General features: G+C 38.6%; 3 protein-coding genes across 7 annotated transcripts in view; all 3 read right to left on the bottom strand.

Annotated features, from left to right (window-relative positions):
- Window positions 1-219: 219 nt before the first annotated feature.
- On the bottom strand, window positions 220-4,959 carry rhcga (Rh family, C glycoprotein a). The gene is made up of 11 exons (XM_058401123.1): window positions 4,677-4,959; window positions 4,023-4,215; window positions 3,463-3,613; window positions 3,172-3,319; window positions 2,917-3,083; window positions 2,689-2,826; window positions 2,465-2,601; window positions 2,202-2,326; window positions 1,778-1,851; window positions 1,592-1,671; window positions 220-910 (listed from the first exon to the last, which is right to left on the bottom strand). Exons 1-11 carry the CDS (start codon window positions 4,891-4,893, stop codon window positions 877-879), a joined length of 1,464 nt encoding a protein of 487 aa, XP_058257106.1. The 5' UTR covers window positions 4,894-4,959; the 3' UTR covers window positions 220-876.
- An 11,179-nt stretch (window positions 4,960-16,138) lies between these two features.
- On the bottom strand, window positions 16,139-48,330 carry fes (FES proto-oncogene, tyrosine kinase). Of its 3 annotated transcripts, XM_058401121.1 has the most exons (20): window positions 48,141-48,330; window positions 43,623-43,694; window positions 43,282-43,528; window positions 41,177-41,350; window positions 36,282-36,378; window positions 35,761-35,944; window positions 34,852-34,989; window positions 31,368-31,487; window positions 30,103-30,225; window positions 29,030-29,219; window positions 26,953-27,033; window positions 26,096-26,332; window positions 24,509-24,631; window positions 23,444-23,497; window positions 21,603-21,721; window positions 21,391-21,485; window positions 21,182-21,305; window positions 19,387-19,544; window positions 18,902-19,024; window positions 16,139-16,455 (listed from the first exon to the last, which is right to left on the bottom strand). In XM_058401121.1, the coding sequence occupies exons 3-20, from the start codon at window positions 43,504-43,506 to the stop codon at window positions 16,322-16,324; spliced, it is 2,499 nt and encodes an 832-aa protein (XP_058257104.1). In that variant the 5' UTR covers window positions 43,507-43,528; window positions 43,623-43,694; window positions 48,141-48,330; the 3' UTR covers window positions 16,139-16,321. The 3 variants fall into 3 exon arrangements, with proteins under 3 accessions (XP_058257104.1, XP_058257103.1, XP_058257105.1); XM_058401120.1 differs by lacking the exon at window positions 43,623-43,694 and having other exon boundaries at window positions 48,141-48,329; XM_058401122.1 differs by lacking the exon at window positions 43,623-43,694 and having other exon boundaries at window positions 16,140-16,455; window positions 26,096-26,305; window positions 48,141-48,329.
- Window positions 48,331-53,162: 4,832 nt separating this feature from the next.
- The window catches only part of furina (furin (paired basic amino acid cleaving enzyme) a), a 74,644-nt gene continuing 55,717 nt past the window's right edge, over window positions 53,163-72,089 (bottom strand). For all 3 annotated transcript variants that reach the window (XM_058400167.1, XM_058400168.1, XM_058400169.1), the window contains exons 7-16: window positions 71,189-71,277; window positions 68,392-68,564; window positions 65,508-65,720; window positions 64,086-64,186; window positions 62,904-63,007; window positions 62,373-62,490; window positions 60,029-60,208; window positions 59,748-59,872; window positions 58,347-58,475; window positions 53,163-56,968 (exon numbers count right to left, since the gene is read on the bottom strand). In XM_058400167.1, the coding sequence (XP_058256150.1) occupies window positions 56,346-56,968; window positions 58,347-58,475; window positions 59,748-59,872; window positions 60,029-60,208; window positions 62,373-62,490; window positions 62,904-63,007; window positions 64,086-64,186; window positions 65,508-65,720; window positions 68,392-68,564; window positions 71,189-71,277 (1,855 nt within the window). In that variant the 3' untranslated portion in view covers window positions 53,163-56,345. The remainder of the gene's footprint in view (window positions 56,969-58,346; window positions 58,476-59,747; window positions 59,873-60,028; window positions 60,209-62,372; window positions 62,491-62,903; window positions 63,008-64,085; window positions 64,187-65,507; window positions 65,721-68,391; window positions 68,565-71,188; window positions 71,278-72,089) is intronic.

Genomic DNA, 72,089 nt, shown 5'->3' on the forward strand with positions numbered 1-72,089 from the left:
TCCCTGTTCCAAGTACTGAGTATTGGATTGGTGCCATCTTTAATTATAAGTAGCATAAATCAAACCAAATAATAGACGGTTTCACATAATGTAAGTTAGGTTGATAGAAACTCCATGAACTCACTATTAACCCTTTTAGTGCAGCCCTTAAGTGAAAAGTTATACGACTTGTATATTTCAAGAAATAGTATTTCTTTTCAAGAAATCGAGAAATACTAGTGAGCGTACATTGTATTTTATTTTTCCGCAAGTACGGTGTACATGTTAGTGTATGCCCATTTTAATTCAAAGGATGTGTATGCATATAAATGATCAATTTGTATTATGAAGGGAAACAAAAAGAAAATACACTTTTATTTCATTAAGTTGTTTACTTTAATGACAGCAAACAACGCATAAGGCATTAAATAAAATTTGTCAAATTCACAAAACTGAAAATACTATAGGATTCACAGTTTGAATAAATATCACACAAACAGGGCAGTAATAGAGCCTCAACCATTACATTCTGAAGTGCAGAATAACTCCAGGACAACTCCAGCTTTACATATGTTCATTAACACAGTGTGCTACCTTTTCCATAAAAAAACTAAAGATTTGTTAAAAAGATTTTATATACAATTATAATATTTCACGTATATATATGTACATATATGTGTACACATGTATATGTATAAACATACACACAAACAACAGAAAAGTGTTGATTAAGCAATTATTATTACAGATATCACTCCTGGTCATAGAAAACTGGGTTTTTAATCAAGCTAAATGTTGTAATTATCTTTGATTTCCTGGACGCCAAGGCCCTGTCAAACAGGTTTCAAACAGCACCGATCGTATCTGCATCACCTCTGTGTAGTTTTCCAAATCTGACTAGCTCTGCTCTACGGAGAAGTTGGACTCAGACCTTAAAAATGATAAAGGACAGAGGGAAACATAAAGAATTCTGTTAATTTAGGATCAATATTTTTGAAATGTGCAATATCAACAAAGGTTTTATTCCAAAAATCAAGTAAATCCATAAATCATTAAAATGAAATTCAATTAAAATATCTTTTTCACTGGTGTTTCAGGAACTAGTCACACATGTCTATATTTTTGATTACACTGAATGTTCAATGGGATCAGGTTACTGCAAAAGGTGAATTAGATGTGAATTAATACAGTGAAATGAAAATGGTCTGACATAAAAACAGATTATAGATAAATAAAAGTGAGTCATCTTAACCTGAGTCATACAACATATTGTAGAGACACATACCGGATTATCCACTTGTCTCACTATCTAACATGCTAGTTGAAAGTTGTCCAATCCCAGAGGGGAAAAAATTTGGACATAAACAGGATAGGGTTGTTTTTTTTTAGTGCTTGCTCTTAAGTGCTACACAGCAATGAAATAAGATGCTGTTGCAAACAGAACTGACTGACTTATTTCTTCAGTGCTACATATTCTTCTAGTGCTATCAATTTTGTCAAATTGTAAATGTTTCTATCAAATTTCTGACTAATTCACCTCCAGCTTCATAAATAAGGCTCATTGTGACTTCCCATATTGAACTATTGCTAATATGAACTAAATATTACTTACAAACATGTATCAGGCTGCTTGCGAGCAAAGTGGTTGTTGTATTCCAGGATTGGAGGGATACTTTCTTCATCTTCAGGTACCTACACAAAAGCAAATGAACAGAAGAAATTATTTTCTGTATTCCCAAATATTAAGAGGAAGTAAGACAGATATATATTTTTTATTGAATTTTGTCTAATCACTTACCTCCCAGTAAACTTCGTCATCAAAGCAGTTATCATCAGCTGGGTCTCCCCATAAAGGCAGTCTCAGGATAAAGCCTGCGAATATTAAAGAAAATAACAAATATCTTCAAATTTTACAGATCAAAATTATACATTTCTAATAGATTAAGGCATTAAAAGCAGATTTTTTGTTCCTATAAAAAGTCCAAATTGCAGATGGTAAGGGGCTCAACTGCCTGGAACCCATCAGTTGGTTAAGGACCAAGCTAATAAAATATTTTCTATTATGTTCTGTGCAATTGCTTTTTGTACCTTAAAGACAGTAGCTGGTCAACAGTAATTAAATATTGTTAATATTGTTTAAAGGTGATTCAGACATTTTTGACCAATGCTGCCTAAGTTGCACAATTTTTTTATTTCATTATTTTCACTGACAAATCACTTACCCACTATTGCTCCACCTACTAGTCCAACAGCCAAAGCCACACAAAGACCAGCAGCCTGATAGCCTCCTTGTGTTTGTGGAGACCTATTTGCGTATTGTCCCTTAAAATCAAATGTGTTGATCAATCTGTAATTGAATATATTAATTGTATTACTTGTTATGCCATAAGAAAGTTTCTATTGTTGGGAAAAGACACTGTAATTGAATTTGTCAGTTCACTTAAAAAAATTTGAAACCTACTTATATGTCTTCAAGCAAACTTACCCCTCCTCTGAATAGACAGCCTCTGTGGCAGTAGCAGCTGTAATGGCGCCTACAACTCCCCCAAGGACACCCGGCATAGCATGTAAATTATGGATTCCACATGTGTCTTGAAGCTTTAGCCGTTTTTCGAGGAATGGCTGTATGGAAACCCAAACATTTTAGAGGTACAATAAAACCGTTTACAGTTAGCAGAACAGTCAGAACAGATGTATTGCAACACTTACAGTTAACACTAGGTAGCCAAAGGTAGAGATTATCCCACAGAGGAAGCCAACAATAAGTGAACCATAGGGTGTAATCATAAATTCAGCTGCTGTTCCCATAGCAACACCTCCCGCAAGGGTGGCATTCTGGATATGAACCTAATCAATCAATCAGAGATTATGCATGTTACAAGCAGGTTATGATTTCAAGTGTCCTCCACACATATATCTGGTCTAAAATACACTTACCATGTCTAATTTGCCCTTCTTTGCAGAAAGACTGGATATGGCAAAAGTGGAGAGGACACAGGATGCCAATGCCAGGTACGTGTTGATGGCAGCTCGGTGTTGCCCATCTCCATGATCTGAGATGGCGGAGTTGAAGCTGGGCCAGTACATCCAGAGGAACAGAGTGCCTGGCGTAAAAGAACATTGGAGTGATGAGATATTTGGTACGAGATCTTCAAAAAAAAATTCAGTGCTTAGAAATGAATATTTTCTCACCAATCATAGCAAAGACATCCGAGTGGTAAACGGATCCATTGAGACGTTTGCTCTGTTGTAAATTTGGCCGATAGAGCACCCACGATATTGCCAGACCATAATACCCTCCAAATGTGTGGATGACCATGGAGCCACCAGAATCTCTGACCTGTAGCAATGTTACAATCAGATAAACATAATCATTTCAAGAATAGTTATGATCATAGAACAGATATATTGAATGTGGTTTTGCCACATCTACATGAAATTATGCTCTGTTCAATTTTATAATTGTCTGCTAGTGGCCCATACATGCAAAAGTGAGAGGATGATGTACTCTTCTACTGCAAATAAGGTGATTCCAAAAAGAGTTAACACCATCAGCTGTACAGGACTGACTTTTCCCAGACAAGCTCCATACGCAATTAGGCAGCCAGCCACACAGAAGTCAGCATTGATGATACTGGGGATAAAAAGATAACATACATTGTATTATTATTATTATTAGTAGTAGTAGTAGTAATAGTAGTAGTAGTAGTAGCAGTAGTAGTAGTAGTAGTAGTAGTAGCAGTAGTAGCAGTAGTAGTAGTAGTAGTAGTAGCAGTAGTAGTAGCAGTAGCAGTAGTAGTAGTAGTAGCAGTAGCAGTAGCAGTAGTAGTAGTAGTAGTAGCAGTAGTAGCAGTAGTAGTAGTAGTAGTAGTAGTAGCAGTAGTAGTAGCAGTAGCAGTAGCAGTAGTAGTAGCAGTAGCAGTAGCAGTAGCAGTAGCAGTAGTAGTAGTAAGTTTTGATGCCACATGTTAAACACGGAGCACACGTTTTAAGTTGAATGTAAATCGTCATTGTTGCCATGATCTAGTCAAGCCAGTTCTTACTTTTCTACTCCGATTTTAATCTTGCCATCTGTAGGGTCCAGTGAGTGGAACCAGCCTTGCATCAAGAGGGCCCACTGAAGCCCAAAAGAAGCTATAAGGAAGTTGAAGCCTACTCCACCAAAGCTGTACCGCTTCAGAAAAGTCATGAGGAAGCCAAAACCCACAAAGATCATGACGTGCACGTCTTGGAAACCTGTCCGACAAACAAAAGAGGAGAAAAGGTAAAGACCATTTAATAAAAGCTGAGAGATGGAAGTCTTTTGTTATATTGAGCTTAGTTGGTTCACAGCCAAGAGTCTCACTGAAAGAATGGCAGCATATTTTTTTATTGCATATTCCTTCACAATTCATTTGCAAAAAATTAACTGCAGTTCAGCCTTTTTAATTTGATCAGGGAATCAATGGGACAACATTAGTTATCGTTTAAGAAATCAGTTCATCTAAATAAAGTAATGTTTAAGTGTAATTTTACCACAGAGCTGAGAATAATACAGGTCTCTGTGCAGATTAACCCCACAAGTATTTTAATTTACTTTTGTATACAGTATTAGATGTGGAAAGAAGAATGCTGTTAACATCCTTACAATATAATAGGTACTATCTAAATCTAATGCAAAATTTCCGAGTAATCTTTAAGTCTAAATCCATACTTACTTGGATATCTGAAGTAGAAATCATTGTCAATGTCACTTGTGATGTTATGCTCCTTCTTAAATTCAGCCCAGTGAGCATCAGACTCTTCATCATAACGCACAAAGACCCCAAACAGGATGATCATGGCAATTTGCCAAACGAAGCAAACAGCCGGCAGACTGATTCGGATATCAGTGTTTTTAGGAGTGTTCCAGAAACTGTTACAACAGTTCCCCATTGCTGCTGAAATTGTTGTCCCACAACAGGATAAGGATACCTTTCAAGCAGGAGTTTGTGTAAAGACACGTTGCGCACTGAGATATTTATAGCTGAATCTTTAGAGGTGTGTCTCAGCTGGACACCTGTTTGGCTGTTTCAGGTGCAACTTTTGCACATGACTCAGAAAAAAAAAGAGTCAGCAGACACAATTTTTGATGAATATCTGAGATGTCCTTTGTATCACAAGTGATGATGGTACATGTGGGAAAAAGAATTACATTATGTAAAGAATTATGAAAAGAAAGACAAAAAGTATGTAAAAAAAAATGTGGTAATGCAGGGAAGAAAAAAGTATGAATTCATTTATTTAATGTAAAATATTTTTCCATTTAATCGTTGCATTTTTTTCATTAAGCATAAGATTAAAAGCATTTAACACTGATCTATACTTTTTAGAAAATTCTCGAGAAGTTATGAACAGATATGAAGTAGAAATAAATGAATGGCTGGCTGATTTGTGCTTTTTTAGATGTGTTTTTTTCCCTGCACTATGTTTAATGAAGGTAAATACATTTTAAAATAGACGTAAGAAAAAATGTACAGATAACATTTTTTAACAGTGGCTTGTTGAAATATAAATACATTTGACGCTTTTTTTTGTTGTGCCAACTAACCATAACTCTATCAGCGTTAAATATGGACCGCTTTGTCTGTATAACATTAATTCTAAAATCTTTAATAAACTTGAAATTCACATAAGGAGTTGAGTGGCCCTGCTACTCAAGCTTCTTAGTTTGCTTATCATTCAGAAAATGTCAGTAAATGTATTCCTTATTCAGATAGAATAACCCGAACACCAACACATTACATATCAAGCATACAGTATATTTGGCACGTGCTAGTTAGTATAATTGACTGATCAGCTTACTATTCACATTTACTAATGATCTTTTATTGTAAACATTCTTTTTTTTTTAACGCATGGAATATTTTGTATTATTTGATTTATTGTTATTATTTATTTCCTAATAAATAGCCTGTATAAAATAACCTTAAAGACATTTGCAGACAGGCATAAAATAATAAGTTAATAATAATAATAAGTTCATACAAAGACAAAAACCTTTCCTTTAGAAAAATGTCCAAGAACACTGATTATCTCCTCATCATGGCACCTGTTAGTGGGTGGGACATATTAGGCAGCAAGTGAACATTTTGTCCTCAGAGTTGATGTGTTAGAAGCAGGAAATATGGGCAAGCGTAAGGAGGTTTGACAGGGGCCAAACTGTGATGGCTAGACGACTGGACAGAGCATCTCCAAGACTGCAGCGCTTGTGGGGTGTTCCTGGTCTGCAGTGGTCAGTATCTATCAAAAGTATCCTTTACATCCTGTACGTCCTTTAAATCCTGTAAGTACCCAAGTTACAGGACTCAAAGAGTCTGCTGCTGATATTTTGGTGCCAGATACCACAGCACAGCTTCAGGGATCCAGTGGAATCCATGCCTCGAAGGGGGGGGGGGTGTTGCAGGCCTGATCAAATTTATTCTATATATTATTCTATATATTATATGTTCAGACATTTTAAAAACTGGCTCAACGTTCCAAAAATGATGCTTATGGATGATTCTGGAGAGTGAGGGAAAAAGTGTGAAACATTACAGAATACAGCTTTGCCACAACACAAACTAATACAGAGACAAAAGTAGCTTTCACAATTCTGACTATTATTCAATCTTTTCATCCAGAACCTTCAGCCTGTTGAACTTGTTCAACCACTGAATCACATCCCTTCAATTAGGTTTGTTCTTTATTTATTTAATTTTGCATTGTGTTTCTGCTTGTGCTTTGAGTCACATGATAATCCACCCTGAAAAGTGTGACAGACATGTTCTGTTATCTGTATTACTGAGATGGAAAAACATATCAGTGTGGTCTGAAGTCAGAGATGGATTAGTAGATTTTTCAGATAAATGAGATGTCAATGTGACAGTGAGTGACGTCTGATGAAGCAAAAAAAAAAAAAAAAATCGTTATCGGGACAGCATTCCAGCGATTGCTCGAGTCACATGTGATCATGTGGTTACATGCCAACAGAATAAACCCCGTGATTCCCAGTACCATCAATGCCAAAGTTGATTACTGAGCCAAAGACTGCCTCTTTGATCCTTTGATTCATTTCTTTTTGAGGCATTTAATTAGATCATATGACATTATTTTCTTCCTCTACAGTCATGCATGTATTCTTGCATGGTACATTCCTTCCACATTCCGCAATAGTACAACCAATCACAGTGAGTGAAACCAACACACCCCCAGAAAAACTTATAGCACTGGTTAGCATGTTCCTATCATCATGTTCCTCTACTGTCAGAAAACATAGAATTCCTGTGGATCCCCCTTCCATAGGTGATTTTCATGTTACCAGGATTAATTATAGATATCTTCATTTATGTTGAATTCTCAATTCTGATTGGTCAGAGGGTGTTGTTTAATTTCCTATAACAGTGACAATAGTGCTGTTACCCTAAATGCACTGTTCTCCATTCAGTGGAAGATTATGATATTATATAGAAACTTTTAAATAATGAATTCACTCTACTAATTTGATCATTCTTATACTTCTTCTGCAATATACAATTCTAGTGCACATGTACAGCTGAACAATTATGCAGTTACACAATCAGCCAGTCAAGTGACAGCAGCACAATGCATAAAATTAATTAATTTATTAATTAATATTCACGTCACGGCATGGGTGTCGGGGCCGGAGGCTTCGAATATTTTGAGAAACTGTTGATCTCTTAAGATTTTCACACAAACAAACTTTAGAGTTTACACAGAATGGTGCAAAAAGCCAAAAAACATCCTGTGTGCTTAGGGTCTGCTGGCTGAAACACGTTGTTGATGAGGGTGATCATAGGAGTGGTCAGATTGATTTTAGGTAACATGAAGAATATAATAATTCACACTTTCACTCTTTACAGTCATGTTAAGCAGAAATGCATCTCAGCATGCACAAAACATCCACTCTGGGCTACAGTAGTCTCATCTTCATGTCCAGTTTGGGTGAGCCTTAAATTCTTGTTCTAGGTTGACAGAAATGGAAACCAATGCGATCTTCTGTTGTTGTAGTACATTCACCTCAAAGTTTAATGTTTTGTGTATACTGAGATGCTTTTCACCTCACCACAGTTATAAAGATTGATTATATAACTTATAATATCCTTTCTGGCAGCTTGACCCAATCTGACCATTTTGCTCTGACCTTATCAACAAGATGTTTCTACCCACAGAACTGTCACTCACTCAATGTATTTATTTATTTATTTATTTATTTATTTTACACCTAGTGTACACTTGAGGCTGTTGTGTGTGAAATTCCACTCTCATTCTCCTTTGATCGCTCTCATCAACAAAGCTTTTCGCCCTGCAGACCCTCCGCATAAAGTATGTTCTTGCCCTATTCTGTGCAAACTCCGCTAAGGCTGTTGTGATTGTAATTCCCTTACAAGCAGCAGTTTCTGAAATATTCAAACCAGCCTATCTGGCACCAACAACAAAGCAACAATTGAAGTCACTAAGATCACATTTTTCCACATTCTGATGTTCAATGTGAACATTACCTGAAGCGTTTGTCTTGTATCTGCATTATTGTTTGTGTTGTGCTTCTGACACATGATTGGCTGACTGGCTAACTACGTGCATGAAGAGGTGTACGGATGTTCTTAATAAAGTTGACGGATGAGTGTTAGACATTAGGTACAAAAATCATTGATGTTCATTGCTATAGGGAATACCAAGCATAGATAAACATAAAGCAGATAATGAGGGCGAATCTGAAATAATTGGACCTGTCACTTAGGCACAGCAATCAAAGCAAATATGACACCTGGAATGGCTTGGCAGAAAGAAAGACACAGAAAAACACACATCTATGTCAGCTCTAGCTATAGGATGCCAAAGGGGATAAAAAAAGACCTTTTGGATAAAATCATTTGTCAAATGCACTCAATCATTTGCAATTATCACATGTTTCTAGCCAGTGAGAGAATGCAGGTGATATATTAAAGCAAAAAAAAAAAAGTGGTATTGAAGGTGGTATATTATAGTAAATTTCTTGTGATCAATTGTCACAGTAAACAGTATATCCTTGCTTTTCAACTATTGGCACTCTTTTTATAATGCACTTACACATCAAATTCAACAAAACTTTGTCACTGTATTGGATCTCTGCCTGTAGGAAGTGAGGCACACCCACAGCAGCCTAACCCAAATTAAACCAAGACTGCATGAACTTCACAAAAAACTCACAATAACTTACATTAAGTTGTCAAACCTTGACATTAAACAAACCTAAATGTTAAATATTGGCATGTCATGTCAGATATATAGGCTATATCTGATGCAAAATTTGGTGACATTGTACAGAGACACCCATGCAACCTGAGTGTAAAATCCATCCTGAATCCACCCTCAAGTCTGCAAAATTTGGTTGATAATAATATATATTTTTAGCTATAATTTCTTACTGAAAAAAATCAATTAAATTTTTGAAAAAGCAAACTGCATCAATATTACTCAATTAGATTTTGACAATCTTTTTTCCACTGACAGAATGCATGAGGTTATTATTATTTAGAAACATGATTGCTTTTGATCTATTGAAGTCCGGGTTAAATAGATTTAATTTAAGTGATCAGTAAAAAAAAATATATACATATATAAGTATATACACTAGAACTCACTTATAAATATAATAACTTTGATTAAAGTCTTTTTGCAATTCAATTTAAAAAAAACAACAACAAAGAATCATGGGCATCCGTAGATTTTTATATTATTAAAAATTAAAATGAAGAACCAACAATGCATTTCTTCTCATTTCTATACTATTACAGTAGAGGCTCATATCCCACAAGACCCCCCTCAATGACATGATCTATCTAAGTGAAACTGTTTTGCACATTAGCACCACCTACCCATGTGTTTGGACACATTAACAAGATGACCCTACTTCCTATGATACTATGATGAGTCAGTGTTCACTTTCCTGAAAACAGGTTTTTATCAATTGCTATGAAAAAAACCTGAATAGACTTCCAAAAGCACATCAAATAAGTATCGCATACATGACATAATAATCCATTCACTCAACGTAGTCATTGTTCTAAATGGTCAATATTCTAAACTCATCTTGCAACTCACTGTAAGTAAGTAGCTGAGCCTGGAATGTATTTTTTTTTTTGCGCAACCTTGTCACAAACAATCAAGTGAGGCTGAGATGGCAGAAAGGAATGCACGCTTATCGGTTGATTTTGACAGCGAGCAGACGGCAACAGCATGAGGAGGTGATGGTGATGCGGGAGAGAATCACATGATGCTGATAGACACCATTTAAATGTGCCTGCATCAGAAATCTTTGGTTTTGCATGTTAATGGAGATAATGATCTGTTATCATTTACGGGCATGTACGAAATGCTGCTTTTTAGTTGCAATTTACGAAAGCTGCATCCACTTCAGCAGACATATGACGGACTGACAAGCGAGCAGTATGCACAGTTTTAACAGCTTCTATTATGAGAATGCAGCTTACATAAACAGAACTCGTGACTGAGGTCAAGCAACATGCCAAACTGACAAGGAGGTGTTTTCCTTTAAGCAGAGAAAGACATTTATCTATCTGAAGTAGCTTTGGACTTCAGATGACAAATGGGTTTGTTAGTTCTTTATAAACCTCACTGGGATGGACAATATCAAGGACAGTCATTTAAGACACCTTTTTGGGGCTCCTAAAGCAGGTGTGGGGCTCTTGGGTTTTCATCCACACCTAAAGACCCTGAATGTTCCACTTGGAGAATACATTTAAATGGTGTTCATATTCATGACACCTTATAGCCATGTCAACTGCAAAACTATATGCAAAGCAACAGTCAGAAAAGTTGTTCAAGTCAACAAAGCAAAAAAAAGGGTACATAGATATAAATCGGCAAACACAAAAAAAATGTAGCATGTACAGTGCATTCAAATGCACTTTGTGACTCCAATGCATCCTACAAAACTACAACTGGTTTAAAAAAAGAGACAAAAGAGCCAGATACATTTTACAGACCAGTAGAGTAGCATGGTAGCAAGAAAAAAGCATACAGTGTGCTTCTAATGGTGGTATTATTTAATAGGTTGTATAAGTGGCAATTAGAAGAGTTGCGCAATGAAAGAGTGCTGAGTGACATAAAGGTGTGTTGCTTGTTTCTTGGAATTCTGACTCCTGGTATGTCTGCATGACCTGGACTTACAGGTACGGCAGAGTACTGTGTATAGTCATTTCTAAATGAAAGCTGAAACTGATGCCCAGAAAATCAAAGTGATACAGTCATTCATTTTATTTACTCATCTTCAGTGTTTGCTTTATCCTGCTCAGGGTCATGGTGGATCTAGGGCGTATTCTGGGATCACTGGTTGGAGGCAGGAATACACTAAGGGTGAGACATCAAGAACAATTTACAAGCACATTCACACACTCTTTCACACCTAGGGACAATTAACAGACACCAATACTACACAGGCATATTTTTGGAAGGTGGGTGGAAACTGGTGAACTTAGAGGACACTAACACAGGAGACAATGCACATAAATTCCACACAGATAGTAGCCAGAGATGAGGACTGAACTGACAAATCTGGAGCCGTGACACAGCAACTGTGCCACCCAGTAGTTCATTTTAAAGCATATTCTGTAGGAACTAGGGTTAGTTACTAAATACTGTTGTAATGGTGTGGTAGTAATTATGATTAGTTACTGGGTTAACTCAGTAACTACAATAAAACTAACAGGAAAGGTGTGTGGTTTTCAAGAGCGAGATATATAAATCTGTCATTATGTCCTCGAACTATAAAGGCTAGGTTAAAGCAGCAACATTGTTCACATACTTGTATTTGTAGTTAATGTTCATCTGGAGTATTCAACTCGGCATTCATTTCAGCGCTAAAACAATCCCTGTTAATTCAGTTTCCAAATTAAAATGTATGTTTATCAATTTCATACACAGAGATGTCAAACAGGTTAAGGAGCTCTATCTATTCAGAAACTACCATGCAAAACAGACCTTTCGGTAGGTTTGAGAGGTTAATGAGAGGTTTAAACACTAAACATAATAAGTAAACCGATTAGGGCTCGTACTCAGTAACTGTCTAAAATAGTGCATAGGTATGTGATTTAAGACACAATACTAGTTTGTTCAGTCAGTAGTGGTTACATGGTCACATGGTGCTATACTGTTCCAACTATTTACACTGGTACAACATTACATCTAGCATTTATTTTTAAGGATACAGGCGACGGCAGCCATCTTGCATATGTGCACATGTAGTCAGGTTTTCTGATCTCTGCAAGGGTTTTAAATGATCATCTGATTGCAAATTGGTCACGTGCTAGCTAGCTAGCAACTAATCCACTTGAGATCAAGAAAATAGACATTAATTGGTTTTTCTTTAATATTTTTCTCCTAATGTTGTTCACCTGCCAATCCCCCAGTCAGCTGTCACCTGTCATGCAACAACTACCAACCATTGAGGGTGAAACCTAACATTCTTCTTCTGAGACATAAAGCAAAGTCTTTCCACGTTATAAGAGCTCACAGATGCTTATGGTTGGCTAGTGTCATTGTGATTGACAGGGAAGAGAGAGTACGCCATGCCTCCCACCCAGAGGGCATGGCCAAATTTGCTCTTTTGCCTTTTGCAACCTGAGCTGTTTAGTGCACACTTGTTATTTCATTTTGTTTGTGAAACGTATTCATTTACATTTCTTTGCTATGATGTGTCTGCATGAGCTGTGCCACATACCACACATTCACAGACCTACTCAACAAGAATGGCGAGGTGAGTAAATACACAGTGGCAACACAGTGAGTTATACTGCAGTTCAAAGACTTACAATGCTTGCGCATTATCCGATGCTGTTGCTGCATTCCACTTTGCTTTGCATGAACATCATGCAGCTTTATTTACACTATATTCAACAGCATAATCAGGTTCAAGGTACAACTTTGCTACCAGAAAGTCAGTAGCAGTTGACAATGCCCTAATTATGTGTTTTTTTCATGCACAAATGGCATGTCTGGTGAAAAATGGGAGCACATGATAGATCATCATGTCAGTCTAAGTCTTTATGTCAGATGGTCAAAATCTCACAGATTTCCTGGATGGAGGTGGGGGTGTTATTGGGTTGGATTTAAACTTATATATATATATATATATATATATATATATATATATATATATATATATATATATATATATATATATATATATATATATATATATATATATATATAAACAGTCCGTTTCTCATCACTTCTGTTAATTCATATGTAACTGGCATCTGCTTTCTACCTTCACCTGCATTAACAGAGGCCTTAATGACTGACTCATGGAACTAACTAACTTTAAAGGTATGCATTTCCACTTGCTTCATTAATTCCATTGTTGATTGCAATGCAGCTGTACTCTATTTCATAATAGTTATTGCATTTGTTATTAAGTCTTTATTTTTTGTGGTTATTTAATGTCTCCTTTCCATACTCATTAATGTTTATTTCATTAAGTCAAAGATCTCCCATATAATTTCTGGAATGAATCAGATTTTTTCAAATATTTTCTCAAATAAGCATTTCCTAACCTCTAACTTTATTTAATTATTTAAATTGCCTTTTTAATTTTGCAAAGTGAAATCATCTAGACCTAGCTATGATATACTCTAGATAAAATTATAAAAAATGAAGCTTGTGTTAATGTCAGAAATCATGGCGCATCTGTCACTAAATAAATAAATATATATATACATACATACATATATATATATATATATATATATATATATATATATATATATATATAAATCGCTTATACAAACAAAACTGCAAATTAATCGCATTTATTCATCTCTTGGTAAACAGGAGAGAGAATGCACGTGAGTTGCACGCGGCTTCTCGCAAATCATTCGCGCATGAACGCTATCCATCAATGTCAAACATCACATGCAAGCAAGATCCCTCTGACGTGAGCAAATAATTCACGCGGGCGACAAAAAGCACATCTGCAGGAGTGAAAGAAGGCTCAAGTCAAGTGTCTCAGTGGAACAAAACCCTCGCTTGAACTTTTCTTCACGTGTCAGTCTATAAGTCTTGGATAGAAAACCAAAGGGGACATGTTTCGCCATTAAGAAATCAACATGAATCCACCCCAGGGTGTGGTACTGCCGAAACCGTATAACAGGACAGACTGTGATTTCGCCACAATTTCTTTTCGTTAAACAACACTTGTTAAAAAAAAATCTGTAGTATTAGATTTGTCTTTAGTCTTAGTTTATGTGCCGCACCCGCAATACATGTGTATGTGAATGAGCTGTTACTATAGATACAACTAATAAACAAGAGGCCCAAACATGTTCCAGCATGACAGTCTCCCTGCACACAAAGCAAGCTTTATGAAGACATAGTTTGCTAAGGTTGGAGTGAAAGAACCCAAGTCTCCTGCACGGAGACCTGACCTCAACCCCACTGAACACCTTTGGGAAGAACTAGAATGCTAACTGCTCCTCAAGCCTCGTCACCTGACAACAGTGCCTGACCTGACTAATACACTTGTAGCTCATTGAACACAAATCCTAACAGCCATGCTCCAACATCTAATGGAAAATCCCTAAGAGTAGAGATTGTTAAGAGTAACAGAAGGACCACATATGGAATAAGTTGTTCGACAAGTACAGAACTAGAGATGATGTGATGGTCAAGTGTCTACATACATTCACAGCCCTTGAATAAGACCACACTTTAATAGGATGACCTGTACACCTGCACAGAACTAGAGATGATGTGATGGTCAAGTGTCTACATACATTCACAGCCCTTGAATAAGACCACACTTTAATAGGATGACCTGTACACCTGCACAGAACTAGAGATGATGTGATGGTCAAGTGTCTACATACATTCACAGCCCTTGAATAAGACCACACTTTAATAGGATGACCTGTACACCTGCACATTTGTGCAGTTAGCCAATCAGCCAATCATGTGGCGGCAGCACAAGGTATATAATAATGCAGATAGATTCAAGATTCAGTTAACATTCACATCACTTCAGAATATGGAAAAAGTGTGATTTTAACAGAGGCATGGCTGTTGGTATTAGATGGACTTGTATGAGTATTTCAGAAGAGTATTTCATGCTGATCTCCTGAGAGTTTCACACACAACCAGGAAAAACAAAAAACACTGAGTGAGCAACAGTTGTCTGTGGGTGGAAAATCCTTGCTTATAAGAGAAATCAGAGGAAAATGGCCAGATTGTTTCGAGCTGTATGTTGTATAGTGTTGGCTTTGCCAGACCTTCAAATTGACGGCAGAAGGCCTGGACTCCGTGGCAGCTTTTATTGGTCAATGACCATCCAAGAGGGCATCCGACTTACACGTAAAGCAACCAATAACAGTTTGTTTTGTTCAGGGTCATGTTTAGGGCAATGAAAATGTAAAGTTGATGTCCTTTCACAGACCAGTGTGCAACCATAGATAGTTTGTTTAGCTGTTTAAGTGTTCAGTGTCACAGCTGTAAACACAACAGCTTCCTTCTTCTATGAGTAATAATTGACCACAATACCTAGTTTAATCCAAAAAAGATGTTCTAAAACATATTACATAGATACATGAAAAGAAACAACCTGAATTTTTAATTTTAGAACATAATTGCATAAAGAACATTTTAACACATTAATGAGGTATTTTTATTAAAGGAAATCTCTCATGTTAGATAATGTGGATCATTTAGGCAGATTGATGAAGCCCCTCTTAGTGGCAAAATAGCTTCACAATATGGTCAGCAATGTGTAAAATCAAGCTAACGACTGCAGTCTGCTGGTTTTGAGCTACCTTATAAGAACGCTGCAAGCTGATTATTATTTACTTCATTTCAGTATTGAGAAATCTGCAGCATTTCTGCAGCAATCCATTTCAGCTGTTTTGGAGGGGATGAAATGAGTAAAATTCAGATCTTCTGAAAGAGAGATGTGTTCATTTGTCAGCCCTGATTATGTATACTTTACCTGATAAATAACCACTGCTACAGAAGGAAATAGATGGTAAAGACAGTTTCTATTACAAAGGCTAATAAATAAGATGCAAGTCTGATTTGATCTTTACAGATTTTATCTTTATGTCACAACATGGATTTTAAATGTCATGTGACAACCAATGTCATGTGAATACATCGTGATCATAAGTTATGGCAAGGATTTCAATTTTAAATACATAAAAAATAAAATTTTTCTTAAAGCAAAATATACATTACAAAGAAAAGTTCTGTTCATTTAGACATTATATATAATTTTGCACATGTGACAAAAAGCACAGCTTAAGAGACGTGTGTGTGTGTTTGTGTGTGTGTGTGTGTGTTAACTGCAAAGATTTTGTAGTTCTTTCCTGATTTTGCTAAACGAAGGACGGTTTCTTGGGTCATGCAGCCAGCAGCGACTCATTAGAGCATAGATCTCATCTGGACAGCCATTGGGAGCTGGCATACGATACCCTGTGATCAACAGACATCATATATCGAATGTCAGCAAGCACAGTTGCAGTCTGTTTTTAATTAAACAACACAGAAACATTCCTGGTTTCAATATATACAATATTTGTAGTCAAAACAACACATAAAATGTGATATCGCTTCAAATTTTTTATTAAATAGCTAATCTTCTGCTCAGTGTCAGTGAGCCTGTGCCCACTGTAGTCTCAGAACCCTGTGGTTGGCTGGAAAGAATGGACCTCGGTGTAACACGTCCACTTTGTTATATATGTGTTGTGCATTTATGGGTGTGCCAATTAAACTGGCTGGTGAGTGTAAATGTGAATATCCCCCAATATTAATATGTTGTCAGCATGTGTATGTTCGATCATAATAAAGTATCTATCTATCTATCTATCTATCTATCTATCTATCTATCTATCTATCTATCTATCTATCTATCTATCTATCTATCTATCTATCTATCTATCTATCTATCTATCTATCTATCTATCTATCTATCTATCTATCTATCTATCTAAGACTGTATTGTATCCGGAAACCTCATACAATAATAGTATAATGAATGCTAATTACTGGGAGGTGTTCATGAACCAGTTTTTAAAGTTCAATAGTTCAGTGTGCTCAAGTCAAATAAATTTAAAAATAAAGCTCAGCTTAACCTTGGCTTTACTAACACTTAGAGCACCGCCTGCTGGCAGCTGATGTCTATGCAGTATTTAATTCCCAAAGTTTCATTTCACTCTACATATGATTTTCTCATTGCCAGAACAAGCATGTTAGCAAGCCTAATAATAACTAGGTGCGTATTGTGAGATGTTGCAGTTAATGATTGTCCTGGGTCAATGCTAGTGTGACTTATCCATGATCTCCGAGTGCTCTGAATACACAATAAAAACTTGTAAGGGTGCTGACACGCTTATTATGAGTAATAAAGATTAAATTAAGACTCTGATGGTGAGGAAGGTGTCCTGTAGCTTCGGGGGCAGAAAATGAGAAGAAGAGCAGAGGCCTGTGCAATGACTCAGTTGAATGCACCCACAGTTCATGTGCGGAAAACATTCCAAACGTGAAAGCACCTTTAGAGTGCTAATTTGCATATTGCAGGTTTGTATGAGATCAGTATCAGTACATTTACATTTCTGGCATTTATCAGACGCCCTTATACAGAGCGATGTACAAAAGTGCTTTGAAGTCTCTATCAATGAATACATTAACACTGGTTCAAATTGGTTACAGATTCAGGATACCATCAGCCTAGAACTGTGGTTGGGAGGATTTTTTTAACAACATAGAACAATACATAAAACAAACAAGGTTAGATAAGAGCTTCAGGAAGAGGTAGGTCTTCATCCGTCGTTTGAAGACGGCTAGTGACTCGGCTCTACAGACATCTAGGGAAAGCTCATTCCACCACCTCGGTGCCAGAAAAGAGAGAAGTCTAGATGTATATCAACCTCTTACTCTGAGAGATCGAGTAGTGCTAGTGTGGTGCAGTGCATGGAGTAATCTGAGCAGTACATATTTATATTTTAACACACTTTTGTTTTTGGATAATTCTATTACAAAACATCTTTTGTTAAACATTTATCAAGGTTATTAAACATATATTATATACATCATATTCAGTATTTCTACATCTAGGGAAAAGGACCAGTGAACAGAGCTTGGTTCAGACTAAATTGATTTCACTGGTTGCTGTGTGTGAATTTGAAGGTTGTCAAAACTGACTGGTCCAATGATGGTTGGAATAACAACTTAATTTTGAATCAATGTTCTAAATTAAAATCTGTCTCTTTTAGTCTACTAGAGGGCGAAATAGAGCAATAAACTCAGGGCCATAAACTCAACTAATGATTACATTTGACTTGACAAAAGGAATTAACTTGACAAAGGGAATTAAGGTTTTTATATTGATGGGAGTGAACACTTATGCAATCACAGACCCTCAGACAGACAGACCCTCTTCAGTATGATTAGCTAATTGGTGTATCCTCATAATATATCATTCAATTACTATTTTTTCCACCACACACATAGAAATGTTCTCTGGGGTGAACTCTTATGCAACCTAAAAATATAAACTGCTTTATTAGTAGTAATGTTCTAAATCAGTGAATGAATTTGTTGGTGAAGGTCAATCCTTTTGAACAAATGCAGACAGATGAACACGTTTAAGAGGAGTGTGGTATCGGTCTGAACATTAACAGTATATTACATGTAATGTGGACCATGAACTAAAATGAGTTTAACACCCCTGATCTAGAGCACGTTAGGTACTTGGCTAACAGATGACTTTAAACTTGCAGGACATTTATAAAATGTGTCTCAGAACATGTTTTGTTTAAAGGATTGGTTTTCAATCTTCATATGGACAATTCCCATCCAGATAAACTCCTTATTTAGATAATGCCTGAAAGTTTTAGTTGACACTGTGCAGTAGTCTCACCTCTTTCTACTTCATCCCTGGTCTGCTGATTGCTCATGCTGGTGTACGGAGTTACTCCTCTAGAGAAAGTCTCCCAAAGCAGCACTCCAAAACTCCACACGTCACTCTCATGGGTGTAGCGTCCTATAACACAGCCAGAGGGCAGCAACGAGTCACTGACAACCGTCTCACCAAATCTGCAAATCTCCATATGTGAACAAGTACGGTGAGCGATATTACAGATAAGCTCTGGGTGGAAAACAGACACTCAACAGATTTCTCTGATGAGGCATTAACACACGCCAAAGATCCAACCATCTGCTGGAGATTATTCAATCTGTCTGAATAATCTCTTGCTCAGTGTCACATACATGGCACAATGCCATGCTACAAAAATACATTTAGGGCAATATACACAGTTAAAAGACTGGAAAGATGACTAGTGGTGTCTCTTTCCTGCTTTACAGTGTTTAACGTGGAAAAGATGGAGCTGTATGTGGCTGTACCATAGTTGAGAGCCTCTGGTGCAGTCCATTTTACTGGGATTTGTTTCATTCCTCCAGTTGCTGAATACACGCCTTCCTGTTCGACGCGTGACATGCCAAAATCACTGATCTTCACCACACTCTTCTCTCCTACCAGACAGTTCCTGGCTGCCAGGTCCCTGCAGGAGGGAGAGAGAGAAAGAGTGTGATTGATAGACCATAAAAGAAAGTGAAAGGCAGAGACAAGACAAAGACAAGCAGATACACAAAAAGACAGGCACATAAAAATATAGACAAAGCATCAAATGAGATGAATTGAAGGGAAAAGGCAGAAAGGCAGAAAGAGAAACAGTGATAGAGATATAGCAGTGCAAACAGTAAAATCCCTTCCACTCCTGCAGAAGCATTTCAACCCTGTGTTATATATTTTTTTGCTTGCAATATATTTTCTAATGCTTTGAATTGGTTCTATTTATTACAAAGAAATTAGTCATTTAAACGATCCTGATCAGAATAAAGCGGTTCCTGAAGATGAATGAATGGACATGATATACCAGACAAGCAAACGATATGCTCCCATATTAATAAACATTGCCTCTTTTTGTGTCCTGTGAGCATCATATCTGATCACACATTTGGCATTCAATCACATTTTTTGGCTTCTGCAGGATCGCAGTGCTGATACACAACCTTAATCCAAGTCTTATGATATACAGCTACATACTCAACATTATTCTCCTTTACTCTCATTCCCTACAGGACTTCATAACAGATTTCGGAAATAAAAAACTGATTATATCTTGGTTGTCTAGGTGATCATACCCTGTTTGGAAAGTCTATCAGCGGTTTTAAATCATGTAAATGAGTTAGCCGTTGCTTTCATACATCAATGACACAGACGCAGCAGCAGGGGTGAGAACTACTTGTAAGCCAATACAAGCCTATAGAGAGATGTACCTATAGAAATACCATGATAAAATCAGTTCTAAGTGCATTTTAATGTTTAATCTACTTTTACTAAATTATGTTAGTTATGGACAGCATATATTTCTGCAAATGATGTGTTAAATGCAAATAAACATACACTACTTGTTGGAAAGCAGTCAGATATAGACTAATATAAATGCATGTTGGGACAAAAATCAGTCCTGAACAAGCGTTTTTATGCGTTTAAATCTAATAGCTTTTATTTAAAATAACAATAATAGTCTAAATATAGCTGGAAGTAATGCTTAATGGGCCAAACATGTTCTGACTCTACACTTCAGTTAAGGAGAAAGACCAGAAGTGACTGAGACCAGAAGCCACTGGAACCTTGGCACGTTCAAGCCATTGCTGAGCTTTTGCCTTAGTTCCTGCTTGCAGTAACCATCCAAAACTGTAAATAAACATGAAGCTTTTTGTTAAAATTAAGTTATATTGCTAAATATATGTGCCTAGTATGGTCCCACTATGTAAGAGCTGTGCTTCCAGATTGGGGACTTTGCTATCAAATTTGTTCGGCTGGTATTGACAAACCACCCCACATATTAAAGAGAATAGAAAATAGAGTTTTGCTTGGTTGGTTTTATGATACTGGAAGAAGTGAACAAACTAAACGTAATGGAAAAGCCAACGTGGTGGGTAAACATCACTCGGCATGAACCAAAGAAATCACATTTCTACTCCACTGCGTTGCTGAGTTATTATTGCAAGTAATACACATATACAAAGAGTCTAAGTGGTTCCATAGATAACATTTATATTTAATCTCCTATTAAATGTTTCCCTCTTATTCCCTCTCACAGAAGTTTTCTTCATAAATAACCATTCTCACCGATGGATACACCTCTTGCTCTCCAGGTACTCCATGCCAGATGCCACATTCTCCGCCATCTTAATCAGCATCTTTGGCTTCAGGCAGTGTCCCTCTGAACGGAGGAAGGACAGGAAGTCTCCCCCTGACAGTACAAAATTAAACACACTATGAAGTCAAGGGCACTTTAACACCATGAACACAGCAATATATATAAGACACTTCATTACCTTGCACCAGCTCCATGATTATATAGATGGGCTGTTTCTGTGTGCAGACACCGATGAGCTTCACAATGTTCGGATGGTCATACTGTTTTAGGATCCTTTAGAAACACAGTGTGAGATTCAGTCACAGCTTGAGTGTGTGTGTGAGTGAGTGAGAAAGTGAGTGAAAGAGTGAGTGAGTGTAAGAGAGACATTAACTGACTGATTGTTCATACCGAGCTTCCATGAGAAATTTATTTTTCAGTTCTATGGCAAGGTTTTCACGGCAGGCTTTCACCGCCACTGGTATATTATTTGAGCGCAGGCGGCCACTGAACACCTCACCGAAGTTCCCCTTTAAGCATGCACACACACACACACACACACACACACACAGAGTCAGAATCAATGTAACTAGCCAAAAAAAATAGATGGATTTGCTCGGACTGACACCACATTCATGATCAGCAAAAATGAATAAGTACTTAAAACATAATGCTTCTCACCAACTCAAAACACACAAGTGCTCTCATTATTTTCAGTGCAAGAACCCTATTCATGTGCAAGATAAAAATGAAGAAAGGATATTTTTAGTTTTGAAACTGATGCTGATACGAGGCTCCATGTGGTAGGCTGTCAGTTTGAGATGGTACCATCAGTTTGAAATGGTACTAGATAACCAAGATATAAGTCAAGGCGTCTTACTTATTTCCCTTACATCATGTTCACCGCTTCTGTGTGCCCGTATCTACATAATTATATAAATCTATATATATATATCTCCCCACAAAACCAACCACAGCAGCATACTGTATGTGAACCTTTCACTGTTTCACATACAGTAAGCCTCATTGTTTTCATGTTGCACAAGCAGTTTTATTTACCCCTTTGCAAATATTTAAGCATAATCTTTGTTTACTGGTATTCTGTAACAAAACAGTCCAATAGTATTTCTGAATTTTTCATCAATTACCTCTTTAATCATTAAATTGAGATGTGTGGAAAAGTTTGTACAAGGGAAAATAAGTTAAATTACAGACAGACAGACAGACCCCCCCCCCCCAAGTACCTGGCTGTTACTATAACACCTTTTATACACTCTATGACCAAAGGTCTTTGGACACCTGACCATGCTTTTTGAACCCATTGCATAATTAATCCCCTCTTTGCTCTAACAATAACCTTAGCTTTTCTAGGAAGGATTTTCACTAGATTTTGGAGCATGGCTGTGGGGGATTTGTGTTCAGTCAGCCACAAGAGCATTAGAGAGGTCAGGCACTGATGTTGGGTGAGGAGGTCTGGGTTGCAGAGTGTTTTAGTGCATCCCAAAAGTGTTGAGGTCAGGACTCTGTGTAGGACACCCAAGTTTTTCCACAACAACCTTTGCAAACCATGACTTTGTAGTTGTACAGAGAGGCATTGCCATGCCAGAACATGTTTGAGTTCAAGTAAAAGAAAATTGTAATGTTACAATTTCAATACATAGACATCCTTATACAATTCGTCTTTGTAGCAGCAGTTTAAAGGCCCATATATAGATGTGATGGTCAGGTGTCCACATACTTATATCCATATACTATACATGCAAAATAAACACCAAAGCTCCAAAAACTACTAAGGTCCTGAGCTTTGTGTCCTCACAGCTAGCTGACTTGACTTAATTATGTGTAATATAAATTCATGCACTTCTGAATAGCTGATTATATCCTTACATCAAGTTCTTAGATTTAGTTTTAAGGTTTGAACATTGGGCGGTGTTAAATATATGTGCCCGCATGCTGACCTCTTCCATGGCAATGATTATTAAAACAATAAGTAAGTAAATAAACAAACAAACATCCATCTCCCTCTGACTGTTACAGTGACACCACAGTAAGGAGGTTTATGTCATTAGCATTAATCTAATGACTCTAACTGCTGGTGGTGATATTGGCTTGGCTCAGTGCTGGGATACTTAACATGCTAACAGATGGCTTTTAAAAGGCATTGTATGGATAGCTCACTTACTCAAGACATATCCACTAGCATCTTTAAATGACATTGCTGATAAAGAGCTATTATTGATCTGTGTACTTACCCGCCCAATGCTTTGGCCAAGGATAACGTCATCATGCTCTAAGCACCACTTGTCCTTGAAAATTAAACATGAGAGAACCCACAGAACAACAGAATCAGAGGGGATGATGTAGTAAGATACAAATTTAACCAGTGATTTCATTCCTATGCCAGTAATACAGAGTGTATTTTAGTGTAGTACGCATGTTGTGGGCTGTGTGTGTGCATGGGGAAGAAAAGATGATTATTGATTTTTTTTAGTTTGCTTGTAGGCATGATCTAATGTATGTGTGGCAGCCTGGCAACCTTCACGCGCTAAAATGTTTAGATTTTCTGTACTCTTTTGCATGCATCTCAAATACAAGTCAGGTTAAAGCATTTTAAAATATGTTTGCCATTAGACTGCAAAACAGGAGCGTAACATACTGATAGATGATATGTGATTAGGATCGTGTTCATTTCACTAGGGCATGTAGCTATCCAATAACTTGATTAGATCATGACATTGACTTTGTGATAAAATCACATTTAGCTAGCAGGTTTAAACCTCTTTAGGCAGACTGACTGCAATTACTGCTGTGTATGGTAAGCTGGCTCCTAACTGAACAAGAAAGATATGCAGAAAGATAATCTGTGCAAGAATAAAATATAAACAAGGTTGTTTTGCTGAGATATAGTTTCTTAAAGCTAAGGTATCAAAGTTTGACTATTTATGTCCAAAAAAGGAAGGAAGGAAGGAAGGAAGGAATGAAGAAAGGAAGGAAGGAAGGAAAAGATAGATATATAGACAGTTAGATGGATGGATGGATGGATGGATGGATGGATGGATGGATGGATGGATGGATAGGTGGATTGGTGGGTAGATGGGTGGGTGGATGGGTCGGTGGGTTATATGGATGGATGGATGGATGGATGGATGGATGGATGGATAGATAGATAGATAGATAGATAGATAGATAGATAGATAGGTAGATAGATAGATAGATAGATAGATAGATAGATAGATAGATAGATAGATAGATAGATAGATAGATAGATAGATAGATAGATAGATAGATAGATAGATGAGATGAGAGTTGAATGCTACCTTTGGGATGGGTCTTTTCAATACAATATCTGTTCTCCTAGTGACATTCTTGTTCGAATTCAGAAGGTATTCCATGAGTAGTGGTATAGAGTGAAAGCCCTCACCATCCAGACGATACATGCCCTATATGTACACACAAACAAATATACACAACAGATTTACATGGCTTTCAGACACCAAAGGACAAACTGAAATTCAGACTCATTTTACTCTGTAACAGTTCATGTAGTTTATCAACCAGGACATGTTTGTTTCAGCTAGAAAGTTTGCTCCATTAATGTAGCTAAAAAGAAAAACTACCAGCTTAGCACACACTTGCCTCCAAAGTTATGTACTCTCTAAAGTACTTTTTGTAGTCTCTGGCACTGTACTGTTATCTATCTAAAAAGGTCAAAAAGGTGTCATATAGGAAAAAAGAAGCAATTGGAGCATAAACCGTACAGTACTGATGCTACTGTCACAGCGTATTAGCCAGTTGTCATAACTGTGTGGCCAGTTCACGAAGGTTTATTGTCTTGCACTGGATGTCTTCTCACTGGGGACTGTGCAGTAGCAATTACTAAAAGTGGCATTTTGTTATGGATGAAGAAGGAAATTCCAAAAGTGCCATAAAAAGGATTGGATAGTCTTGGCTGAACATCTCAGCCAGATGACACACAGTACCCCCATCAAAAAAGCTGGAAGAAATTAATAAATGTAAACAATACTTCATATACTTACTGGAAATACTCTATAAAGATAAAGATTTAAGATGTATACACTGTTGTTAAGGCAAAGCAGTGGCTTTCTTCCTGATGTTGTGTAATTTGTCCAAGGCATATTTTCAGAAAGTATTCACATTCCCTTTACTACACTTTTTCGTACACATTGTGGAATGGATACAATTGCCATTTTTACCCATCAAGCTACATTACATTGCCCATGAAGATGTTTTTAGAGATCTAATCTCTTTAGAAACCATGAAATCAAAACCTGAAATCTTATTTACAAAAATTCATGCCCTTTGCTGCGGCACTCCAGATCTGTGGTCAGGTGCAATCTGTTTGCTTCAGTTATCCTTGAGATGAGATCCTTGAGAATTCTATTAGCATCCACCTGTTGCAATTTGAATCGATTGGCATAACTTGGAAAATAACACACCAGGGTTTATAAGAACCCACAATTTTTCTACACACACACACAGAGTTTCAAACACTATAAAATGACAGTTTTTGTTCTCCCTTTTACATATTTCAAGCACTATCTGAGTATTCTAGTGCCTAGTTACCTTCAAAGTAAGAAACTTACATAAATATTCCATTCAGACTGTCAAAATCAGGTGCAGGAGCATCGCAGACATTTTGACAGCTTGTGTCTAACTACAAACATCATTAATTAAGCTTCTGTACGAGGCACATAGCTTTCAAGCACCTTTCAGCATGACATTCACTGTGTGACAAAATCATAATACAGTACTGTCATTTATTCTATCATTTTTTGACAATGTTCCTATACTAGTGTTACCACTGTGTGAGTGTAATGATTCACACATGCACTACACAGGATAGATCATTAACACAGAATGTAACACAAGTGAATAAAATATACCTCTGTGTTCTGAATGAGGAAGTGGCGACACTGTCCACCCCAGTGCACAGACAGCACATATTCCTGTTTACCCTGGCTCTGCCTGACCAGAAAGTCCCCATCATTCTTTAGCAGCTCCTGGACTTCAACACGTGGGATAGCACCATGGTACCAGCACTGCTCATTCAGAGGCTTCTCAACTTCAGGCACAGGAGACAGAGCAGGTGGAACCTGGGAGGCATCGTAAAACACACTATTCTACACACCGGGACATAAGCATACTAAATTAGCATTATTACAGTTATTTGCTTTTTATGCTTCTAGGATCAGATACACAAAATAATACACTTATTTCAGTGCCATTTCCTCATTATCCTTTTAGAATTTGTCAAATACTACTGTAAAGCACTTTTAACTGCTTAATTTAAAAAAGACAAAAAGAGGACCTCCTTTTTTTTGGGTATAAAATGCTGCAGAAATTCAGAATAATTAGCATATTATGCTTATTTCAGTAGCTATCAAACTTGGCTATTAAAATTTCAGTGTTTGAACAATGAAGTTTCTGGCAGGGTGTTCTGATAGACAAAACATAAAACTAGTGGAAAGTCTGCTTTCTGTTTTTATGTGCTGAGGTTATAGACTTACCCGAAACAAGACATTCATCAGACTCCTTTAATGAGCAAGTTTAGAACACAAGACACTTCATTTGTATTTTTTCCTTTTAGCTGTTAATTGTAAGAATAGCATTTTTTTTTATTTGACTTGCTTCTCGACTGGTTGTTTTTTTCCACTTAATGTTTTTTTACATGACCATGAATGTTTGTGCCCTAGTCTGTTATTACTGAAAGAGAAGCAAACCACAGAAAAGTCTTACTCACAGTGTACTTGGGTTTAAACAGGCTGCTCAGGTGGTTGATGATGCTGTCCACGCTGGGGACCTTGAAGTCTTTGTCACGCTCCTTAATTTTGGAAAGAAAAAAAAACAAAAAAAAGATGTGATATGCTATGCTGGAGGTTTTTTTGTACTTAAGATAATGAGCAACTAAAACTTTTGCCTGTACAGAATGGTAAAGCTGCATAATACTGTGGAAAAGCCCACGTCTCACTGCATAATGAATTGTGCTTTTTCCGTATACACAGACGAAACCACATACCATGTCTAGAGATAGAATAAGAGATAGCATTTTCTAAATAAGCCACACATACTTAGGTGCCCACAGCCTTTTCAGAAGCTTTACAATAAAACTTCATCTCTTATGCACTGCCTCAGTAGCTTGTATTTGGGGAAGATACACAGCTCTCTACTAAACTAATAATGAAGGGAATAGAGCACAAAAGTAGGCAGTAAAGGCTATGTAAGTCATAGGCTTGAGGAAATATAGCAAACAGAAACAATATCTTAAGTAGCACATTTATCTGTGGAGGATTCAGCATTTCTGTGCTGCAGAAACAATAAATCCAGAGTGCAGTCTAGTGCCAAACCCTTTGGGCAAATACAAACCTATGAAATGGGTCCTTTTTAAAGCTGCTGATGTCGCTCAGCTGAAACACAGTGCAGCTATAAAGGTTATGTTTAATGTGTCAAGGTCTCATAAACGCACACTGAAAAATGCCATATATTTGTGTCTTCACCCAAGCACTGCACTAGTACATCCTGTTATGATTCATACTGATCAGCTAATACCATTAAATCTTCAGTCCTGACAGAGAAGTCTGAAAAACCTTCAAGCAAGCCCAGGTGTTATTTACCCTAGTAAAGTGACATAGTTTAATCCAAGCTGTCGGGCAATCCATTAAATGATTTAAGATTTCAGTAGCTATGGTTCTCGAATAGTGACTGGAAGGACTACAGGAAGATCCACTGTCAGCTGCCTGTGCAAGACCCTTAACCCTTATCTTCACAGCTCTATGCATGGGTTATTGCTTGGTTTTAAGGCACTTTGGGTAAAAGCATCTGCCAAAGGGATTAAAAAAAAGCAAAACACTGCAGTGCAAACCTTGTGTGGAATCATTCAGGCTGAACTGTGAACATGGTTTGCATTTTAACCAGGTATAGTTGAAAGCAGGGTGATCTAAATATTTTCTTATTGAGGTCCAGATAGAAGTCGCTGACTGCAGCCTGTCTAGAATAATTATTAAATTTTAACAGGCCTGACTTCTGTGTCTAATGGAAAGGAGACCCTAGTCATAGTAGGGCCTTAGTAATATACGTACATATGTACACACACACACGCATACACACACACACACACACACACATCTTTAGACTTAACAAAAATAAAAACACCTTGTTATCAACATGGAAAATGTCTTGTTGATAAGAGTGGCCAGGGGACCAGACCAGGATGATTTGATCTGACAGCAAGTCTATAACAACTCAGATAAGCATTCTTCACAATCATAAGTACAGTCTCATCCAAACTGGACAGCTGAAGACTGGAAAAAGAACAGGTCAGTTTTTCCTATACAGTCTGGGTGCCCCATGCCCTCAGGCTATGTACACAGGCTATGTGTTTAAAAAAAAAAAGCAACCACAACCACCCCAAAATCATATATTAGCTGTATATGAATGTTAAATGGAGAATTAAAGCTGGCCCCTACACATAGTGGGTGGTCAAAATATTTACATAATGCTGGCTATTAAAAAACAGTGAAAGAACAGTGCAATCATTATGTCATGAATTTGTTTACTGTTACAAAATCCCTATATGACTGTGTCTTTGTTGGTTGGTCAAATATTTGAGGAATGGTATTTGAATAATGGGCTTTGTCATAATGCTTGAAAAATGTCTGGATTAAAAAAAACAACAATTCCAATTCATGTGAATGTACACCCACTCTTCCAATCCTATTCACTCATAAAAACCCTGATTATCAAAACCACACCACATGGACTGTCAAAGGCTTCTCACAGAACCCTAGTGTTTCTGTGCTGTCTAAAGACAATTGACTCACAGAGGTGCTGGAGTTGAGAGAAATCCGATCATCATCCAGGCCCAGTGTCGGTGCGTCATTGCTGCCAAGGCCCTGCAGTTTATCAGCCAGCAACCTGCGCTGTGCCTCGAGCCGGGCACGTGCCACCATCGATATCACCACCTGCTGCCTGCTGTCCTCCAGAGCGTTGCGCCTGCTGAACTGGTACACCCTGGTTGAGAGAGTGGTAGTACATTACTGGTTACTGTTCTGCAATAGTGACAGAAGGTTGTGAGTTCAAATCTTAGGACTGCCTGAGAGAATTTGCATTGAACCACACAGCTACTATGTGTGGACTGGGTTCCCAAGATAGACTCTGGATTTCAACCCTGACCAGATTAAAGTGGCTAATGAAGATGAATGAAGGGCATAGACGCTAATCAATGGTTATTAAACAGGCTGCTCAGATTCTAATGAGAATGCTTTATTAAACAGAGGTGCACTTGCGTTAGTTCAGCCCATAGAAAATACTCGCTTACTCTGGTGTCAGCTGTAAGATTGTATACCTTTTCAAATGAAATATAAATTGATTCAAACAAAATACAATCATCATGTGGAACAATATAAAACCCTGAATGATTGTGAAGGTAGAAGCACTGATAGACTGTAGAAGTATTTCACTACAATTAATTTGTCACTGACTTGAGCTTAATATATTTATATATTTTCAGTGGTTCAACTGGAGATATAGCACCAATATAGCAGCCAAATGGCTTCACAACACAAGCTATATCTTAACATCACCACATATCTGGCTTTCTTATATATACATCTATGCCTGAATATACACTGAACTGTGACAGATGTTTGATGGTAATCTTTAAGGCAGTAAGAGTTACAGAGCTGCTCCTAGGGCAGCTATTAATCACACACAACATTAAATAATTAATCTCCATACATCTAATATTCATGAAAGCACTCTTCACTGTGGGGGAGAAAATCTCAAACCTGTTTTCAGACACATTAAATTCCTCTCTCTTACATCTTCTTTATTATTTTCATGTAAATGAGTAAATCTTTCTTCGGGACCTCACGGCTAAGCGGTGAAAGCTCACCTCTGGCCAGACTTGTCCAAGCTCTCTTCAGCTTCCAGATCCATCTCCAGCTGGTTAACAGCAGCTTGCTGTGTCCCCAGAGTCGCTGCTACGCTGAGAAGTTCCTCCTCAATAGCAGTGAGCCTGATGAAGCAGAGAAGAGCATTAGAAAGAGTCACTGTACAGATACAACTTGCATTTTTTTAAAAATACCTGAAATATTTACATAGACACTAGATTATTCAATATAGTTCCTTCAGGTGATCTAGCCACTGACAAATGATAAAGTAATTCAACTAATGTGTTAAAGCACTGACTGAAACACACAGGATATATAACTGAATACAAAGACATTATTTGAAATGAACAGATATGTTCTAAACAGATACAAATAAAAAAGAAATTTATTGGAGATACACTATCTTTTTAGAGAGCATGTAGGGTCCCATTAGATGGAAATAAATAAATAAATAAACCACACAAGCAGAAAATTTTTGCTTTTATGCAAGTATGTGAGGACAGTTCAGATATAAAGCTTGTGTGAGAAACAAATAGCACATGACAAATCAAATCACCACATCTGGCTGCTAGAATGTCATATTTTGGAAACAGACAAATTATGAAATCAAGTAACAAAGCTGTGGTTGAGAAACTGGAACTCAAACCAACCATGCAGACACCACTGACATAACTACCTCTGGGATTTTCCCATTGCTTGCAGAAGTGTAATGGTAGGGTTCATATACACATATTTAAAAAAAAATACCCTTTCCAGTTTTAGATCATGCCCACTTTGATTTTAAACCCAAATACAGACATAGACACAGATTCAAAACTCAGACAGATATATAGATAGTATCACTTGTGTAATATTCTAATATCTGTAGTGAACACAAAATGTGTAGCGCCTACTAAGTACACTAATGTGCTGTGTAGTGAAGGCTGATGAGCACTAATGTGTAGAACACTACGATCTTGACCAATGTGCAGTGCACAGTATGTACACTATTGTATGTGTAATGACTGATGTACACTAAAGTGCATTATAAATACAAAGCACACTGTGAATAGTGTACACTACGTACACATATGTGTGCAATAACGTGTATAATGCAAGTTTTTTCATACTACTGGCTGTAGTGCACACTGTAGTGCATCCCCTGGGCAATACATACTAATAAATGCTAGAATGTAGCACATTTCGTTATATAGATATGTGTAGCGCACACTTATTTAACTAAAATACTATATGCACTTCATGCCAATGCTAATGTGTGATTATGCACCGGTGCTGTATTCCTTCCAGAGTGAGTTCATTCAGTTCCAGCTCCTCAGGCTTCAAATTCTCAGTATCTTCTAGGAGACTGCTGTCAAACTCCACACACACTGGTACTTCTGCTCTTGACCTACACACACACATACACACACACACACACATACTCATCAGTAACCTGTAGCCCTGTCTAACCCATACTCTCTCCTGCTCCCAGTGCTTCATCATAATAAATAGTTCATATGTTTACTACATTCTGTCATGGCCACTCAGATGGTTTTGACCATTCGGAGTTTCTCATGTTTTGTTGAAAATTGGTTTATATCAGAGAAGCTCCTTTCAACTTGTTATGAATTCTACTGTAACAACTTGCACAAGGGGCATGTATAGTTGATTCTCTATATAAACAGATTCAAAAAATAAGTGAATGTCTTGACGTTTTCTGTAGGGAGGAATTTATCTAGTAGTTTTAGAAAGAATCTTCCGTGTTTCTGCTCCAGTGTTTCTCTGTTTCTCTGTAATATAACAAGATACATTTTTTTTTGTCTTTTTATATTGAAGAGATTCTGGTTAGAGTATGACTCAAATAACTTGTTTCATGGGCATTCCACACCATTAAATATAACCATAAAGGACAAAATGTACAATGTGACAATAAATAAAGTAATTTCAAACATTTCTCAATTTACTTAATCCTTTCATAGATCAATTACTATTTGGGATTAGTTCAGATTAGATTAGATTATGTTTGATTAGCAGTGTATGGTCAGTGGCAGCTAAACCTAGTTATGTTTATACACAAAATAAAATGTTCCTTCCAAATGTTAAGCACTAAAACACATGCACAGGCCTTTACTAATTTAAGTGAACGATCCTTCTGAATTAGCATGCAATCGACACACATGTATTGTCCTGTTTAGCTGGATGTTGGTAAGTTACAGTTCGCTACTTTATTTTATATATGTATTTTTCATAATCGCTTTTACACAGCTAGAGTAATTATGATCCTTTAGGTGGAGAGCAGGTCCTACAAAGATCTTAGGAAAACCAAGCAAAACAAGCTCAGGAAGGCTGCCTTCGTGCTAGAGCTCTGGAGACGAGTGATGGACAAAAGAATGCTGGCTAAGCTCTTAGCTCTAATGAGCAATCCATCCAATCTGCTCCGTGAGACTACGAATGCACAGCAGATTATGCTCAGCAGCAGGCCATGCATGCCTCAGTGGTCTTTCTAAGGTCTTTCTTCCCTGTGGCAATCCGACTGTTTACCTCCCTGAGCTGAGCCATCTATCAGTGTGCATATGTCAGAACATTTTTTCCAAAATAATAGCATGTTTTTTGTGACTGTACTGCATCAATCATTTCATAACTCTCTACATATACACACTGCATTTTGCCAATAAGGCAGATGATCACAGTTTTTCCACCACACCACATATCAAAATATATGCTTGGTATGTGTTACCACATTTGTGTCGTGCATGTGTATATGTATGTGTGTGTGTGTGTGTGTGTGGTTGTGTTTACTTCAGCACTTTGGTAACACTGTGTGAACTTGTGAAAGCTTTGTCTGTATGTTTATATCCCTGTGCATAAATGCACCAGACTCAGTCAGTGAGTGTGTGATAAAGATCCAGGAAGCTGTCCGGGAAAAAACCCCTTGCTGGATTCTGTCAAGACTGCCAAACAAAACATAACCCAAAAACCCAAATAAAAAAAATAAAAATAAAAATTGTGTCTATCTATCTATAATACGCGTTCACATCTTAACGATAGGCAACCACTTTAACAAATGTTGTAGTAGACACAGTCAGTCTGCATTAATATCTCTAAGACCTTGCATGTGCTTTTCTCACTCAGTAAATATCATGCTTTGACCAGGCTGTTGGAGAGTTATGGGTCATATGAGATAAGGCTTTCAGATACCATTTGTCAAAATGTTCACAATGCTCCAGCACTGCATTCTTTGTATGTGAATTTGTTCTTTTTCGCTTCTGCAGATAACATTAGGTTTCAAATACATGCAAATAAGGAAACACATTTCACCTCAGAAATGTCAGTGTCTTTGTAGTTTTGTTTACAGGTTTTTGTTTACCAAGCTGTCCCATAGTTCTTGGTTAAGAATACATCTCATCTCAGAAATCACTCACATAGATTCGAAATAAGACTATAAGTGATCCACCAGAATTATGTACGCCCCCAATATCAAGATTTGCAATTATAGGAGACATAAAAATTGGTGTAAAACTACTGGACAGAGACGTAAAGCGAGTTGAATGGATCGTTTAATGACTACACTGCAGAATCAAACTCCGTGTCTGTATTACTTTATATCTTAGTACATTATATCAAGAAGAATCGTCAATGCAAATGTCCAGTTAAAAGGAGTAACCATTAACATTACATTCAAATTCTGTCTGCACAGTGTCAGGGCTTTGCATTCATTTTGATTCCGTTCCTATTCTAGTCTCTGAACTTGTTTCACCAATGTCTAATTTGTTTAAATTCTGATGGTTTTAGTTTGAGATTGTGTTGTTTTCGTGTCTAAAACCAACTTTGAAACCCACATCAATTCTACTTGCCACAAAACTCTCTAATCTCTAAGAATTGACTAACCTCAAGAAGCCTGTATTGGTTATTGCTGGCCTGTTTCTAAAAGTTCACACATTTTTCCTTTACCCCTTTATACTTGGTCAATGTGGCACCATCAAAACGTGCACTGCATGTACGAACTATTCACATAAGCTTTGCTACTTGTGATACTATGTAAACTAACTATGAAAATGCTTTTAGTCCATATTTAAAGGAAAACAAATCAAACACCCTTATATTCATTCACAATTTTACCCGTTTCAAACTTTAAAAACCCTGTATACACTACATCTACAATTTCAGATATGAACAATCCAGATTATAAACAGAGGTGCTAACATTGCTAACAGGACTACAAATTAGCAGTCAGTGAACAATAACAGGATTTTACCACAAAACCCCTAATCTATGTACACTGGTGGACAAGACAACTATATTTACTTTTTCCAGATTAATTACTAGCAGAAGCATTTGTATCGTAAGTCACTCTGGATCAGGGTGTTTGCCAAATGCCAGAAATGTAAACACGCGTCTTTAATGTTCTGTGTCCTTTCCCCTTCAGTGAACTGTCTTTTCCAGCTGGCTCGCATATTCTGGTAGTTGTCACTGTTGTACAAATATTAGTATATTATTTTAGATTAATATTCATCAAGTAGCTGAGGTTCTGACATTTGGATAATGTTGGGTGTACACAAATATTATTTTAGAAACCCACTTGTTCTCACTCCTTAAAAATGAAGTGAAAAACCACAACTAGTCAATAGCATTGAAGTTGTTAAATGCCATCTGACTTTAGACAGTCAATGTCAAATTGAACATAGAACAGTTCCCATTAGTGAAGGCTAACCAGGCTTGCTGAATAAATGTACAGTCAACAGGGGAACTCAGAGAGCACAACAAAGCTTTACCTGTTCTGTTGAATGAAGCTTTCATACTCTCTGTGTGGTTCAATGGCTTTGAGGGCATTGGCCATATCATTATGAACACACACCACTTCCTCCTGCAGCATACTGGACAGGTCAAAATACTCCTGCAGAATCTCCTTCCTGTGGAAGGAGAAAAAAAACAAAACAGTTATTTGGCCGTTAAGGAGTCTCAAACGCAGGCAAAGAAACCACTTCCCATTTTTGCTGAACTTATAGGTGACAATACAGCCAGCTAATGACTCACTGACAGAAAGAAAAATAGCAGAAGTTTGAAGTGGTTGTCATGAGAAATTTGCGACTTTAATCACTGTAAGTGCTTTGTGTACTTCTTCGTATTTCAACAGCTTGGCCAAAGCAAAAGTGAAAAGTTTCAGGACAACGTGAGTTTTGGTGAAATTTGGAATATATGTTGTGAAACACGATTCAGCTCACATGGCTGTCATTCACAGCCGCTGTAAATTCCCCCTTAAGTCTCACGCACAACTGTAATGCACTTGTTTATTGAAAAAATGAAAAATGAAAATGAAAAATAACTACATTTTAAATACAGAGGTGTGGAGTAATAGTTACTTTGTTATTGTGTTTAAGTCTGTATTTTTACATGCCTTTGCTTTCTTTCACTTTACACCTAATGTCATCTAAATTCCAACGAATCAAAATTTTAACGTGAGACTTAATACCCATCTGTCACTATGTACATGTGATGTCTATTAGCATTCATGTAGCTTCTATGTAGAGATGTGGGAGAACTCTGTAAAGAAACCTAGCACAGGGTTAGGGTTAGGGTTATAACTGCATCATCTCACAGGATAGCCTACGTGTCGTTAAACACACCTTTGATGAGCGAGCATAGCTGTGGGTTGCAAATGTAATCATTGTGTTTCGACTCACAGAATGAGCACCATTTCCTCATGTAGCGTCTGCAAGGCTGTGAGCAGCGCCGGCTGGCTCCGGCCAAAGTGTTGCTGATGATGCACCTGAGCTGCCTTCACGGCTAGCACATACTCGTTGTGGTGCTCATGAAGCTTCAGTGTGGCTTTGATGTAGCGTTCCTTGGCTTTCTCACGGTCTTTGTCTGCGAGACAAAAGACAAACACAGAAACATGCTTAGATAAGTGGCTTATGTTCACAATTCACAAAGCATTTACATGGAAACGTACTAATGTGATATGACCAGCAGATTATTTGAGACCCTTTCTGACAGCTACAAGCTTGATAAAATAGACGGCTCGTGTTTTGCTTAATCACACACTCGTCATTTCCACATTGTGTGCGCCGAACAAAAGCAGTTCCGCTGATTGTAAGTGAGTGCTCTGGGCATTTGTGTGCTATTTGCATAGCATTTGGTATTCAGAATGGAAGTGAAGGAAGCCGAGGTTGGAAAGGGAAAGAGAAGCAACTACATGCCTTACCTTTACTCGCCTCCTGATATTTCTTTTTGGCCTGAGCTGTATCCCGAGCCAACTGCTTGTAATTAGACTTCAAACGTTCTACCTCAGTTTGGGTGACCTAACCTTCCACAACAGGGCAAGACATAAGAATCAGTTAGACACAAGTTGCATTGACTTCAACTGGTCTTACAAAGCAGCGAGCAAGAAGTGTGAACCCCTGTGGTTTGGGCAGATGTTAAGATGAAAGGTATTTTAGGCAGCCTTCGGTGAAGCTGGTTTACCCTGAAACGAAAACAACACTGAAAACACCACATTATCTCTCACACTTGAGTTTCCAAGTTACTTCAATAAGTTCCGAAAACACTGTTTTACAGCCTGCATCTTGTCTTGTACAAAAATAAAATGTTTAAAAATGAAATCAAGTTAATCTGCTAAATATATGTCTTCATTAAATAAGAATAATAAATAAATAATACAACGTGATTGATTAAATAATAAACATTTATAAGAAGATAATCAATTTTGGGGTGGTTACAGCAACTATAATTGTATCAGGCCAACAACACACCAACCTGTCTTATACCAGAGTCATTTGTCAATAATAACATTATTATTATAGAACACATCATACTTATCATCTACTTGATAGTTATTATAAGCTTCGAAATTGTGGAAAAACTGCAAAACAAGCTAGTTCCTCTTACCACTTATTTTACAGCTGCTATAAATGTTTGTTCTCTTACTGGTCTCTCTTTTTCTCTCTGCTGAAACGAATAAAACAACCAGGGCAGCTTGTCTTGTTATAAAGAAACACGAAGTCCTCCCATACTGAAAAACATCTGACAGTTACAAAGCACCTTCCAACAATGCTATACAATGTGTTCTAAACTACAGATATAGCATGATTCCAAGAAACCATGATCGAAAGAGCATCTCTTTGAACCTACAGCCAAATGAAGCAACAAAAAAAGTCACCTAAGTGCATTATGGGTGTTTTAACTTTTCTGCAATGTGGGTTTTGGTGGGAAGTGTGTTTAGTTTGATGCACACAGGGGTCATACAAAAGTCATATTTCTTTAAGCTGAATGCCCAATAAACATCTTTCAAAATCTCAGAACTGCCGACCCACTTAGACTTCACAATCTTTTGCAATCTACATCTTCTACTTCTACTACTAAAGCTGGTTCAACAACCGTCAAGCTTTTAACACAGCTTTTTTTTTCTTCTTTTTTTTTTTACACATGCCTCCACTGAGTTTTAGCAGACCGTTGAACACAGAAGTATCGCCTTGGTTTTCAGTTGAGAAAACAAGCCATCGTGTACACCGCATCAAGTCTAAGTTCCTGAGCTGCAGGATCATTTCTATTCATTCGAATCATAATCACTGCAGGAAGTATGAGGTGTTTTTATGTATGAATGCATCCACCTTTCAAAACTACATTTAACAATGTACATAGTCTGTGGCTTGCAATTTTAAAACACACACGTGCACATGCACGCACACACACGATTTTGGATGAATAAAGCAGTTGAACGCAGGAGGTTTATTATTATGCATATTAATGCAAGAGATCTGGTTACTTTGACACACATTTGACTATAAACGTAAAAGGGCGTGAGTAAAGTCTTTTATGTGTAACCAGGGTCAAAAAGAAAGCAAACTCATATTAAACTATCCTGTTAGTTAAGGCTCCTAAAAATATATATGATTTGTAACCATTTGTAAATAAAACAAAAAAGAGATCTACTACCTCATCCAGTTGTGTAACTGGTAACTAGGTAAATTTGGCAGTCGTTAACCCCTAAATGCACCAAAAATCCATGACTCCTTTCATGGGTTTTCAGAAGGAAGTCAAAATCTTCAAATGCAGAAGTATGAAAGGCACACAAATGACTAATCAGAAGCAATAATAGTTACGGGAACCGGCCAAACTTTATATCCAGGATCCTTTCAATCTACACAAATAAGCAGGTGTCCTCTAATGGAGCAGGAAGTAAAGAGATATATCTTTTTTTCAATCTCCGGGCCTACATGTCTATAGGCGTGGCTCTAATATCTCTTATTTCCCCTCACAATAATAGACAAAGAAAAGAAGCTCTTTCACCAAAGATCTAAGTCTTGCATATCAGCTTACGACAAATGACCACCATTTTGTATTCTTAAAATTTTCAAAAAAATATATATGTATGTATCCACTGATACTGATCTGTAAAGTGAGAAATGTTCAGAACTGGAAAATAAAAAGACTGCCACTGTGTTTCACTGTGGAGAAGTAGGATCTGTGGACCTTTCTTATGTTTGTGCACAAGGAAGTCATGCCTGCCTCTTAGCTCCAATTGCTTGTTTTAGTCTGTCAGGGAAATGACATTTGGTGGACGGAAGTAGTTATTTTTAATCATTTAAACAGTTTACTTCGTGGCAGATGTCAAAAAATCCCAAAAACTTTAGCAGTAGATAAGAAAACCAGTCAGTGACATGTACAGACACGATGAGGCTCAGACCTTGACCGGCAGTAATTATCTGTGAACTTCTCCCTTTCATTATGAACAGGCATGTGTGAAGTGTACACTTGACGAAGTGTGAAGACTACTTTATATGGTCAGACTAGACTGTAATGATGTCAACAAGGACCACTCAGTAGCTCTAACCTTTTTTCTTAATGTTAAAACAAGTTCAGTTGTGCTTTATACCCATTGTTAGGCTTACATTTCCATGACAATAACTAAGTCTAGCTTTAATCTAGTGACAGCTGCCCGTAATGAAGGCTGAAATCTAAAACACTATAATATCATATAACACTTCCTCAGAAAACCGAATATAGTAAACAGGAAAATGCTAAAGTTACAGTTCCGTCATCTGTGTGATACGTACTTTGATTGATCATTACGTAATTATTCTATCTAATTTTAGGTTCTTCTCTGAGTGCATCTATGACACACGTCTGTATTTCACATGCGCCTTCCCTATTGCAGATGAACTGTTACAGGTCAGTGACATGCACAAAAAAAAGATATAGATAAAAATCTAGGCAGCGTTTCATTTTTTTTGCAATCACCTGATATGACATGTCATTATTACACTGCATGAACAGTGTAGGGGCTAGAAAGAAACAGCCACTACCAGTGCTGTTGTGCTTGATTATACAAAAAAAACTTTAAGACCTTAAGGTATTTTTAACTACAGATAACGTGATGTGGATTCCAACATATCTACAGCCTTATATACACCAGCCACGCTGTGTTTTTCCAAGTCATACAGTGATTTAGGAGTGCCTTTCATAAGAGGATTCCAGTTTCACAGAGTGCAAAGACTCCATCTCTGACTTTCTCTCCACCTGTACACTCTGGCCAGATCCCCTTTCTGTTTCGTGCAACAGATTTCACCGCTGTTATTTCACTTCCATGTGTGTTTTTTGTGCTTTCATTATGTTATTACCTATCTTTACTTCCCTTCCTGTACTGTTAAAGTGGCTGGAGATGGAGAAAATGCATACTGGCTGCTGCACAGGCTTCACTTTTTATTATTCATATTCAGGCTGCTTGTCTAACGGTGACATTGCAGTGGTGAAAAATTGGGTACATTTGGCACTGATGCTAATAAGATCTGGATCCGTAAGCCATAAATAAACATGCACAGACTTTTATCAGTCGAAAATTCCGATTTTTACATTCATACAGCATGTTCCAGAGGACTTCTAATCCTTGATCTTGTGCACTGTTACCTGTATTCTTGTTGAAACATCGTGATTCATCCATGATCATATGCTTCTTTTTCTTCATTTTAAAGCACTGATCCATACGGATGATTTAATTGGTCATAAGGTGTTAAGTAATTTTCTATAACAGCAGCTTTAAAAGTAGTGTCAGCCATAAGGAGGTTGCTCTAATACGTTATTATTTCGATAGTATCTCATTCACAGAGACTTATATGCTGGAGGCTTTACATAAAAGGTTTATTTAAAAAAGCACCGTAATCGCTAAAGTGGTGAGATTTTCTGTACAGAGAGGATTATTTAGAATTGTTTGGAAAAAGCCTCCAGTGTCAGTGATATGTAACAGCAGTTTAAGTTTTCCTCTATAGGACAGAAGGCTTTATGATCTTGGTACAGATATATTTTGTTGTCTTATTAACTTCAGGGGAGAGAGGGGAAATTACTGGTATAGGGAGACCACACAACAGGATGTGCTGTTCTGGGAAAACAATCAACTTCAGGGTGGTAAACCCCCCTCCTGTAATACAGCGATGAGACACACGGCTATGCCAATAATGACTGCTTTTAGCTGACAGTTAAAATTAATCACATGCAGAGATTCCAGAGGCTTTACCACAGCTGTTCGCATCATGACTCTAGAGAAAATCCAGCCGAAGAAAACCCCTGATATGTTTTACAAAGACACAACAATGCTTTATCACCACTAAATCATTCCAACATCATAAATTTCCAATATCTTCCCATATTCTATTTTTCTGTCCTTCCTTTGTCACAGTCAATATGTTGTCATCAGTTTTGTTTAATGTTCCATGAATTAACAAACACTTTGCTTTCCAGTTCATTTGGATAAGCTCATAGTTCTCCATTCCAGCCTTGTGACCCCCACATGCTGCACATGTGCTTTCCCTGCATAAAAACATCACATCCTCAATCATCAAGCCGTTCATGAGCCGAGTCAGATGTGTTTATCAGGAAAAAATGAGGAAAGTGACTGCACTGCGGCGTGATGATAGAGACTCTACACACATCTTTCAGTATTCATACTCATGTCTCAAGGGAACCAACAGCTGAATGTGAATAAAAAGTTCAGCTCATAAACTGATGCAAAGTCAAAAGTATGTCCTGCCTACTCACAATATAGCACACTGTTACATGTTATATAAACCAGTTAAAAATTTTAAACTGTGTATTTGTGGTGCTGACCCTGCATAGCTCCTGGTTGAGGTAGCTCCACTGCTCGCTGTATGTCTTCTTTAGCTGCTGTTTGTCTCTGATTAGAAGCGTGAGTTTGCTAAGCGGGCCCACCATCAGGTCTTCAGAGTGCTTGCGGAGGATCCGGCTCAGGTTCTCCGTCTCGCTTAACAGCACGTTCCACGACTGTTGGAGAGAGTTAATGATGAGCAGGCATGAGCAGGCACTATATTATATAGTTCATGTGACAGTGTAGGCTTGATGTAGAAAAATCATAAAATGCTTTTAAAGAAACGACCCGGTGCATCCCTACACCTTTACCCCTGTAAGCCATGCACAAATCTATGAATATGCATGAACATGACGTTGGAAATGGCCTCAGGTTCTTATGTCATCCAAATCCCTTCCACTCAATTAACCTGCTAACAGTGTGCTTTTACACTATTATGAAAAAGTGAGAGGACACACTGGGCAGGCACATGCCTGTATGGGAAACTCATCCTGACCCTACATGCAAATAGGAGTCATTTGTTCATCAAAAATAGGGAAGTGGTGGCTTTTTATCATGAAGGTTCAGATAAGGACCAATGCTTATTGACATTTGTGCAACTATGCAACAGCACGCTGCAAAATCAGTGGAAATATCTGGAATAGGCTTCAATGTATTTAATATTTTTCCTTATGAGAATATTATAGATACGGTAAGATAATATGTGCTTGGAATGGTAAGTATGAAAACATACTTCTTTACAAAACAAATGCTTACAGTAAGCAAACATCCATCCATCCATTTTCTATACCTGCTTTATTCCTAATTAGGGTTACAGGGATCTGCTACAGCCTATCCCAGCACACATTGGGTGAAAGGCAGGAGACACTGGACAGGTTGCCAGTCCATCACAGGGCCACATATAGACAGACAACCACACTCACTCCTATGGGCAATTTAGAATTGCCAATCAACCTAGTATACGTGTTTTTGGACTGTGGGAGGAAACCGGAGTACCCGGAGTAAAGCCACATAAGCCCAGGGAGAACATGCAAACCCCACACAGAAAGGCCCCTGCCTGTTCGAACCCGGGATTCGAACCCAGGACCTTGTAAGCAAACAGTTTAAAGAAAAAAAACTGAGAAATGTGTCGATATAGAAGATATTACTTGACGTTATAAGTGACAAACTTACATTATACATGGAATTCAGTATCTACATTTGCTGTTATTTGCTGTTTATATTAGACCTTATCTAATCTATACAAGCTGAATAAGCCACCTAAGTAGAGTTTAACCATTTTCAGTATTGATTGTACAATATGGTGTAGAACAAGGTACAATTTAAGGAAAGTTAACTCTGACTGACGGAAGACCAAAAATGAAAAATTCAGACAAGCATTTAAAGTGTGTATTTACATGTTGTCAGTTTCTACGATAAAGAAAAATGCTGACGCACTTAGGTGAAATCATGGAAAAGGGTCATCTTTTTTGTCAGCACTGGTCATGACTATCCCCCAATCACACAACAGTCTGCCTTAAAGGTGCACTGACATTATAGTATGTATGCATTGGCTGAAAGGTGGCTTTGTATGATGAATACAGTGTTAAATTTAGGCACGTCTTGCTATGTCTATGTGTCAAATTAATACATGGGTGCTTCTGACAAGGGCTCTGAATAAGACAGCACATCACTGCTGCATTACCATGAGAAAAGATGTCAGAACATGAGCTAAGCGCCTGAGAAAGCTTTGTTTTGCTCTTCTCACTCTGATGAAATAGACATCCACAAAACGGAAAGAAAGCACAAGAATCTCAATAGTCACTAAAACATCATGGTGAATAATCACTGCTGCTTTTGCATCTTGGCTCAGAACACTGCTTGGGGCATTGGAGGCGTAGTGAAGCACAACGCCTTCTTAATTGAACAACCTTTCAATAAGTTCCCAGAGACAGCAAAATTCAATCAGCTCACTCTTGTTCAGCAGAATATGGAATCTGAAATGGCAATTAGTGTAAACTGAGACTGTGAATGGCAGCACTGGTGTAGGTGTACTCTCAGCTCATTAGCCTATAATACGGAGATAATATGCTAGATTGAATGAAGTCCAGCAGGGACACGTGCATACCTTATGAAGCTGGCTGATGTAATCCAAGCCTCCTCCAGGCTGAGGGCCCTCCAGTTTCTCCACTATGACTGCCATCTGATGCAGCTGAGCAGAGAACTCACGGTCGCTCTTGGCCCTCTGGGTCATCCACTTCTTCATCACCTCCATGAGCCGCAGCTCAGAGTCTTGCAGCCGCAGCAAAGCAGCATGACTCTGATGGCACCACAGTTCCTCCCCAAAACCCATCGTTCCACTACACAACAACAGCCTAGAGAAAAACAGAGGACTTTTTAAAGGGCAGCCCTGAAAATGTGAGCACTGTGACAATGATGGCAAGGTTTTAGAAGTTAATCTTGCTATACCACAGCACCGCTGAACTCTCGAAAGTGACTGGTCAGAATTCTCTATAACAGCAGCTCTGACAGTAGTTCCAGCTGCAAGGCAAATCAAAAGTTTTATGTTAATGCGCTCATTTTAATATGTTACGGTTTCTGTAGTAACAAATTACAAAAGGACTTGTATGATGCAGCCTCCAGTTCCTTTACGTTTTCTGAAAAGGAGATACTTCAGGACAGAAGGGTTTGTGATTTACAGGATTTTGACTTATTAACTTCAAGAGAGAGGAAAAAGAGAGGCTGGTGAGCGAACAACTGTTATAGCTGCTATAAAGTACGCAATAAAAAAGAGTTTGTTTTGCGGAGGTTACACAATGTTAAATGGACTATAAATCAGCGGTACACAATCTTATCCACAAAGGGCCGGTGTGGATGCAGGTTTTCATACCAATCAAGCAGAAGTCACACCTGAATCCACCTGTTTAAATCAGCTGATCTTGGCTTTCGATAGACTCAGGTGTGACTTCTGCTTGGTTGGAATGAAATCCTGAACCCACATTGGCTCTTTGCGGATAAGATTGGACACCCCTGCTATAAATGAATAAAATGTACAGTACATTTTTTAATAAATAAAAATTCTTAGCACTGACAAACTGCTGTGGTATAAGAGGAATAAAATTCTTTCAGGCATGTTGTTGAAGGAAATTAATCAATTTTAGGGTAGCAGCAATAACTCAGTTTCCCCACTCCATTGATGATTATTTATCTATAACAGCATGCCCCGTCATGTCTTATTCCTTACATTAATAATTTCGTTAACAGGCACCCATTTGTTTTGATTCATCATTAGACGTCAATATTCTGAGGTAAAATATTATTTACAGTACACTATGTTCATTATTATTTTTAAAACACTAGAATGCTTAAGCTGGTGTCTCCATACGTTCGACTGGCAAGAACAGGCTCTTGATTCAGGAAGTGCTACATAGGAGTTCAGTTTGCCATTAAACAGACGTATAGGACTTGAACTGTTAAATCTATGCAGCTAGTGATGAACAAAAACATCAGGTCAGATTTTGCTTCTGTTATAGGAATCATATTTGAAATCACTATGAAAAGACAATCCCATTTATGTCTAACTCTGAGGTGGAAGTTGGAAGTGCAGGATCGTCTAGAATGTTTTTGCATGCTGTAGCATTACAGTTTCTCTTCACTTGGAGCTAAGGGGCCCAAACATGTTTCAGCATGACCATGCAACGTGGTTGATGTGGAAGAACTGGAGTGTCCTGCACCGGAGTCCTAATCTCAACCCCACTGAGCACATTTGGGATAATCTGGAACACAAACTGCACTCCAGACCTCCTCACAAACACCAGTGCCTGATCTCACTAATGCTCTTGTGGCTGAATGAACAAAAATCCCCACAGCCACGCTCCAACTTCTAGAGATAAACCATCCCAGAAGAATAGATTCTGCAACAGCAAAATAAATCTAAGAGTGACTTGGGATGGTCATGTGTCCCCAAACTGAGGGTCATATATTGTACTTTATTAGCTGTTATTAAGCCATCTGGCTATTCATACAAGCATGTGGGGATGTTTCCAATTTTCATATTAATGCATATTTATAATTCCTTTCCATTTTATTGTAGTTTCATGGGGAACAAAGACATATTAAAGTAATTATTCGCCATTATGGTTGGTCAAATACAAATACAAGCTTCAGTTTTTGTGCTGCAGTATTGCAATATTAGCAATGCCTCTGGTATCCTGAAAAAAAACCTATTTCATAACTTTATGTTTCCTTTTCTAAAGTACAGCTATAAAATACAGGAAATTAAGTTCAATTCTGAGCTCAGGATACTGCCTCTGTGGCATTTCTGTGCATGTTCTGCTCGTGTCTGGGAGTTTCCTCTGGGTTCTCCATTTTCCTCTCATCATCCAAAAACATGTTAGTAAGAGGACTACTCTAAATTGCCCCTAGGTGAGACTGAGTATGTGCGTGTGGGTATGAATTGACTGGCATCCCTTTTAGTGTATTTCCAACACGCTCCCAGTGTTCATTCCACCTTGACCCTGACCAGGATATGGTAACAGATAAATGAATGAATAAATGAAAGTAAAAAGTCCATCCTCTGACTAAACATAATTTCCTTTCTAATAAAAAAGGTTATGGTAGTGTATCTGAAGTAAAAAAAAACATTTATATCACTAGTCGGAACAAAGGTTGTCAGTCTTGAGATTTTATTCTAGCTGTTTTTTCTCTGCCCTGGTTACAGACATTGACTTTGTTTGGGGGTTGGAGGTGTTAAACAGAGGGATTGAAAAGCTTGTGGTTGTTAAGAATTTCACTTCCTTCAGGTCACTTCTGGACAAAAAAAGGATGTTGCAAATAAACTGAACTTTCTTTATTACTGCATCAACTTGCTAATATCTAACAGTGTTTCTCAAAGATCATGCCTAACCATGTACTTTGCTTACACATAACACATGTTGCAACACACAAACAGATGAATAGGGCTTGATGGTGATTTAATTGGGCTTTCCTCAAAACAGAAACCTGATGTCCCTGAGTCATTCACAGGACAATTCCATATACTAAAGTCTTATTTCATCCTGACACACACCCAGACAGTCCACAGTGTTGCTCAAAGCACACAACACACCTGAAACACACCGGGTGATTTTGTTAAGGTGGCAGAGGATGTCAGCGTTCGTCTCCAAGTCACAGCAAAAACTCACACTGCGAAGTCTGAGTTTGTCCCATACTATTCTTCACAATACATTTAAGTTGCTTTCAACTTACAGCTTTCTTACTTTCAGCTTTCAAGTGTTTTAATAACACTTGTTATTTTTATATTGTACTTTTAAACACATCTGCTTTTCAGCCAGGCCTTCCTACTGTCCTATCAGTCATCTGTTAACCTATACAGTAAGCCAGTACTAATTTTAGGACCCCTGACACCATTACTATGTGTTCTACATGTGTTCTGTAAATTTTCTATCATATATATATAACACTCCCACTCTGCAGTTGGAATGATTTAACCTCCTAAGACCTGAGCTTTGGTTTGTCTTGCATTTTTTGATTTCTTCTACCTATTTGGGGTTAGGAGGAACCAATAAATATAATAACCAGATATTGTCTTTGAACATGAAGCCACTTCGTTTGTGTACAACAGGTTCCAGTTACAAAGAATTAAGTATTATGGTGCACACAACCAAAAAATGTGATGTCCACATACAGGTTGTAGGAGGTTAAGCAGTGTAACTTATGATAATAGTGAGTTATTATTTCCAACACTGTATCAAAAAAAGATTCCCCGGCTTCACTTTATGGGCCCTTGAAGGTCCCTGGACACCACTTTGAGAACCATGACTATAAAATGGTGTTTATGGTGCCTTCTGTCTTATTCACAAAGGGCCACTGCTTTCTTTCCAGCAAAAAATGAAGCACACTTAATAACTGCCTGGAGACCGAGATGAACTGATTAGACACGTGGAATGCTGTCTGGCTCTTGCTTGGTTGGAATGAAAGCCTACAACCATACTGGGTTGTTTTGTTTGTTTTTTTTAAAGATAAAGCTGAAGACCTGTAAATGATTTGACATTTGAAATAACCAAAAATGTTATTACAACCCAATATCATAATTGTTCAGTATGCATTGTTTTGTATAAGTATTCACCACCTTGTACTTTATGTTGTAGTGTGCATGGTGGTTCGACTCCTGGTTGCTTCTCAGACTAATGCGCTCTTTGTTTCTGTAGCTGCTCGGTCTTCATGATGCTATTCACTTAGGTTATGTCTTCTAGCAAACTCTTGGGCCTTCTGGGAAGAGGTGTATTTTACACACAATTGAACTCCATTCAGCTAACTAGGTCACCTTCGATGGCAACTGGATGCACCTGAACTAACTGATTTAGTTCTACAGCAATGGTTTTAGAGGAACTGGGGTATATAAAAACATTGACACTTTTTTTAATCTGGAAAACATTTTTCAAAACTATATAGATTGTCCCAAAACCTTAATTCAATTCCAGGTTGAAACACAACTAAAGTTCAAGGGGGTGAATACTAATGTAAGGCACTGTATTACAGTATCCACATCACATAACACTGTCGCGACAAGAGGTTTTGTTGTTGTTCTTGTTAAAGTATCTGCTGGAATATTAGCGAATATTTACGTTCAGCCATCAGCAGAGTTTCAAAACAATGCAGAAATACAGGTCTTTTTCGTTTGTTTTCTCTTGGCATGTTTACCCATTGACCATGTGACGTCACCACCATGTAAAACAACCTACTCCAAGAGCTTAATTTATTAGTATAAAATAAAAGCCGTGTAAAAGCTCCGCTCGACAACAGGATGATAAATAGTTCACAAACTCAGTCTGAACTTGCACCTGCAGCAGTTTATTCAGGTCGTTTAACACCACCCAGCTCTATCTAAAAGTCTACAGTGGGAATGAGCTGTGAACCTACTGTAACCTTTTAGACTGGACAGTGTACATTATTTTAATTACGTGTTAGTGATGATCCGAGACTCACCTCCTCGGGGGGTCTTGTCTCAGGACGTATGAAGGTCCATTTAATCACGACAGCGTGGACGAAATAAAAGCCAAATAACAAAACAAAACAACGGAAAGACTCGTATTCTCCGGCGTAGAAAGTCGCGCCTTGTTCTCATGAGCTGCGACACGGTCAATATGAATAAACTGTACTGAAGAGAACCACTGTACTCGCGCTCCACCGCGGCCGAATCTTAAACCAGGCCCCTATTGGGCAGAGTGCGCGCTACGTAGGGCGGAACCGCCTATTATTCAAAACCTAGGGAGTACATATAGATAGGGACTATTGAGCTGTTTGGAAGTCGCCCCAAAAAACCACGGAAATGTTAGACCGAGAGCCGTAATAATGATAGCCGCTATTTCCGTGATAAACACGTATACTTTTTATTTATTCAGGAAACCACACTCGCACTTACCTGTCAGATGGAACAGTTGTTGCTTAATAAACTTGCATTGCTATTGAAAGTTAGCCATTATAAGCTATGAGTTTATGAGTTGTATTCTGATTGCTGTGTGTAGGGGCGTTTACTACGTCTGTGTCTCTTCATTTCTCTCTTCTTAATCCTGGCTCCTTACACGCTCTGAAATAAAACATGCACATTTTTTCCCCCTTCTATTTTTCTTTGATATAAGGCTTTTTGCTGTGTAACTTTTACCAAGGAAGGTGAATGTGGTATGCATTTAAGATACACTATATTGCTAAAAGTATTGGGACACCCCTCCACATCATTGAATTCAAGGGTTGGGCTCCCAGAATTCATCCCAAAGATGTTCTAGCAGCAGAATCCAGAAGTTTAGAGGACCACAAATAAACTTGTGTTAGACAAAGTGCTGGGAAACTACTCTGGAGTTCTTACCAGGGTTAATATAATATACGGTCAAGTTAATATCAATATTGTGATAACTGTCACAATAGATTTATCATAGACATTGCAGCTGTCATGTTATGTTTTTATAACTTTACCATTTCTAATATTTGATGATATCACTGACACTGTCTTAATGAAGTTAGATCCTCTAGGCAACAATATTTGAAGATACCACTAAATCTACTTAAATGCATTGATCCAAATTAATCAATGCATTGGTCCAAATTATCTAAATGATCTCTTACACCAAATGAAACTTAGTATCTAAAAAAGTGGTCCAAGGAAGGAACAGTGGAGAACCTGCGACAGGGTCATGGGCAGCCAAGGCTCACTGACACATGGGGAGTGAAGGCTGGCCCATGTGGATCGATCCAACAGACGAGCTACTTTTGTTAAATTGCTGAAGAAGTTAATGCTGGTTCTGATAGAAAGGTGTCAGAACACACAGCGTATCGCAGTTTGTTGCGTATGGGGCTGCATAGCCGCAGACCAGTCAGGGTGCCCATGCTGACCACTATGCACCACCGAAAGCACCAACAATGGGCATATGAGCATCAGAACTGGACCACAGAGCAATGGTCTGATGAATCATATTTTCTTTTACATCGTGTGGATGGCCGGATGTGTGTGTCCCTTCAGAGGTTGCACAGGCAGTCAATCAATACGTGCCATTGCCAGAAGGTTTGCTGTGTCTCCCAGCACAGTCTCGAGCATGGAGGAGATTCCAGGAGACAGGCAGTTACTCTAGGAGAGCTGGACAGGCCAGTAGAAGGTCCTTAACCCATCAGCAGGTCCGGTATCTTCTCCTTGGTACAAGGAGCAACAGGATGAGCACTGCCAAAGCCCTACAAAATTCAATTCAATTTTATTTGTATAGGTCTTTTAACAATGGACATTGTCTCAAAGCAGCTTTACAGAACAGACAAAAAACATGAAAAAAATTTTGTCCTAGATGTTAGACAAAATTATCCCTAGTGAGCTAGCCTGAGGTGACTGTAGCAAGGAAAAACTCCTTTAGATGGTATAAGGAAGAAACCTTGAGAGGAACCAGACTCAAAAGGGAACCCATCCTCCTTTGGGTGACACCAGAGAGTGTGATTATATATCATTCTAAACACTGGAGAGTGTGATTATAAATAATTCTTGTGTGATGCAGATACAGCATATGTAGCATGTTGTTGTTGTCCTCAAAGTCCACATAGGGTTGGCAGCGTTGTTTTGAATACCCAAATCCTCACGAAGCAGAACCCAGCTGGAGCTGGTCCATCTGTGGATGCCTCAGGATCCTCGCAGGGTTGGCCTCTGTCTACTGGAGCTGGCACAATCGCTAGATGCCTCGGAATGGGTAGAAAAAGGGAACAAGTGGAAAGGAATTAGCGTAGCTGCTGTTTATAATATTAGCAAACACTAGATGATGGTATGCATTTAATCAAAAGTACTGGAGTATAAGGTTATGGATGACCTCCAGCAGGCCACTGGTGTGAAAGTCTCTGACCAAACAATCAGAAACAGACTACATGAGGGTGGCCTGAGGGACCAACTCTATTAGGCCCTGTGCTCACTGCCTGGCACCGTGGAACGCGATTGGCATTTGTCATTGAACACCAGAACTGGCATGTCTGCCACTGGCACCCTGTGCTTTTCACAGATGAGAGCAGGTTCACCCTGAGCACATGTGATGGACACGAAAGGGTCTGCAGAAGCCATGGTGAATGTTATGCTGCCTGTAACATCATTCAGCATGACTGGTTTGGTGGTGGGTCAGTGATGGTCTGGGGAGGCATGTCCCTGGAGGTACACACAGACCTCTACAGGCTAGACAATGGCACCCTGACTGCAATTAGATATCAGGATGAAATCCTTGGACCCTACAGTGATGCAGTGGGTCCTTGGTTCCTCCTGGTGCACAACAATGCCTGGCCACCTGTGGCAAGAGTATGCAGGCAGTTCCTGAAGGATGAAGGAATTGATACCATTGAATAGCCCCCACGCTTGCCTGCTCTAAATCCAATAGTGTGACACCTCTGGGACTTTGTTTCAGTCCATCCGACGCCGCCGGTGTGCACCTTAGTCTGTCCAGGAGCTCATTGATGCCTTGGTCCAGATCTGGGAGGAAACACCCCAGGACACTGTCTGTCGTCTCATTAGGAGCATGCCCCGACATTGTTGATGGACAGTATTTAGCATATTTCAGTCCAGTCCAGCAATTAAAAAAAATTAAAAATAAATAAATAAATAAAATAAAAAAAAATATATACATTATATATATACACACACACATTATATATATATATATATATATATATATATATATATATATATATATATATATATATATATATGTATATATATATCTATATATATATGTATATATATATGTATATATATATATATATATATATATATATATATATATATATATATATATGTATATATATATATATATATATATATATACACACACACACACATATATATATATGTATATGTATATATGTATATATATACACATACACACTATATTGCCAAAAGTATTCGCTCACCCATCCAAATAATCAGAATCAGGTGTTCCAATCACTTCCATGGCCACAGGTGTATAAAATCAAGCACCTAGGCATGCAGACTGTTTTTACAAACATTTGTGAAAGAATGGGTCACTCTCAGGAGCTCAGTGAATTCCAGCGTGGAACTGTGATAGGATGCCACCTGTGCAACAAATCCAGTCGTGAAATTTCCTCGCTCCTAAATATTCCACAGTCAACTGTCAGCTGTATTATAAGAACGTGGAAGTGTTTGGGAACGACAGCAACTCAGCCACGAAGTGGTAGGCCACGTAAACTGACGGAGCGGGGTCAGCGGATGCTGAGGCGCATAGTGCGAAGAGGTCGCCAACTTTCTGCAGAGTCAATCACTACAGACCTCCAAACTTCATGTGGCCTTCAGATTAGCTCAAGAACAGTGCGCAGAGAGCTTCATGGAATGGGTTTCCATGGCCGAGCAGCTGCATCCAAGCCATACATCACCAAGTGCGTCGGATGCAGTGGTGTAAAGCACGCGGACACTGGACTCTAGAGCAGTGGAGACGCGTTCTCTGGAGTGACGAATCGCGCTTCTCCATCTGGCAATCTGATGGACGAGTCTGGGTTTGGCGGTTGCCAGGAGAACGGTACTTGTCTGACTGCATAGTGCCAAGTGTAAAGTTTGGTGGAGGGGGGATTATGGTGTGGGGTTGTTTTTCAGGAGCTGGGCGTGGCCCCTTAGTTCCAGTGAAAGGAACTCTGAGTGCTTCAGCATACCAAGACATTTTGGACAATTCCATGCTCCCAACTTTGTGGGAACAGTTTGGAGCTGGCCCCTTCCTCTTCCAACATGACTGTGCACAAAGCAAGGTCCATAAAGACATGGATGACAGAGTCTGGTGTGGATGAACTTGACTGGCCTGTAGAGAGTCCTGACCTCAACCCGATAGAACACCTTTAGGATGAATTAGAGCGGAGACTGAGAGCCAGGCCTTCTCGTCCAACATCAGTGTGAGACCTCACAAATGCACTTCTGGAAGAATGGTCAAAAATTCCCATAAACGCACTCCTAAACCTTGTGGACAGTCTTCCCAGAAGAGTTGAAGCTGTTATAGCTGCAAAGAGTGGACCGACGTCATATTGAACCCTATGGATTAGGAATGGGAGGTCACTTAAGTTCATATGCGAGTCAAGGCAGGTGAGCGAATACTTTTGGCAATATAGTGTGTGTGTGTATATAATATTATATATCTCTTTTAAATACTTAAATAATGCTAATAATAATAATATTATTATTATTAGCATTATTAAGGCTGCACTAGAGTAAAAAGGTTAGGGAGAAATTTTTGCATTTTCATTACATCTACTGGGTATTAATGGAATAGAACAGCCATCAAATATCTTATTGAGGTTCAAATATACAACAGTGGCAATACAGCTACTTTGTATAACATTAGTTATTTCCTGTGTAACAAAAACCACACGCAAATGTTTTTAAATAGATGTAAGAGTTTCTGCTTACTCAGCTGCCTTGCTCTTACAGCAAAGTGACAAATTTGAGAAATGAAATATTTGAGAATTCTAGTGCAAAAGTAAACCAGAGAGGCAAATTCATAACTTTGCATAGATCTTTATTTTTCATAAATCTATAATTCATATATTGACATCAATTAAATAAAAAGGAGAAAACAAATTAAAAAGGCAAAAATCTTTAAATTACATGAATATGACAATGCACAAAAATAGGTCTTATTTTATATTAATGTAGTTGTTCTGTGTCAGATACATACTAAAGTCTTTCATCAACAGGACTTTTTGACAGTTCAAGCTGCGCTAAGGAGAAGTGCCTGGTGGTAAAAAGGTTCAGGGGTGTGTGTGTGTGTGTGTGTGTGTGTGTGTGTGTGTGTGTGAGTGAGTGTGTGCGAGTCACACTACTGAATCTGACATACCATGGGAAACATGGCAAGATAACACCTAACTTAAAATCTAGAAGGAAACTATTCCCCATTTATCGAGCGAGCCTAACTTTTACTCGCCTGTGTAACGTGCACGTTTCATGTTCCTGTCTTTGGTCATGCCTTCCACAAAGCCCAATAATCCTGCAGGACTCTGTGGGTGCTTAATGCTTGTTTAATAAGAAAACCTTCATAAGAATACATCAAGCTGTTAGTTTAAAGTCAGACTTTACCCTAAGCCGATCCAGCCGAGTTCACCATTGCAACACTAGGGTAATAATATTGAAAAACAAAAACCCGGAAGCACAACTCAAAACATCACACTAGCAAGCGACAGGCTGCTGATGTCACTGCAGATTTGTCTCTTGTGTTCATTCACATCATGTATACCATGCGACATTCATCTAAAAAGCATTTAAATGTTCAATGGATTCATTGTTTTTGTGCAACTAAACAGGAACCAAACGCCGATACAAAATTAACATGAGTAGGCAAATCCAAGAAATTTACTGGCCAATCGTTTTTGCCATTTCACAACCAATTTACACAATTAATGCATGTCACCCTGCTGCACTTACTATCAATGGACTCCTTAAAGAAAACAAGGGCCACTGTTGCTTTGTCACTTGCTAGTGTGAATACAGGATGTCCATCAATCCAGGAGGACAGGCGGTCCATTAAGTCTTATTATTATTATATTAACAATGGCCAAAGAACCCAACTCCATCTCTGATCCGATTCCATAATTCTAATCAAATTGTAAGTTACTATCATGTCATGACGTCATTTTATAGACATGGATCTAGACGGATGTCAATTTGCATTTTACCCATAACATTTTAAATATCGAACTGAAATTAGTGTTCCTTGCGTACTGTTCCTTTTTCGTGTATATTCTGATTCCTATAAATGCCCTGTCGATATTTGTTCATTTAAAGTTGGACAGAACAAGCTAATGTAAAGCAAAGGAAAAAGGGCAAATTAAATATAAAGGAAAATCAACAAAAACGTGAATATATACATGTGTCATTTACATTAACCTTGGAAAAAGGAAATAAGATGTGCTCTTTACAGAGGAAAAAAAACAACAGACAATTTTGGAGGTAATTTAAAGAAAGAAAGTAAACAATATTAAAGTTTCAGTAAATTATAATTCTCCAAGGCTGGATTTAGTTAATGATGATTTAAAAAAGGTATGGAAGGTCATATTCTCTAAAAGAATATTTACTAAAAAACAATAACAGATATTTAACTGGGTAGATAAGAACTTTAAGAAACATCCTATTGCTCTCAACAATAGCGCTATAATTACTATAAGCATTGTACACTCTAAAGGGAAAAGAAATATAAAACTGACAGAAACTAATTATTCAGGCAAGGGATGGTAATGCTTTAGAAGTTATGACCATTTAATATGCTAGAGCCTGAGCCTGAAGTGAAGTGTATTTAAAAAACAATGCAGCCCTATGAATTCCCAATGTGGTACAATCATCCACTGCAGACTTGTGGAAGAAGTGGGATTTAAACCTATCCGAATCTACACTCTTACGCAGCATGTTGTTACTAGAAGACATTTGTAAAGACTGATGATAAAAGAAAATGGTAAAAATAGCATCTGCTATTAATGCTACAGTTACTAAATATGAAAACTGGTGTGAAACCTCAAAAGATCCATCCATGACCCAATGGTCTTCTGCACACACTCAAGAAACCCATACTGTTATTCAAAAACAAAAAGAAAAAAACCCGGCCAACAACCTCTGTTTAAAACCATAAGGATTCATGGGTTTGAGAAGCCGCATCATTCAAGACGATTCGAAGTAACCTGATGTTCGATTTAATTATTTCTCCAACCAGATTAATCTAGAATAATCTACTCCGCTTCCCTGCCTACAACAATAGCTGCATTGAAGTGTTCGCTTGAGCCCTTGTAGTTTCATTCGCAAAAAATCAGTCTCTTACTGCCAAAACAGAGCTCACTATGTCCACATACAATATAAATACAAGTGAAACTTAACATCGGAAGGAAGTTAAACTGCCTTATCTCTTCTCAGGGTTTGTCAGAACCATCCTGAGCAGCTCTACTAGAGTTTCTCTCAAGGCCTCAAACAGAGTTCATTTCAGAACAGTGCTGCAAAACGAACTCCAGGGAGTCAGAAAGAGAGCATGAGGTTACAGCAGTGTAAACTGCCTTCAAAAAAAAAAAAAAAAGAAAGAAAAACGATGAACTCAGCATATGAAAGTCTCTGTTGGAGAATTATGCTTGGGGTCTGCATTGTGAATGTGTGTGTTGCATGCTAGCCTTAATAACACCCAAGAGAACACAAAAAAAAAAATACAAAAAGGCCCCCAGCATGAGAATAATATTCACAAGGATTCCTTTCACACTTAATGAATCATCTGAGATTAAGATTCAGACTATTTGGTCAGATTGGACACTACTGATACATATAATAATAGGATTTCTTTCGTAGATCTCATTGGGCAACATGTGGGACTGAAAAGAAGAGGAAGAGACTAAATGACAATCATTGTGTTTATTGTGTTTTTGGAGAGTCCTGCTGGCAAGCCTGGGACAATCAAAATTTTTTGTCTCGTCATCCAGCACCTCAGCTATGGAGGCTTTCTTTTAGAGGCACTGAGGCCAGGTGAGCAAGAAAATGTGTGTTCAGAGTGGCCCTGACATTACAGCTCACCACTAAGGGAAAATAGATAATAAATAAACAGCAAGATCAAACCCAAAGAAAGAAAAGGGAAACAAGCCCAAAGACCATATCTTCAAAAAGAAAATGAAAGGAAATAGTTGAGGAGAGGATAGATAGTAAAAGTGTGTGGGAAAGGGTTAAAGAGCACTTTGTGTTTTGATGAAAGCAGTTCTCTCATTGTGGATGTCGAACTCATCGTTCTCTGACTCCGAGTTGCCTCCGTCTTCATTCCACACGCTTGGGATACCTTTGTAGGAAATGACACCGCTGCGTGACATGCCCAGGCCGAAGCTGGCACGCATTACGGAGCCCACGCTGGCTTCAGAACTGTAAATTTTAGTGAGGTTATAGGAGCGGAACTGGAGCAGGCCAAACACCACTACAAAGGTGGCTGCGATAAAGGCACAGCAGAGCACTGCCACAGTGGCAGGCAGACTGGACGAGAGCTGTAAATTCAGGATACCAGAAGAGGCACTCCCGTGGGATGGGAACATAGCATCAGGGGATTCACGCTGAATCTGATTTTGGTGCTGGCATGTGCCACTGACTAGGTCCAGGTGGCTGTGGGGTGGGCATGAGAGGCAGTCTTTTGGCCCTGTGCCGCTGCAAGTAAGGCAGAGCTCATGGCAGGGCTCGCAGGTCGGATGTAGAACAGTGTCCACCTCATTATTGGAAAGCTGAGGGGGGGAGACCGATGTGAAGCCTGCAGGGCACTCATGTACACAACCCTGCTGGTACATGTAGAAACCGGGGTTGCACTCTGCACAAAAAAAAAACAAAAAAAACAATTATAGTTGCACAGAGACGGAAATCTGAAGTGATCGATAAACTTCAAATATGTTGAACAAGTAAAACAGAAACAGCAATTTGGTACTTAGAATTTGGTACACACGGACAACGGACCCAAATGAGAATCACTTATTACACTACAATATTGCCGGGCCAGATGATTACCAAAAGAGGCTGCCCTGTGCATTGCAGCTAAATGTAGTCTGTCAGGGAAATTAGGAAACATGGCCTAGGATCTCTCTTATAATATAGATCTTATCTATGTCTTTACAAATAGCAAATTTTCCTGAAGCCTAAAATGAGTAATTTATGTTTAATCTCTGTGGCATACCATAAACCCAAATTACAAGACAAGTATTTTAACTTAAAGGAAAACAGTGAATTAATCAGAAAGTAGAAGCACTTTTATTTCCAAGCCTCAATTCACAGAATAATAAATAATGTAAGAAATATTATAGAAAGATTTTAGGCTTAGTTCCTGGTTGAAGTCTAGTAGCGCCAACAGCTCTAGACATTTGGGGAGAATTTTAGAACAGCGAAGTATACACATCGGCCAATGGGCAGGTATATACACTCAGCTGCTGCTATCGCTGGGATTTGTTCGTTAAATACAGCATGAATGGGGACTGTCTGTCCCGGAGGACTGGTTTAAAAACCACTGAGCTACCAGATTAGAAAAAGTAGATATTCAGGGCTATTCTTGCATTCTGCCTGCTCAGTAAAGACCCACACAAGAGGAATAGAAAAAGACTCTCACAAAAGGTTTTAGCCACAGAGCACCTGCAACCAGTGCAGCATTATAAAGTAGTAGATGCTTTTTATAAAGAAAATTTACCATAAAAAAAAGAATAACTTTGAGGATATGTAAAATTTGATAATATGATTATATTATCATATTTGACTGAAAAAAACAGTTTCAATAACTGCGTATGGTTGCAGAATTAGGACAGTATTTTTTGTCTTCATTTTGATTGAAATTTGATTTTATAGATTTATTTGAAGCAAGTATGTAAATATTTAGACATATTTTTACAAAAACATTTTGGTTGACCTCAATTATTATTAGTCATTTTAGTATCATCGCTCTAGGAAAGAAACAGTGAAGCAGATACTATATGTGGAGGCTGGTTAACTATAGTATATAAATTATACCCCCACCCCCCAACCCAAACAATAAATACAACCCTAAATACATTTAACATGTTTAATACTTTTAAATTCAATGAACAAAGTGGAGTTTAACACGAATTTCAAGGCATGCCTGGAGTTCAGCACAATAAGCTCTTAGCATTGTATGTAAAGGTGCTGGGCTGCAGGGGGCACCCTCACCACAGCAGTGGAGCTCTTACCTGTGCAAATCTGACTGAGGTCATAGGTTTTACAGCCATCTTCAGGGAGCTGGATGGAGTTTGATGAAGATAAGTCAGCCGATGCGGAGGCAGTGCCATATAGCACCAGTGTGAACTGAGTCAGAGTTCCTGAGAGACAACATATAAAAAATAAACCTTTTACATTCAAACAGAAGAAATGAGTGTAGCATCTACTACTACTACGCAATACCTTCTGCCCACCATACTATTTTCTTACTATTGAATTTTTCAGCAATTAAGCTGTACAAATTGTAAAACAGCTAAAGATTAATATGCAGCGCTGTGGTAGATTGTACTACTTAACAGGATATAGAGACTTTTAAAATCTTTATTTAAGAAAACAGACTGTTAATGTCAAGTTGATTTATTCCACCCACTTTAACTCGGCACCGTTACAGTCGGTTAATGTAGACTGTTAAAAGCCAACAGCTTGCTAAATCAGGCTAATACAATCAATGCAGCTAAATTATTCACACTATAGATGACCTAGTCAAGCAAAACACACACCAGTTGAACAATGTAAGCCATGTCTCAGTGAATATTTAGTCTGCAGAATCATAGGCTGGACAGCCTGATAGCAGGGGACAGGGGAAAAGGGAGTCGTAAAGCTATGATTTACTTTGGCATATTTAATTAATAAAATTTACAACAGGATACAGACAAGAAAAACAAGTAGAGCCAACCACTCCTAAAACAGACAGAACAAGTTGACGGGAATAAAGGGAGGAGGATGCAGGAAGAGACACTCCTAATTTCCTGTGAAGTCTACAGCATTGGGATGCTAATTTCTCACAGTAAGATTAACTGCTGGCCTTAATTGCCCTAGCCTAGACAGCACTTTCAATGTAGAAACTTCCTTTAGACAGCTATCAAGTTAATGGAAAAAGCTTTAATCGAGTCAGATCAATAGGCATTAAAACTGTTACAAGCCTAGTAAGAGATTTTCAAAGAACATGAGGGAATGCAAAAGGTACAACAACAAATCACACCCTCTGTCAACAGAAAACCCTTTTTGGAACCCTTTTGTTTGGAAGTGTCATTAAACGGACACTGCTAAGCAAGGATCTGTTAATTATTGCTATAGCCTATTCTCCGTATGTAAAAAAATCTCTAGGACAGTCAATATCAAACAAAGAAACAATCAATTATTTTCACCTTGACAAAAAAAAAGGAAGAACCTTACTACAGTTCAACCCCTTTGTTGTTCATGGAAAAAACATGGATCATTCTGCTGGCTTTCTGTCACAACTGCTAAGTTATGTAGAGAAGCAGCCCAATGGAATGCCAAGTGAGACTCCTCGTTTCAGCTGAAAGTCCTTTCTGCATACATTAACTGACTGTATAAAATAAAGAAGGGAGAGGATATTAATCTGGAGTTACCATAGTCAGTGGTTCCGGCTACATTCTCAATTTCCAGAGTCCACTTGCCCCGAGGGTCTTCATCCCATGAGTGGGTGGTCATAAAGGCCCAGTCATTGAAGCCTTCAGAGGAATAGTCATGAGGTCTAAAAAGAAAAGACAGAAAATGTTAGTGTTTAACTAGAGTGAGGGGGACAAATAAGACACGCACACCCACAATTGTGGGTCCGCCAAGAGGAAGGAAGATCAAAACTTTAAACATCTGTAATAAAAGGCAAGCAGAGTAATTTATAACCCCTGACCTTTGGGCGAGCAAAGTTGAACGTGTGCCCTGTGGGCTGATCAGATAGATGGCCAGGTTTCCACGACGGTTGTAGGACAGCGTGAGCTGGGCTTGGACATGTTCAAGAGAACTTACAAAGTTGGGCTTGCCTGAGCATGCATCTACACTCTTTGTGATCACAAGGTGGCTCCCAATGTTCCTGAAAAGAAAAGCACAAGCTTTTACATGAGTGCATTCTGTAACTATTCCTCTCAAAACGGTGGAAAACCTGCTTGATGCTGAAAGTCACTTTGACCTGTCCTTTCCCTAATTACACTTAGCCATGCTAATAAAAACAATGCTGTTTGCTAATTGCACAATGCTGTGCCATAATCCACTTTCAATTAGACTATAATCAGTGACTCGATTCAAATAGGAATTAAGACGCACACAGCCAATGCTACAAAGCCATAACTATAAATGTTTTGTTTCTGCTTGAATTTACTGAATCTGTGCTTTTCATGATTGCAAATCTTAGCCTTTTCTTACCTGGCCTACCAAGAGGAGAAAGGTTAAAAGTACATTAATGCATTGTGTTTCAAAATTCATGCATATATTCTTTAAAAGAAAACATCACCACATCATTGTTATTGCTTCCATGGAAGAGTTTACTTGTTTTTGTCAGGTTTTTTTTGCTTACAAGTTTAGCATTTATGTCTAAATCTATAGCAAAATAACACCTGCATCATGCGAGCTACAAAAACCTATATTCTCTGCAAGGCGCAAAAACATTTGGCATTCTGCTTTCACTTTTAGAACACCAAATAACAAGGCTGATAAGCAATCTAGGTGCAACTGTAAATCACTCCGGTTATCAGGAGGAAATCTAAACTTTGGCTCACTGGACCACCAACTGATTTTCCAGAGCCTTAAGATAATGCCAAGTATTTTCCCATATCCACCACCTGCATTGCTGCAGACAAAAAAAAAAAAAAAAAGAACCCACAAGAATCAGGACTGGGCCACTGTAGCTTGGACAATAACATTATAGCACAAGGACGTCACAAGCACGTGAAACCCTAGCACAAGAGACACCACATTAAACTTTAAGACCATGATAAGCTTTCCAAGCTAGAAAGCTTGTTTGTGCCACTGTAAGCCAGGTACCAGGATCATTCTACTCCACAGCAATTCCTGTAAGTAGCTCAGAACAGTACAAGTACTATTCATGAAAGCAGAGCCAGGGCTTTACATGAAAGCTACTGACCCTGCCAATCTTCCATGAGATGGCAGACAGAACTAAAATTCCTGCACACAGATGTATGGCAAATACAGCTCAGTAGTTGCAGTCTGCATTTGATGTTGGGAGGAGGGGATCAATGCAGAGATGTAGAATAATCACTAAGTTCAGCTGGACCAGATCCAACTCTGTGACTGTACTAACCAGCATACTTAACTGGGCTTCGTTCCAAAGCCCTCTGATCTTTTCTATAATATAAGGGAACTGAGGGGGAGACTGAGATGAAAAGAGCAGGAGCTCTCGAGAGGGCTTGTGTACATAAAGGAGGGGGGCATTTGGAGGAGTGTGTGATTTTCAGCAGAGACACAAGTGTCATATACAAGCTCATCTGCAAGTGATTATTTCCTTTAGACATGCACCACGGATGAGCCTCATGACAGAACATCAAACCCCGAAGAGTGGTTCAGTCTCCACTCACATGAACTTCGAATGAGATGTGCTACAAACCTGCCGTACCATCACTTGTCAATACAATTAAATCTGGCTTTTCATGAGAAACCCCAAAGGCAGAGAAAATACCTAAGGCTTGAAGGGGACCAAAAGTGAACCCTGTTAGTACAGACTTCTTACTCCAATGTGAAGTGGATCTCCCCCGGAACCAACCACAAACCACCCCTGACTCACACCAAAAAATAAAAATTAAAATAAAAAAAATAAAAAAATCAATAAATAATAATAATAAAAAAAAAAAAAAAATCAATAAATCAATGCAACTGCCCTTACAATTACTCAAACTCTACCCCAACCCTTTTCAGAAACAGACCTGGTTACAGCTTAACATTTTTAGCTTGCTAATAAAGAATTACATTAGCATCTCTAGCACATTTCGTCATTAAGTTTATGGCCCCATGTTGTTTATTTCTCTATGTTGCCCTCTAGTGGAAGAACAGACTCATTGTTTTTCAATTATTTCAATAATTGTTTTTTTTTCACTTTAGAACAAAGATGCTAAATTCATTTTTGGTGGACTGGATTAGAAAAGTTATTGGATCAGTCCCAGGAGCTGGGCTGTATGTACAGCATCACTGCCTGGTAACCTTCATCTGTTATATGCTAGCATTATTGAGTAGAGTGACAGACTAACCTGGGCTCAGACACCATTGAGATGAGACACTTCTGCTGAGGGCCTACAGTGGTCCAGTTCTTGGCCTGGGCAACGAGGGCAGCAGCATTCAGCAGACCATAGCCATATGAGTGGCTTACTGAAGAACAGACAGTGAAAGAGATGTAAAATGATGGACAGGTAGAGACAGATGGACAACAACAAACAAGTGACAGAAGAAGAGAGGCAGAAAGTATGAAAAAGATGGAGAGAGTGATGGGGAGAGAGAGAGAGAGAGAGAGAGAGAGAGAGAGAGAGAGAGAGCGAGAGAGAGAGCGAGAGAGAAATCAATATTGCTGACAGCAACCTGCCAATTCCATGCAGTCCAGTTTAATAAGAGCCCACGCATTCAGTGACATTATGAGACAGACGAGGAATTGAAATGCACTCTTGATTGGTATAATGAACATTGCTTCATTGATTGGCAACACACTGCACTCAGTTGCAGAGCTCAAGCACAGAATAAACAGAGGAGACGGCAGACAATAGAAAAGCACAGGTGCATGTTGGTACCTGAACGCCCGACGCCATTGGTCTTCCAGTCGTTGGTGATCAGGTGAGCTGGGTTAGATGTTCTCACAACCAGGTGCTGCATGTCCCTCCATGTCAGGTTTTTACTGTCAAGACCAATAAAACTTGCCTATTAGAGGCAACACAGCTTTTCTAACAATTGGAACATTTTTTAACTAAACTGTATCAAGTGGCAGGTTTTTTAAAATAATTAAAAGCTACATAAAACTACATATAGGAAAATGGTGTAATTATATTGCAGCATGCAGGCAGAACACTGAAAAGGTCAAGTCTGAAACACAGCACTAGGATTAAGCACTTACTGTGACTGGTATTTTGTGAACAGAACTTTGGGGAATGCTCGTAATTAAGAGTCATAATCATGCCACAATCCCAGTGAACCACCAAGGTGTTCACAGTATTCTACCAGAAGCCTGAACTACCAGCAAAGTCTTGCTGCCACATCCGCTTCACAAACCACAATGCTACAACCCTGTAGAGTTAGCAACACTGTGGTTAAATGGTACAGATGTGACGTCTTTTGCTTTCTGCTGACTCCTAAACCTCTAGTACAGGAACTCTGCATTTCTTACAGTTAACAGGCTGTTGAGCCAATATCTTCTCAAGATAAAATATTGTATGGACAGTTGTAAGGGATGTGTAGAGACCCCACAAGTAGGATCTAAAAAAGTTAATGTTTTAGAAAAGTTAATGCAACACACCCCCTCCACAAAAAATAAATAAATTAAGAATTAATCAATTATTTCCTATATTGTACACACCCTGAATTACATTGTGTACACACACTTGTAACTTCAAGATAGTGCATCAGTAACAGATACTCTTTGCATCTACTTTTTGATATTCAAAGCCTATATGAATGGAGCTCCAAAAAGGCCAGACACAAAGTGTTATATACGTAGCAGCTTTGAACAACCGTAATATAAACATTAGTTAAAAAAACTCTTGCGGAATACCATCCACTACTACAGTGCAACATGGCAATGTATACCTCTACTCTAGTGACTGCCTAGGTATAATTAGGTATAATTCCTGGCCCTGTCTGTTTAGAAGGCACTAAAACAATAATCACAACAATACCACAACATAGTTCATAGAGTTTGATGGTGTATAATAAAATGGTCGAGAGTCTAGCTGTAATTAACTGGGCTTGGTCTCACTTACTTGGCTTCCAGGGCAAGGGCTATGATGCCTGCTGCCAGAGGAGCTGAAGCTGAGGTGCCTGTGTGGGAGTCTGTACACTTCTGTCTCAGGTCTGTAGTGATCTGTGGTTAGGAGAAAACATTTAAGACACATTTTCATAATTTAAAAAAACTGTGTAGGATCAAAAAATAGAGTAGCACATCTGCTTTGGCTGTATCCAGCTGTAGCTTGAGTTGTGCAAGTTCTGGAATCTGGTGCGTGTTTTCACATTCAAGGCTACAGGCAACCTAATTAGTCCTTAGGTCTGAAGTGACAGGTGTAAGGAGCAGAGAGGGAAAGAAAGTAGTGTCAGAGAGAAAATAAGACTGCAAGAAAGACTGTGGAAATGGTTCATGACAGAGAGGCATCCTGGGAGGTGCACCGTCTTTGACTGTGCAGCTCGGATTGAGGCTAAGTGCTAAAAATTGCTGAGCAGCTGAATGACAACTCAAATGGGGAGTACATGGCCATTCGCTATCCTTCTTTCAAAATGGGGGCATTAAAGAGCAGGAGAGAGCGGAAGATTGCCTGTCACTGCATGAAAACACAGGCCCATGTCAAGCTAAAGCCTACGAAAAAATTATTTTTGAAATCCAAGAACCTTTGCAGCAATGTTTAGAAAAACAATACTCATTTAGAATTATGGGAAAGTACACTCAGAGAACAAAAATCTAACAAAGGAAAAGGAAAACAAGCTCAAAAGTGTGACACGGCAGAACCGGTACGATTACAGTATGAGGTTACTGCTTTGTCTCAAATGAAAACTCTGAGTACAAAGCTTCGGTCTGCACACTAAAGATGAGGTTTGAAGATCTGGAAAAGTGCTTTGGCAGTGGATACTGCATTATGAAACACAATACAGACCCTTAGGGCAAAAACATCCACTCTCCTTCAACTGAGGCCACATCACATGCTTTCCTCATTGTAATCTCCTACCATGCCATGCTCCACTGTTAACAATTGGCATGTTAAAAACTGTCCATATTTTTCTCCACAAAATGCAAGGGCTTCTTAAACTTTACCCAGTGGTACACATCTCTTGGTACATCTCAATGGTGCACATTATCTTGACCAGACAGTTTAATGCAGTTTCTACAACCACAGGCATTAAATACATCAGGATAAGGTCGCTCAATTTCTTTTTAAAAACCAATATTAGAAATATGGTTTTCAATTTATTCTGCACTGACAGTATTAAGACATTAATGTTGAGAAACTTCATTTGTAAAGACTAGATGGTGAAGTGACTTGTGTTGGCATCAAGTTCTTTGTACATTAAAGTATTTTGGCTGCTTTAAAGGAAACAACTTTATTGTGGTAGAATCAAAAGACAGGGTCTGGGTCAGAGAGGTATGCATTACTATTTATTGCAACCAGGGGCCTGATGCATCATGATGGACTCACAATCTGTTTCTCGTTGACTCCGCCGCTGCTGTAGGTGGTGGCGAGGGTGGAGGAGCAGGCCTCACTGTACCATGGTACATTGCCGTACTGAGTACTGCTGCTGATTGAGAGTGTGTAGATGCTGTTGGTGTAGCCATCACAGTTGCAGCTGTCTTTCTCCCGGCCACCGTTACCGGATGCCCACACAAAGATGGAGCCCAGCCCACCGCGACCCTGCACAACAAATAGATGCACACACTGTCAATACCATTATGTTTAAGTTTTCTCCTGAGAAGCCTATCTGATATTCATGTTTTGAAAACATTAACTACAGTTTGGGGCCCACTGCTTTGAAGCTGTTTGGAAAACTCCTTCTAGCTCCCAGCTGTCATAAACTCAGCAGACGATGCCATAAGAACAATGCAGATGTCCTCGGGCTAATTATGTCTGTTTCGATATTTTAAAAAGAGACTATTAAACCTCTCCTAGCAAATATCAGTGATATGCAAGTCACTGAAACAATTAGGAGGAATGTATGAGGCATGCTTTCAGGGTATATTTTACTATCCCACATGGCTTTCATTTCAGCATGCTGTCTCAGGCAAATGCAAGAAGTGTCTATAATTCAATTCAGATGCTGTTTGCCTGTTACCTTTGATCAGGCTTTGTTTGTGCAGCCTGCGCCCATACGTCAGGTTCTTAACAATAAAGCAATAAAAAGCCTCCAATAAAAAGAGCATGATGCAATACAGAGACTGCAATGACTCCAATACAGAGAAAGTTCACTGCACACCGAGTTTCTACCCATGTACACACCTGCTGGACTGTAGGCCTCCTTTTGCATGTGTTTGCCCAGGCTTCGGCCCTGTTTGCTTTAGGATTTATCCTGCAACGCAAATCTCATTTCCTGAAACAGATCTGAGTACTGGCACAAGGCGGAGCTCATGATCTAGCCAGGTAGAGAAAACTTGCAATACGGATTAACGTGGTAATGGCTGGGGGCTCTGTGCCAAGATGACCGAAGGAACAGCTCATTGTTGAAATATTTACCATATGAGACAGGCTTCTAAAGAGTGAAATTGTAAAATCTCTCAACAGCCACCTGTATACTTCAGTCATTATGAATTTTTGTCAAATCAAAACAAGTGTGTACTGAAGTCCATGAAATCATATATTGATAGGGAGCTTGCCTGGACCGACCCCCCCCCAATTCCCAAAAATAAGACCCAAAATATTATACATATGCTTATATAATATATATTCTATACTTATAGTATTAAAACTTCCCCAGAAAAGATCAGTCAAGCTCATGGTGCATAATGGTGATAAATGTGAATAGCACATTTAATCTTACATCTTAAAAAAAATTCATTCCATCACTATGTAAAGTAAAAACTCGCTGCTAATAAAAAGTAAGTCATGCTAATGTGACGTTTATTTTTATGGCCATACTTTTATGATCCACAGGTCATGAGGGCTCACTGAGTGGTTTGATGGGGATGAAAATGATTTAAAACATATGCCATGGCTTTTGGTCACCTATAGTTAATTTTGGAGCGTGGTTTTAGACTGCGCTCTCTAGTACAATTATCAAAACATCACCTGAGGAAATATATGTTAGAAGAACAATGTCCATCCCTCCAATAGACCTTCAGAGGCTTTGACAACACACTTTTAAAAGCCCATTGACACAATGTCCTAGGGTTAGTGTCGGACACTCTTAGGCAATCAGTCTCCACACTCAATGGATCTGTAAACATATATATATTTTCCAATATTTAATACTATACTATTGCTCTGAGCGTAGAGCAGCACAATGCAGTCTGTACAAACAGGACTGGCCTACTCTCTTCTATTGTCTGGCTGTTGGCTCAAGGCCAGTTACACCACTCCAGGAACATGGCGAGTGTGCGTGAGGCAGAGCAGAGCTAAAATTAAAACAATATCTCAGACCAAAATGTACACAAGCAGGTATGTTGCTGTTCATCCAAAAAAATGTGGTGTGAGGTTTGCTTCTTTTGTTTGTACAAAACCTGATGAACTACATTTGGCCTAAAGATGAATAACAAAAAAAACCCTTCTTGGCTAAACAGTTTCTTTAAATGTCACCCTCCTCTCAGTGTTATGCCAATTTAACACGTACCTCCAGAGCAATTAAGTGTTACAGATTTCTAAACTGCTAATGCTCCAGGAAAATCTGCACAAAAATTTGCTTAAAAAAACAAAAACTCTTACAATGACATTTAAATTAAACAATGCCACTCTACTTGCTACTCTCTAACGCAACTCAAAGCCAAACTAAGAATTCACCGTGTCAAGGAAAAGGGAAAAAAAAAAATCTTGACATTTTGTACCACACATTTGAAAGATGTTTTCCCATTGTAAAAGTTACCTAGAAATAGCCTTTATTTGTCACATATACATTACAGCACAGTGAAATTTTTTCTTCGCATATCCCATCATTGGAGGTTAGGGTCAGAGCACAGGGTCAGCCATGATACAGCACCCCTTGGAGCAGAGAGGGTTAAGGGCCTTGCTCAAGGGCCCAACAGTGGCAACTTGGCAGTGCTGGGGCTCGAACCCCCAATCTTCCAGTCAACGACCCAGAGCCTTAAGCACTTGAGCCACCACTGAGCCTTGACTGAGTTGTGAAGGTCAGTATTGGATTAGGAGTAAATTTGACTTTCATAATGATTCTTGCACAGAGCAAGTTAGGATCTGACCTAAGGCACTAAACATTACCAACAGTGTAAATCTTTTCCAAATTATATTTCTTGGTAACAGAATAAAGATTAAGATTTTAAATTGCTAATAGCTTAAAATAAGAGAAGTTAGAAGAAAAATGTAAAGGGGAAAAAAAAAATATTAGACAATAGGAAAAGCAGACCAAGTCAGCATCACTGACCTCGGTTACTCCTCGTAAAAAAGCCTCCTTTGCCAGCTTAGCAGGGCCGTCCACTGTTTTGCCATCATCCTCAGGCCCCCAGCTTGCGCTATAGATGTCTATGTGCTGAGGGCTGAGGCTAAGAGATTGAGCCTCTACTACATCGGTCACCTCTCCATCCAACATCCGTACACCTGAGAAGAAACGAGATCCATTAGATGTGAAACCCATGCAAACATTTAATTCATCTACTACAGGTCAGATTACTGTGACAGCCGAACACTGGTCATGCATCCAAATTACCAGGCGACGAGTGTGAAATTTCTTTTTTGCTTTTCATTCCTTTAATCGTGATTACAAGAGGGAAGAGGCTTGATGTACCAGACTAATACTGTTCTATTCCCGAGAAAGAGGCTCCAGACAGACAAAGACTAATCCTCACTACTGCTTAGATAGCTTAGAAATACAGGTTGCGGTCATAAACTTTTATGGATTTAAAGTTGTCACTACAATACGGAAAAGCCCTGGGTGGGGGGTGGGGGCACTATTATAAAATCAGCTGAACGTGAAAGTACTATACGGTTCAGCACTTGATAAAAAGAGGGTCCAGACAGAGGCTTAAAGCAGCTTCAGTATAACGCAAAAAGACATCTGCAGAGATTAAACAGATTATGAAGCAAAGATCTTTAAAAGAGAAAAGGACAGCAACTAGAATCCTCGAGTTCATTCACAGGTGATAGCCATCTTCTTTCCTCAATGCCATCAAGTATTCCTTTACAGAAGTCAAACACTGGAGAACTAGCTCATCAGCTACCACTTCTCTGTACAAGGAAAGCTTAATTCTTCTGGGATTGTTTGGAAAGAAGGCAAGACCTCTCAGACTAAAAATGTCAGCTGCACTTGAGTTCAAATGATTGTGAATCAAATATGTGAGGTTTACCTTGTGGGGTAAGAAACCACAGAAAGCCCTCGAAGAAAATCAATGACCGTCATCAGCACAACAATGTGTTTTTGGGTCTTTGAAAGTCACAGAGGTAAGGTCACTCATACTTCCCTCATACTGGCTCCCACACAAACAAAAACCGAGTACTTTCAAGTTCTTTGTAATCTCAAAACCCAAAGCTGTCACTGCTACAGAGAAACCAGCAGCTAAAGTGTGTATCTCAGCCAGATATCAGGAAGACAGTCCCTCAAGCACTTGAGAAAAGGCACAATGAGTCCTTAAAGAAATGAAAGAGAGATATGCCATGAAAAATAAAATGCATGACACTGGAACAGAGTAGAACTGTCTAAATCCCTTCTCATATGAACCCTTTCTCTTAGCAAGCCACATGGAACAGCAGAAAGCCCCCCCAAGCAAATATGTTTGCTTAATGAGCACTGGCAGTGAAGTGTCTAAATCAGAGCGTGGCCTACTCGTGCTGGGGCTTCCCTTAACAGAAGGCAGGCTGAGACATCGCTTTGGGTCAGTTCTCCAAAGCAGTCCTTCTGTTCTTATTGTGATCTTCGCTTCACATTTAATTCCCTTTCGTGGCCCATTTAAAATAGAAGCCTGTTAGGTGAAAGTTTCCCCAACAGATGAGATGAAGGAACACAAAGTATGGCTGCTTAACGAATGCTGATTCGCATTTGAAAGCGACTAGAAGCAGCTCTGTTACGCAGAAGCAAAAGGCAGCATGGATAATGGAGTAAGAGCTTTTCAAATGCTTTTCCCATAGTGGCAAAGGACCGTGTCACTTATTGCCATACGCGTTACGGCTAAGCAGGAGCGTGAACATATGCGCAAGCTTCAAAAGTGGGAAAGAACTGTTCCATGACCTAAAAGCAGACTGAAAGAGGATGGCCTGAGATATTCTGCTGCAGGAAGAAAGACTGCCAAAAAAGATTGCAAAAAGTCTCAAGTGGGGCATTAAACAAGGACGTTACAGTGTAGTGGGGGGTGGGGTTTGGGGGTGGTTATCAAGCTTGTGCAGAAGACCACTTTACTAAGCTGCTGCACGAGTTCTTTAGCCTTGATTACTGAGAGACGAGGGCTGATTTTTCATAGCAGATTTGAGCCCTGTTTGTATTCTTTTGTTTAGTAAAAAGAATTTTTACCAGAGCGCACACACAGAGTACTGTCACAGCGCTACATGGGAGGGCCCTAAATGACCTTTCAGTTAAGGTAACTGAAACCTGTGGAACCAAACCCTATGTGTCCTATTCATTGTAACGTGCCACACCTAAATTGGTAAAAATAAGATGAAACATGATTAGGGATTAAATTGCTAAGCTTTACCAGCAACAGCCAAGCCCACGCTAGAGAGTCAGATCTGAACAGTTTCCCTCAGTTCATTTCAACAATGTTCCTATAAGCTCAGAGGACTGGATTTCAGTCCAGACCTGTCCAGTATTGAAAGGATTTTGAGAGGTCTCAGAGTCAAAACAAAGCAGGTAAGAGAATTGATGTGTAAGGAGAATATGCACAGAATAGGATGAATCGTTTAAAAGGATTACAGATGCTTACACACAAATCTTTGGCTCACATGGGCCAATGCCGAGCTCTGCGACAGAATCTTGCAAGACATTGCTACTGTATCAGGGCTAAAAATATTGCTAATGCCCAAAATAACTTTTGTTCTAGATTCAGAAGCACCCTTAATTTGAAATACAGACTAAGAGGTTTCAAACAAAAATATGATTGATGCAACCATAAGGTTCAGTTTAATATGACAATCATTTCAATATCAGTATTGGAACGGACAAATGCCAAAGAAACTTACTCATCCTCAGTCCGAAAAAAACAAATAAAATAAGCTGATTAAACATGCTGTCTCACCTCCGATCTTGGCATTGTAGGCTACACCGACACCACAGATGTCATTGTTGGCAACAGCGGCTACCTCTCCAGCACATCGTGTGCCATGTCTGTCCAAGGAGAGATGGAAGAGTGTAAGAGAAAAATTAGTTGCATTCATTCCATAATTGTTAAAGGCTACATAAAAAGATTCTGAAAGACATTGTACACAACAGCTATTCAATCTTTGATTTAAGACGTACATTAATTCAGATTGTTATGCCCTCTTCAGAACAATATTAAAACAATCAGCCTAATTATTTACCATATTTATTGTAATGGTGTGGATTGGCCTAATGGAGAAGAAAATAAATAAACCCACCATGATGGGTAATTGCCTCATTTTTCCCTAAGTCATGAAATGAAAAGCAGAGTAAGCGATTCCTGCCTGCAAACATTTTTCTACAGCAAAGACGTCCTTCAGATTCTGATCAGGGGAAAACAAGAGGCAGTTCTCAAAGTAGATTTATGTGGTCATCAGAAAGCTTTAGTTGCATAGCCTAACACTCATCAGAATAAGCGCTTTCAATCATGAGAAACAACACAGACAAGAGATGTTTTTGTATGTGGATTTATTTCCCTATAATATTCATTAGACAAGACCACTTAAAAGCACAGGCTTGAGAAAGTGCACGGCGATCCTTCTGCCAACCGTTTCTGCACCACACTGTTTGTCGAGGTCCTGCTAATGAAGAGATTAGCACATGCTACATTTGCTGTGTTCTACTAAACCTCACTAGAATTCAGTGTACAGGTCAACGGACTTGCCATTACATGATGTCCCACTGCTATGTCAAGATACCCAGTCTGACTGCAGCAAACATCAAACACACTGGGGCAAGGAGGCATAACAGCCAAAGGGGTAGAGGCGTTGCAATTCAGC

Source organism: Hemibagrus wyckioides, linkage group LG10 (genome assembly GCF_019097595.1).
Source record: "Hemibagrus wyckioides isolate EC202008001 linkage group LG10, SWU_Hwy_1.0, whole genome shotgun sequence".
NCBI lineage: Eukaryota > Metazoa > Chordata > Actinopteri > Siluriformes > Bagridae > Hemibagrus > Hemibagrus wyckioides.

Coding starts and splice junctions, on each gene's coding strand:
- rhcga (XM_058401123.1), bottom strand. CDS start 4,893: ATGGGGAACTGTTGTAACAGTTTCTGGAACACTCCTAAAAACACTGAT. Junction 3,614..4,022: donor ATTAAAATCGGAGTAGAAAA/GTAAGAACTGGC, acceptor TTTTATCCCCAG/TATCATCAATGCTGACTTCT. Junction 1,852..2,201: donor AGTAGGTGGAGCAATAGTGG/GTAAGTGATTTG, acceptor TAATATTCGCAG/GCTTTATCCTGAGACTGCCT.
- fes (XM_058401121.1), bottom strand. CDS start 43,506: ATGGGTTTTGGGGAGGAACTGTGGTGCCATCAGAGTCATGCTGCTTTG. Junction 41,351..43,281: donor ACATCAGCCAGCTTCATAAG/GTATGCACGTGT, acceptor TCTCTCCAACAG/TCGTGGAACGTGCTGTTAAG. Junction 36,379..41,176: donor TCAACCAGGAGCTATGCAGG/GTCAGCACCACA, acceptor GTGGAAGGTTAG/GTCACCCAAACTGAGGTAGA.